Here is a 72,089-nt window from a genome sequence, read left to right on the forward strand (position 1 = left end):
TCACTGGAGACTCTTTGGTAAAACCATAGAGTTTTTGGTGATTCCTAAAACTACCCTTTGTCACTTTTGGTAAGAATTTACAGTAAGTACACAATGTTGTATTTTCGAAAAAAATTCTCCCACCAATCCTTGGAGCTGCAAAGGGACTTGGCCCCACTGGGGGCCTTGGCAGTCCTACAAAATGGACTGTTGTGTGGTTGTGGATTTTTCAGCTTGGGTGTTTGCTACTAAACAAACATTGCTGTGTGGAATGAAGCTTGATTTAAGAATTTTCTAATGAAGAAGGGCAACTGTGTACGTATCTTTTAAAAGAACACTTCTTGGGGGAAAACCCCCATTTCTGAGCTTTTCCTTGACACTGTCTTAATATTTTTGTCTACACTTCCCCATAAGCCTTCCTGATCATGTACCCCTTTGGGCCATTTCAGCTCTGAGCCGCATGTGACAACCATCAGACAGCTAGAACAAAGTGCAGCTGAGGCCACATAACAAGGCTGTCCTTCTCTTCCCACCGACCTACTCAAAATTCCATTTACGCTATCAGTGTTTCCCCCCTTTATGAAGAGGCATGCGAAATAAGAACTTTTGTGTCAGGCTTGTGTCACCAGTCTTGAAAGGGATCCTGCACTTATGACAGAAAAAGTGACATGGAGACAGATTTTTTATTTTTAACTTTGGGAAAAATCAATTTACAGACTGATGGAGGACTTCGGGAAAGGGAGAGAATAAATAGCAACATGTGTGAGGGGGAAAGTGGTTTATTTGCCTGAACACTAGAAAACGTATTTTAACGCTCTGACAGGAAAACTTGGAAATAAAAAACCTCACGTGTGTTGGTGCCACCCATTTGCAGTTGAACTTCTCCTTAACAGCTGCATCAGGTGGGTCTGTGGAAGTCCTTAATAGGTGCCTGGAGATGTTAATGGGGTGGATGAGGGCCAATAAAGTGAAGCTCAAACCAGACAAGACTGAAGTGCTGATTGTCAATGACAATGCTGCTTGAGGACTGAGGAGCCAATCTGTCTGGGAGGGGGTTGCTCTCCTTCTAAAGGCACAGGTTCATAGCTTGAGAGTGTGGTTGGCCTACAGTGGGAAGCGCAGGTCTCAGGGGCCTGTAGTGCCTTTTATCATCTTCAGCTGATAGACCAACTATGGCGAGCCATTCCTCAGCTAGTGTGATCTGTTCGCAGGAATCCATTCTCTGATTACATCCAAGTTAGACTACTGTAATATACTCTATGTGAGGCTGCCTTTGGAAGCACACCAGAAACTTCAGCTCATCCAAATTGTCGCAGCCGGGCTACTCTCAGGATGGGATACAGGGATCGTATCACCCAGGCGCTGAAAGATCTGCCCTGGCTCCCCATTTCTTTCTGCACAAAATTCAGAGTTCTCACCAGGGCTTTTTTTCTGGGAAAAGAGGTGGTGGAACTCAGTGGGTTGCCCTAGGAGAAAATGGTCACATGGCTGGTGGCCCCGCCCCCTGATCTCCAGACGGAGGGGAGTTTAGATCACCCTCTGTGCCGCATGGCACAGAGGGTGATCTAAACTCCCCTCTGTCTGGAGATCAAGGGGCAGGGCCACTAGCCATGTGACCATTTTCAAGAGGTTCTGGAACTCCGTTCCACCGTGTTCCAGCTGAAGAAAAGCCCTTTTTCTCACCATTAAAGCTCTAAATGGCCAGGGAACTCCTTCTTCTTTATTAATCCAGCTTCTCAATTATGATCTGCCTTACAAACCCTGCCCCTGGTGCCTTCAACTTCAGACATGAGGTGGGTAGCAACTAACGGCAGGGCTTTTTCAGTAGTGGCACCTCGCTGATGGAATACCCTTCTCTTTGAGGTTCATGGTGCTCTCTTTTAGGTGCCAGGTTGAAACATTTCTGTTCAATCAGGCTTTTAATTAAGGGGTATTTTAACACCATTTTAGTGTGATTTCAATCTGAAACTGTTCTTTTAAGGTACTCAGTGGTCTATGTTTTTAATGTTGCAGCTAAATCTACAGAGCTGGATTTCAATCCTGAATTTTAATAAATAACTTTTAATATTTTGTTTATTTTTTAACCTACCCAGTCATAGATGGTGGGATGGAAAGTCTCTGTTGCTCAAGAGGGATGGGAGCTTTGTGTCTTTGTGGGGCATCCTGAAAAAGATCTGTTCTAGAATATTTTTTGTATTTAAATTGTAGTGAGGGCTCAATAATTCAGCGGAAGAGGCGGTAGTAGGGTTTCTAACCTCCATGTGGAGACTGGAGATCTCCCAGACTTACAGTTGATCTCCAGACCACAGAGATCAGTTCTCTTGGAGAAAATGGCTGCTTTGGAGGATGAACTCTGTGGTATTCGATCATATCCAAATCCTACCTTCCCCAGGCTCTACGCTGACATTTCCAGGAATTTCCCAACTCAAAGCTGGCAACCTTAGGTGGTGAAGATGTCAGCTAACAACCCCCCTTCTTTGCCAGTGCCCCACACCATCCTGTGTCTTTATGGGCAGGTGTCTGCATGAGCTACACAAGACAATGGCTGCTTGGGCTGCCTCTGAAAGATGCCTGCCAATTTGTGTGAAGAATTTTCTTTTCTTCATGCCTTGACAACTGCTGAGTGGCCACAGCCATTTACAGCTTTCCAACCCAACTTGCTGGCTGCTGCCACCAAGTGTCAGCATCATGTAGTGGCTAGAGTGATGGGCTAGGATGTGGGCGACCCAGGAGCAATTCCCTGCTCTGCCATGGAAGCTTGCGTAGTGACCTTGGGCCAGTTGCAAACTCTCAGCCTAACATACCTCAGGGTCAAACTGAAAGTGCAAGTTTATAAAGATCTTGGTCTGAGTTCCACAGTTAAATTATCCACAGAATACAGAAGTGTTTCCTTTTGTTTGTTCTGAACCTATTTCTCAACACTTTCATTGGGTGCCCCTGAGTTATAGGAGAAGGAGAAAGGGTGTCTGCCTGGGACCCTTGAGAGATGCTACCAATCAGAGGAGAAAATATTGACTGTGAAGGACCAAGGGTCTGATTCGGTATAAGGCAGCTTGTAGCGCAAGTTTTCAAGAACCACAGCTCTCTTCATCAGATGCATGGAGGGTATGAAGAAACTGGCCAGAGATATATAGGTGGTGAAGAGAGTGGGGAGAGGGTGCAGGGAGTGAGGGCCATGTAAATGCAAATCAGTTGCGAAAGTCACGAAAGAGGTGGAGTGTGTAATCCAGACTGGGTGTGACCCCTTCCCTCCATTGCTGAATCTGAATGGAATGCCTGAAGGCAGTTATTTCTGGTAATGAGATAACCATCCAGAGTCTCTATTCAATCCAAGTCTGACTGAGGGCCAAGCTACACATGACGAATGACACTTGAACAGCAAGTGTATTTCTCCTTGTTCACTTGCCCTCCACTCAATCCACTTGCCGTTCAAGTGTCATTCGTCATGTGTAGCTTGGCCCTCAGTGAAATTTACGTATGAAATCCAGTTGAGCAGCTTCCCATTGGATTTTGTTTTTGAAACGTTTCTGTTGAACTATGATGACCTTTAAGTCCTTGATGGAATGTCCTGGTAGATTGAAGTGTTCCCCACTGATTTCTGGATATTGCCATTTTTGATGTCAGATTTGTGTTCATTTATTCTTTTGTGCAGTGCTTGGCTGGTTTGTCCTATATACAGAACAGATTGACATTGTTGACACATTGGGCCATATATCACATTGGAGGATAAGCACCTGTGTTGGTGACTCTGTTCATGGTTGTTAGTGAGAAGTTGTTTAAGGTTGGGGGGCTGCCTGTAGGCAAGGAGAGGTCTTCCACCCAGGGCTTCTGAGAGACAGGCATCATTTTCCAGGATGGGCTGTAGATCATTGATGATATGTTGTATAGGTTTGAGCTGGGAACTATAGGTGACAACACCAGTGGTGTTCTGTTGTTGGTTCTTTTTGGTTTGTCCTGGAGCAGGCTGTTTTGGGTACTAGTCTGTCCTTGTTGATTTGTTTCCTCACCTCATTTGGTGGGTACTGTTGCCCCCCAAATGCTTGTTGTAAATCTCTTAAGTTAAAGTCCCAATCAAGAGCATTGGAGCAGATACGATTGTAATGTAAGGCTTGGCTGTAGACAATCAACCGAGTGGTATGTTTTGGGTGGTAGCTGGAGGCATGTAGATATAAGTATCGGTCAGTGAGTTTCCAGTATAAGGTTATCTTTATCTGTCCATTATGTAGTTGTACAATGGTGTCCTGGAAGTGTAGCTGTTGTGTAGATTGGTCCAGGCTCAGATTGATGGTGGGGTGAAAGTTGTTGAAGTCCTGGTGAAATCTCTCAAGGGCTTTCTTCTCATGGGTCCAAATGATGAAGATGTCATCCAAGAACCGTAAGTACAGGAATGGTTTTAGTGGATGGAAGCTGAGGAAGCATTGCTCCATCTGCCATGAATATCTTCGCATACTGTGGTGCTATGGTGTGCCCATGGCTGGGCCATTGACCTGTTGATATAGTTTGTCACCAAATTTGGAGTGATTATGAGTAAGCACAAAGTGGCAAAGTCCACAGCCATACAGCCCGGAAAATCTACAAAAACTAACATTCTCCAGCCGTGAAAGCCTTCGACAATATAATGAAGTGGCAAAGTTGAGCTGCAAGGTGTGCTGTGGTTTTGTCTGGGACAATATTCCTGATGGCTTGCAGTCCATGTGAGATGTCGGTGTACAGAGCCTCAACATCCATAGTTGCTAGATTGGTGGTGTCATCGGGTAAGCTAAATAGATACAAGTTCACAAAGACATAGCATTCGTAGGAGTCCAATACAACATAGTGGTAAGGTCTCTGGTTCCTAACTCATTAGCGGATCATCTGAGATCCCCTCCCTACAATAAATATGTTTTATTCAACTGTTTAAATACAGACACGCAGACACATGCATGCATATGTTTAACACTGTTTTAATGTTTGAAAAGTTTGCAGCCTTGGGGAACCCTGAGTTAGGTGGAAAGGGGGCATAGATATGTTATACATACAAACATGCATGCATGCATAGCAGATCTTTTAAAGAGGCAGGGCATCTTAACTGGTGGGCCTTCGAGTACCCCGCTCCTAAGCTATTCAGGCCATAATGGTAAGAGCCAGCCCTTTGAATTGTGCCCAGAGAAAGCCTTGTCTTTTGCTAGGAAGGCAGAATGTAACTGGCAAAATGCACATGATGCGTTGTCAAGCAAATAAAATGACAACAGCTTTCTGCTGAATAGCATCTGCTGCTTGGGAAGGAAATTAGAGCGGCCCGCAACTGTTCTTTATAATTCACGAAACTGTATTAGCATAATCAGGACCTTCCTGTCTTCATTGTGAAAGACGATTTGTTTAGGGGAGGGCTTCTGGAGGCTCGTTTCAGATGCTGTTGCCCTCCAACGTACAAGAAAAAAAAAACTCTGCCCTTAAACAAAGGTGACAGTGGAGGCTTACGGGTGAGGTCAGTGCTAAAACGTTTCCAGGCTTTTGTTTTTGTGCTTGTTGATGGATAAAAGGAAGATGTCTGATCTATTAGGTCAATTAGTTTATTGCAATATGCCAAGAAACAAAGGACGCTGCTGGAAACATCTTTAAGACTAATTGCGTTCTCTCCCCTGACCAAGATTACATTTTCTAGCTGCCAATTCAAAGTAACTTGTCTATTTCCTCCAGCGATGGGAGGTTCAGAGTAGAGATGGGCACGAACAGCAATACAAACAAAAAAAAGCCACAAACTGCCCAATCTGCTGTTTGCGAACAAGCTGTTCGTGAGACTCCATTCTAAATGAACAGGTGGTCATTGCAAGCCTTGTTCATTGCTGTTCGTTAAGCCAGACAGTCTGGCACCTGCAATCAATTCCCTTGGCAACTTAGGCAGGGATTGTCTGAACTCTGAACTCCTGCTGTTGCCCTGGAAACCCTAATCTAAGCCCAATTTAGCTTGATAGGCAGGTCTTCCCTTCAAGTGTGGAGCTCCAAATTTGTTACAAGGAAGCAAAGAGCAGGGGGGCGGGGGGCTCCCAGCTCTGGCTTAGTTTGCAGACAGTGAAGAGGGAGAGACAGTTGCTGTTGGCATTTTGATAGAGAGAGTGCATTGGAGTGCATTGAATTTTCTTTGTGTGTGGTGGGATAGGGATCTACCCCTTCAAGTTCCAGGGCTGCTGCTAAGCTCTGGACCAAGCTATTATTTATTATTGGTACCTTTCCTGGTGCCTGTTCAGGTCAGGTTTCTGGGAGTGGTGCAGTAGGGATCTTGACCAAACTTGGATGATGGCTGGAGGAGAGCCAGCTGGCCCCCATGAACAGCCAACCATGAACATGTTCGTGAACAGGGCCATGTTCGTGGTTGTTCGTGAGTCTCTGTTCATGGATGGCAATGAACAACGAACATCATGTTCGGGTTTTTTCTGTTCGCGCTGATCTCTAGTTCAGAGTAGCCAAATACTAATGACTTATGGATATCTGCAATGATCTGATTATTTAGAAGTGCTGGAACAAGACACAGGCGGCCTCACATTCAAAACAATGTGAATGAAGTGCTTCATATAGTTTCTGCTCATGCCATCTTCAATTGTCCCTGGCTGGATCATTTTGACATGGGAAAAAACCCTACCAGTTGTCCTAAACCTCTCAGAAAATTATTATTATGTGCAAATGCTACCTGTAGTTGGCAGGTTAATGCAGTAGTTATTTTGCTGTTTCTGCATACAGAGATGGGGTTAGTATCTGGATAGGGAACCTCCCAAGAGTTGTACAACCATTTTGTGTTCTGTGCTGGTAGAAAAGTGGAATAAAAAAATAATAATATGAAAATTAACTGTTTATCTTAATGGCTGTCAGATGGTTAATGTTCATACATTTCCACATCTGAAGTAATCAAAGAAGCTGAGAAATCACTTCACATGCAGGAAAGGTGCTGAAATCTAACCCAACAGATTCTGAGGTGAATTGACAAATCTTAGCTGGAGGTGGAAGGTTTCTTGAGTAAACCTGCTGTGTCTCATTGGGAAACAGCACGTAAGCTAAGGCTGAGTTTGGTGTGGAGATGGCATTACCTCCTCGATGTGCCAGATAGATTTGCAATTTTGGGCAGACTCTGGCAGCTACAATGGAGAGGGGGGAATGAGAGAGGAGAAAGAGAGCACCATCTGAGGTAAGGGCCCTCTTGAGTTATGGCTGTCCATTCCTGCACTCTTTGGTTCCCTCTTTTATTTGTTTAAATCCCTTCTGCCCCAAATTAGTAAAAAGCTTTGATTAACTGATTGGTGGCATGTAGTAGTAGTAGTTTATTTTCCATGGTCAATGACCAGCAATTTACAAAAACACCAATAAAAGGTACCACAGAAGAAAATAAAACATCAATAAAACCATTCACAATACCTGGGTAAAATCATTCATGATACAATAGTATAAACTTTTAAGGATTGGTGGCATGTAAGCTTTGTGCTTGCTAAACGGATCTCATTTGGGACCCTACTAGAATAATGTACTTAATTGTGAGGTAAGTATAAACCCCTTTTCACAGCTATTTTGACTGGACAGACAGACACAAATGGTGACGAACAACTGAAATCTGTTTACAAAAAATAAGGTGTGTAACAAGATATAGGATTTGTGTGGAATACTTCAGTAACTGACTCAACTTCACTCTCCAAAGATTATAGTTTTTCCTTATGGGCATTTACATGTTGAAACTGAGCCTCATTAACACACACAAACATTGAGGGGAGATTTGATTCCCATTTCCCCAGACAGGTTATCTCAAAGGTGTAAGTTTATCCTTTTGCCTCACAGTCTCTGGTTCTTAGAAACTGCCTAGGTAGATTTAGTACTTCTGTCTTTCACCAGGGTGCTTATTTATCAACTAAAAATAAGGTTTATTTATTAATTAATAGCATTTATTAGCTGTGTTGCTACAGGAACTCAAGGTGGCTTACAATATACATGAACTAGCAAGCATAAAATGAATAAAAACGAAGTCTAACAGTGCAATCCTAGGAAGAGTTACTCCAGTCTAACCTCATTGATTTCAATGGGCTTAGACTGGAGTAACTCTTCTTAGGATTGCACTGTAAAAGCACAGTTTAAAACTGCCAGAAAACAAAGAAACAAAAAGGTTAATTAAAAACAGTCCTAAATAAAACATATCTTCAGCTGCCCCCTGAAGATCAGCAGTGAGGGGGCCAGGAGCACCTCCCTGGGGATGCTATTCCATAACTGTAGGGCTACCCACCAGATGAGCTTCTTTACCAGATGGGACTGTCAGGAGAGCCTCTCTCTGTGATCTTCCCACGCAGGAACATATGGGACAACACAGTCCTTCAGATATCCCGGCCACAAACCATGTAAGGCTTTAAAGGCCAAAACCAATCTCTTGAATTGTGCTTGGGAGCGGATTGGTAGCCAGCGTAATTGCTATCATATCAGGGTCACAGAGGCCGTTTTCACACGGCCACGCACCTGGAAGATCACGCAAAACTCACGGCATAAAAGTGTCTTCCTAGCGTGACTTCCCATCACAATCCCGTTTAATGGCCCTTTTTCTGACATCATCAGGCCATTAAAGGGGATTGTGCTGCGAGATTATGCTAGGAAAACGCTTCATGCCGTGAGTTTGCGCGATCCCCTGGGACACGTGTGAAAACGGCCATGATCCCAACAGATGGCCTCTAACCAGCAGTCTAGTCACTGCAGTCTCGCTTTCTTCCCTAAGCCTATCCCAGCATCCTTTCCCACTCAGGGAGTTCCACGGGCTCTGATTGGCTGACAATCACCTTGGTCACCTGGATTTGTACGAGGCTGAAATCCCAAGGATGGTTTCAGAGCTAGGGATGCCAGGTTACGGGGAGGGGTTGCGGTGTGTGTGTGTGCAGGCCAGGAATGACATCATTCCTGGTGCAAAAATGAAGTCCTGTTCCCCACACCTTTCTCCCTTGCTGGCCAGATAAGAGGCAGGGCGGGCGGTGGGGGTTGGGAGCAGTGGATCCCGCACCCTAATCAGGGGATCTTGGAACCCGATTCAGAGCCCTGGAGGATAGCTGGGACTTTGTGACTGATTGCCACAAGGCCTTTGCAGAATCCAGAGCGGACTATAGAATCCATTCAGATCCCAGAACCCGCTCTAGAGTTTGGGGGCAGAACCAATCTTGTTTGTTTTGGCATCTTTTAAATGTTTTCCAAGCAGAATGCATCCCTGTTTTCACCTCCCCCCAAATTCAAGTAATGCCAAAGGAAATGTCACCAGAAGTGTCTTGGCCAGCTTGGAATGACAGCATGGCTTTCATCCAGAGAGGAATGAAGTGTAGCATTTATTTATTTATTTGCTTTATTTATATATTACTTTTTCCCTAATAAGGACCCAGAGGGGCTTCTAACATTCTCTGTGTTATCGTCGTCACAACAATGGAAGCATTTTTTGAAACTGACTTTAATTTAATTTAATTTAATTTAATTTAATTTATTATATTTATATTCCGCCCTCCCTGCTTTCGCAGGCTCAGGGCGGATAACAAATACAAACATGTTTAAAAACATTTAAAAACATTAAATAATACATTTAAAAACATTTAAAAACATTAAATATAACAATTCATGCTGCCCAGTGGTTCATACATGCCTCTGTGTTTGCATAGGGGTGATGGTTTAACCCCCCCTTCACGGGGGGGGGGCGGGCACTGCCCGGCGTTAGCCATATGCCTGGCGGAATAGCTCTGTCTTACAGGCCCGGCGAAATGCAAGCAAATCTTGCCAGGCCCTTGTCTCGCAAGACAGAGCATTCCACCAGGTTGGGGCCAGGACTGAAAAGGCCCTGGCCCTGGTCGACGCCAGGCGGGCCTCCCTAGGGCCAGGGACACTTAAAAGATGTTTTCCGCCAGAGCGGAGAGTCCTCCGGGGCTCATATGGTGAGAGACGGTCCCTCAGATACGTCGGTCCCAGTCCGCGTAGGGCTTTGTAGGTTAACACCAAAACCTTGAACCTGATTCGGTACTCCACTGGCAGCCAATGCAGCTGGCGTAGCACCGGTGTAATATGCTCCCACACCGGTGCTCCAGCAATGACCCGCGCTGCTGCATTCTGTACCAGCTGTAACCGCCGGATCAGGCCCATGGGAAGCCCAGCGTAGAGCGCGTTACAGTAATCCAACCTAGAGGTGACCATTGCTTGGACCACTGTAGTCATGTCACGGGGAGACAAATAAGGGGCAAGCTGCCTGGCCTGCCGAAGATAATAAAAGGAAGACCTGGCAACTGCAGTGATCTGGTCCTCCATCTTCAAGGAGGAATCCAGAATCACCCCCAGGCTCCTAACCCTCGGGGCCAGTGTAAGTGCTGCCCCATCAAGTGTAGGAAGCCGGGGTCCCAAAGCCATCTCCCCACGACCCACATACAGGACCTCCATCTTCGTGGGATTCAATTTCAGCCGACTTTGTCTCAACCAACCAGCCACAGCCTCAAAAGCACGCTCCAGGGCATCAGGGGCTGATCCAGGCTGCCCGTCCAACAACAGATAAAGCTGGGTGTCATCCGCGTATTGGTGACACCCAAGCCCGAAACTCCGCACCAGCTGGGCGAGGGGGCGCATATAGATATTAAATAATAATGGAGAGAGTATCGCTCCCTGTGGCACACCACAAACCAGTGGCCTACGAGATGACACCCTCTCCCCGAGCGCCACCCTCTGTCCCCGATCGTGGAGAAAGGAGACCAGCCACTGCAGTGCTGTCCCCTGAATCCCCACATCGGCAAGGCGGTGGGTCAAAAGCTCATGATCGACCGTATCAAACGCTGCTGACAGATCCAGCAAAATCAGCAGTGCTGATCCGCCCTGATCCAGATGTCTGCGGAGATCGTCTGTGAGGGCGACCAACAATGTCTCGACCCCATGTCCCGGGCGGAAACCAGACTGGAAGGGGTCTAGGGCTGAGGTCTCCTTCAGGAAATTCTGCAGTTGCTTCTCTGCCGCCCGCTCAATCACCTTCCCCAAAAACGGAAGGTTGGAAACTGGTCGGTAATTGAGCAGGTCAGCAGGATCTAATGATGATTTCTTCAGAAGAGGCCGTACCACAGCTTCCTTCAGCGCCTTGGGAAAAACCCCAGAGCTCAAGGACAGGTTTATAATCGCCTCCAAGGAATTCCGAAGCCCGTCAACACTGGCTTTCACCAGCCATGACGGGCACGGGTCCAAGGGGCACGTGGTAGGCCGTACCACCTGCAGAATCCTGTCCACCTCTTCCCCGAAAAGAAGGCTGAAATGATCTAATATCTTTGGGACGTTTTGTGAGCTGCCTTGAGCAGATCTCTGAACAGGTGGCATGTAAATGTTTAAAATAAATAAATATTATGCCTATGTAAAATCTACATCTGAACATTGCTTTTACCTCCTGAGTTTTTTCCTGTACCTCATGAAAGAGCTAGAGAAGAGCCAGTACACTGAACTAGAACCCAATTCTCATCTGTTGTTATGGTTACCAGGAGTAGAAAATAATTTCCTGTAATTTATCTTAAGATCATTTGTGTCAGATACAAACACAGATTAAGCTGAATACCATGGTAATTTCTTTTCCAATTGTGTTAGGAACCATAAGACATTCATTTTTTACTTCATAAATAAGAGCTACAGTATGTCATGATCAGTCAAAGAAGATAAAATGAATCTAATTAAGTACCATCAGAAGATCACTTTGCTGTTTTTATTGCTGCAATAAAAGTGCCCTTACCTTCTTATTCTTTCCAAAATGACAGAGATTATTATGGAAATGGGATGAGATCAAGGAAGTCTTGCTTGACCTAGACTTGCGTACAGCAATATTCTTGTGCAGTTTAAGAAAGCTGATGGAACTCACCTCATTGCCAAACCTCATGCTTTATTAAAATGAATGGAGCCGTATGTAAGCATCAGAGAGGTCGCGTATATTGGTTTTTATATAAATAGTGGAATCATTACGTTGATCGATAGGGCTCTCAGTTCACTGGTGAGCGCAGAAAACCAGGCAAGGATTTAAGAGGTGGGAAAGCATTTGGCAGTCTCCATCGTCACATGCTTGGTGGTTTCATGCACAGGGTGGTGTGCTGGTGCTTCTGAAATGTGAATCAGTGCAACTGTACAGCAGTCAGGTTGGTTCCAAAACATGGAATAGGTCTGTAGATGATGTGGTGCAATATGCTTCAAAGGTATTAATGCTGTGGTTGTTGTGGGTTTTCTGGGCTGTATTGCCGTGTATTGCCACAATACAGCCCGGAAAACCCACAACAACCATCGGTCTCCGGCCGTGAAAGCCTTCAACTATTAATGCTGTGGTTAGTATGAATATGCCTTTAAGTGAAACCTCAAGAGTTGGTTTCTGTTTTCCCCTTCAAGGTCTAAATGGGAGGGGCCTTGCTGAGGTCTCCTCCTCTGTGTGTGTTGGCTGCAGTATTCTTCATTTGTTAATGTTCATTCCCTGTTGGACAGGTCCGGATCTAGGGTTGCCGGTGCCCAGGACAACCCAAGTCTGGTCCCCTGCACATGTGTGCAGTGTGTGTGTGCTCCCGGCGCTGCGTGATGATGTCATGGAAGTGATGTCATCACACAGGGGCGGAGAGTGCTGCCAGTGGAGCGGTGGCAGCATTGGCAGCTGGGAGGCCGCCCGTGCCATTTGCCTGCCCCTCTGAGGGGGCAGCTGGCTTGCCACATGCTCCCTGTCCTGCAGGGAAGGCGAATGGTGTGGGCAGCTGCTCAGCCCTCTGTGCCACTCGCCTGCCCTGCTGAGGGGGCGACCAGCTTGCCATGTGCTCCCTGTCCTGTAGGGCAGGCAAATGGCGCAGTTGGCTGCTCAGCTGTCTGCGCTGCCACCAGCGTGCTCCTGGCGGCTGACAGCTGTGCCCGGCACCCCCTCTTTGGCAGTACAGGGGGCAGACTACCCCCCTGCCCCCATCAATCCAGCCCTGCTGTTGAAAACAATAAAGAGACCTGTTACGGAAGCTTCGTGAATCTCCTGTGTGCTGTCTATTGAGCAGGACTGAAGGGTGATCTGATAGGCAAGCTTACCTCTGTCGCCCATGCCTAGGCTTGTCAGGCTAAGCCTGCAATCAGTGGGAGGGTTGGGGAGGCAGGGACATGGAGGGTGACATCACCAATGTCACTACATTACTTTCTGGCACAACCTGGAAGTGACAATGGTTAGCTCTAGGAATCGCTGGAAACTCTATTGTTTTACCATGAAATTTCCAGCAACTCCTAGAGCTACCCTTTGTGACATACTGGCACAGAGGCCAGCAGTGTTTTTATTTTAATTTTTCTCCTGCTACTGCTTGGAGCAGAGGGAGGCAACAGCAGCTATTGGTGGGAGGCTTCCCATCACAGAGGGAGGCCTGTGAACCCTAACCATGCCTCAAGGATGATACAAATATGGATATAAATATTTGTTCTAGTAAATGGATGAGGAGGACCGTCCTTCAGCTGTTCAGTGTTCTAGTTTTTGAGTGTTACTCCCTGCCCCAAATAATGGCCTGGCAATGGGAGACACTGTGGCTCAGTGGTCCTTCATCACTGTGGCTCAGTGGTCCTTCAACACCTGGGATTTTCAGCTCAAGGATCTTAGATAGCAGACTTTGAAGAACCTCTTTGGGTGACAATGAATTGTGGCTGCCATTCAACATCGACATGGTAGGGCTAGGTGAAAGAATGACTCAGTATAAAATGGCTCCTCATGTTCTATCTTCTTAAACAAAAACGAGGAGGGCCATCCCATTATTTAGTGATAGAACATTTGTTTTGCATACATGAAATTCCAAGTTCAGTCCCTGGAATCTCCAGTGAAATGGCTCAGGTAGCAGGTAGGTTTGCCAATCCAGCTTGGGAATTTCCTGGTGATTTGGGGACAGAGCCTGAAGGAGGTTGGAGTTTGGGGAGTGGAGAGAGCTCAGGAAGATGTGATGCCATAGACTTTGCCCTCCAAAACAGCCATTTCCTCCAGGGAAATGGTTCTCTAGAGACCAGTTATACTTCTGGGAGATCTCTAGGCCCCCCAGCTAGAGGTTGGCAACCCTATATGAAAGAACTCTCTCTGAATTCCTGTCAGTCAAAGTAGATAATACTGACCTCAATATGCCACTGACCTGATTTACCAGAAAGCAGCTTCATGTGTTCATATGTATATTCAATGTGTCGTATAAAGAAGAGATTGCCATACTGACTAAATAAAACTGGGGCTTGGTTGTCCCTGCTGATAAAGGAAGGCTTGAGCGCTTCCTCCCTTTCCCCCTTTATCAGACACTCAACTTTTCTGGACTTCCCATTCCTTGGAGCATATTCAGTCCTCCCAAGGCCATTTTGAGGGGGGTTTGTTCTTTTGGTTAATATATAGTCTAATTCCTCCCCCTCCCCCCCTGCATACTTGAGGAGTCTCCCAAGTATATAAAAACTTCTGTCTTGCCATGGTTTTGGTGTGGTTTTGCTGAATTCATGACTGGTATGGAGCAAACTACTTTCTTGTCTAACAATATAAAATATTTAAAAATTTGAAATAGTCAATAAAGCAATTTAAACAGCAGGACAAAAGAACTAAAATCAGTGGGAAAGAGTGTTTTCCATAGAGCTGCCATCCCAACCTTACTGTAAAAGTGGGGGGTGAGGGGGGTCACTAGGCAGGTGGTTCTTCTTCCTTGTACATGCACAGAGTGTGTGTGCTCTGGAGGCCGTGATGATGTCATTTCCAGTTGACATCAACCCGGAAGTGTGTTCAGGGCTTCCAGAGCACCCACATGCCATTTCACCATGTGCTCTGGTGGCTCCTTGTCTGGCTTCCCCCTCCATCCCGCTGTCCAGGTGAGCGTGGCCAGGAGGTGAATATCCTGTGGCAACTAGTGGCAACTAGTTTTCCAAGGAGGAGAATGGGACAGTGAAATAAAACTGGCCATAATGGTCTGCCATTTTTAAAAAAGTTTTCAGTTCACTATGATTTTTCAGTTGAGAAGGTTATTATTTTTTTAAAATAATAATTTATTTTAAAATAATAATTTTTTTAAAATAATAATTTTATTATTTATTATTTATTATTATATATTATTATTTTTTAAAAAAATAATAATATATAATAATAAATAATAAATAATAAAATTATTATTAATAATAAATATTAAACTAATAATAAAATAATAATAATAATATATATATATTTTTAAAAATAATAAACTCCACCTTTAAAATCTCATTTCACGGATTGCTGTGTCGTCAGATTTTAAAATGACCCTCGAAATACCTACTGACCTTTTCAATCGGATCCTCTCGGGGTAGAGGTGTGACTAATTCTCCCCTTACTGCTTGTTAGCATCCTCCAGACCTGTTCATACAGAACTGCGTGTAGGGGAGCCCTATGAATAACTGCATCGCCATTTGACGGAGGAGTGCATTATAGGAAAGAAACGATACTAAAACGGTACAAGCTGTGCAGTGGTGACTAGGGCTTAAACAGCCATCTCCGTTGTCTTGGTGTAATTGGTGACCTACTGAAGTCAGCTCTTTCGGGTAATCTATATTGGTGTTCCAGCTCAAGTACCTTTCGATACATCATTTCCCGAGAGATTTAGAACAGTCATCAAAAACATTTTTTCCCTCACCCAAGCCAATTTATCTCTTGGAAGCCCTGATGATTCTATTTGAAACTCCCACTGCGTATTAAATATTACAAATTAAAATCAATGTTCCCACTCCTAAATAAAGTCACAGTTGTCGACGTTGGAGAGCATAATCTAATTTATGTTTTAGCAAGGTGCAGAGTTAGGTTTATTCTTAATTGATTGGAAAGAGTTTAAATTCTGGATAGAAATAACAATTTGTGTGTGCGTCCGTGCACATGTGTGCATACATACAAATACACAAGGGTGTGTGTGAGAGAGAGTGTGTGTCTACATACACACACCAGCAAGGAATATTTCCAAACCAGCAGAAATTGTTCCCAGAATATGTCATTTGAATCCAAAATGGAACCACTCTCATATTCTTTCCCCCCCATTCTCCTTGTGCGCTTCCCATTTTTTCTTTGAGGTACACATTGGACATGCATTTGGATACATATTAATACTAAGGAACTATCAGGGAAGCATGATTTATTAACAGTGGGCCAGTAATTCTCAGCCTAGCCTACCTTACAGGGTAGATACAGATAATTTAGCCGTGTCAGTCTGTAGCTGCAAAATAGTAAAAAGTCCAGTAGCACCTTTAAGACTAACCAACTTTATTGAGGCATAAGCTTTCAAGAACCACAGCTCTCTTTGTCAGGTGCATCTGACGAAGAGAGCTGTGGTTCTCAAAAGCTTATGCCTCAATAAAATTGCTTACAGGGTAGGGTTCCATTTGACATCCTTCTAACAATTCACTATATGGAGTGGCATGGATCCAACTTTCCTCCTAGTATCCTTCCTCCAACTGAAATAGCTCTTCTTCCAGCGGAATGTGTGTGTTATGTGGCAACAAGTGGCTTCCATCTTACGTTAACCCTATGAATTAAGGACCTCCAAATTGCCCTGTCATTGACAGCTTTGCTCAGGTAATGCAAAGTGAAGGCCAATCTATCTCATGTTGAGTCTTTCTCTTTTCCTACTGTCTTTAGCTTTTTCTGAACAGCTACTTACAGTTAGAGGAAGGCTCCGTAGGATGGAGGAAAGCTTCCAATTTTGTTCTGTGGAGAGCTAGGATAAAGGTCATATCTACCTCGGTGTTGATATGCATATGGGTAAATGCAGCAGACCTATTAAAGGCTGCAATTGATTCATGATCTAAAATTGTCATTAAATATTTATTTATTTAAATGCCATCAATATGTGATTTATACATGTTTAGTCCCTTTTCTATGTATATATAAAGGCAAGTGTCCTGACTGACTCATCAATGCCCAGCCCAAACCCCTGGACCTGGAAACATGAAATTTGGGGAGAACATTCCTTTCATGATGTAAACACTCACTAAGAAGGGATTTTAAGAACTTTGCCCCCTAAGGGGGTAAAAAGCAGTAACATGCGTTTTCCCAAAGGGAGACAGCTTCCCAGTGTGGCTGGCAGGCTGCTGCCTGCTTGCACCCCCATCCACTGCCAGCTCGGCCACTTTTCCCTGATTGGGCCAGACTTTCAAGGTCATTTGCATATGAGGGATGATCAGGGTTCACAACATTCCACACCTCATCCCCCACCCACCCAGAGACAGTTGGAACAAAGAGGCCATTTGCATATGCGGCCTGATTGGTCCTCACCCCCCACATTCTAAACACTATGCAATTGCTATTGGGAGTCATTGAATGTGTCCTGAAGTAAAATGTACATCCCAGTTAAATACCGTGGCGAAGCACAGGTATCAAGCTAGTCACCTATGAAAAGATACAAAAGCAATTCACAAAATGGAAGCTGGAGGGGTTCACACCATCCTAAAACTAGAAAGAATCCAAGTCACAACTTCAGCCAGAACATCATTTAACACAGCAATGCCAACCTTTGCTGCCAAAGATGACCTCATATCCAGTACATTGAATCCTGTTTTTTCCATCACTAGATGGCAGCATTTTGAATCCCATTATTCCTTAATAGTTTACACAAATACTCTGAGATAAGAGCCATTTAAAAAAAAATCAAGATAACATGGTCCCTTTGCTTTGAATGTTTGCTTTGCAAATTCAGAAAATATAACTTAAGCATATTGGTTGAGCTAAAAAAAAACCCCTGTTATGTATGCGATCAAGTATATTAGATTATCATGGCCTGGAGAAATTGTAACTGATATATGAAATTACATTTACGTGTATGAATGCATGAAGAACTGCTTGGCAAGTCAAGGCTGTTCACAATCCAGATTTAATAAGTGAGTTTTGCAAATGCTCATGGATCTAATATGAAGTGTCTTATAGTGAGTTAGGCCATGGTGCCTTCTATTCCTAGTATTGTCTGGTTCTGCTGTGCTACTGAGATCCTTCCAACTGGAGATTGGACCTGGGATGCTCTTCATACATGGCATAAGTTCCGCCATTGAGTTATGGGAATGTAAATCATTCAGTACATTGCATACTTGTTCCATAGCTGTGTTATGTGAAGTGTTCTTTGAATAAATCTTTTAATGCATATTTGAAGTGGGGTTTATATATGTTAGATAAGTGTTGCTATCGGGGATATCAGGTCTCCTTCTATGGCAGAAGACCTCCCCCCTGCCCCCGTCTCCCCCCTCCACCGCTGCCCATTACTACTCAGCTGGGTAGTGGAGGGAAAAGCCTACACCACCTGAAAACATATTTGTGTTGGGTAATGACTAGACATGGGCATGAACAGAAAAAAACCCCCAACATGGTGTTCGTTTTCATTGCCATCCACAAACAATGAACAATGAACATTGACGAACATGACTGGTTCACAAACATGTTCATTGTTCGTTGTTTGTGGGGGCCAGCAAGCTGTCCTCCAGCTATCAAGGTCCCTACCACACCACTCCCAGAACCCCTACCTGAGCAGGCAGCAGGGAATGTACCAATAATAAATAATAGCTTGGCCCCAGAACCTGGCAGCAGCACTGGAACCTGAAGGGGTAGATCCCTATCCCACCACACACAAAGAAAATTCAAGCTCCAATGCACTCTCCCTGTCTCTCTCTCAAAATGCCAACAGCAACTGTCTCTCCCTCACTGTCTGCAAAACCAGAGCTGGGAGCTCCCCTCCCCCCTGCTCTTTGCTTCCTTGTAACAAATTTGGAGCTCCACAGTTGAAAGGAAGACCTGCCTATCAAGCTAAATTGGGCTTAGATTGGGGTTTCCAGGGTAACAGCAGGAATTCAGACAGAGTTCAGGCAGTCCCTGCCTAAGTTGCCAAGGGAATTGATTGCAGGTGCCAGACTGTCTGGCTTGACGAACAGCAACAAACAGCAACGAACGAGGCTTGCAACGACCACCTGTTCATTTAGAATGGGGCCTCACGGACAGTGTGTTTGCTGATTGGGCTGTTCATGGCTTTTTTTTAGTTTGTATTGCTGTTCATGCCCATCACTAATTACAATGTTTCCCCTCTCCCCATTAAAGATATCGGTTGCTTAGGTAAAGGTAAAGGTAAAGGTGGTCCCCTGTGCAAGCACCAAGTCATTACTGACCCATGGGGGGACATCGCATTCACGACATTTTCTTGGTGTGGGTGGTTTGCCATTGCCTTCCCAGTTATCTACACTTTACCCCCAGGAAACTGGGTACTATTTTTACCAACCTCGGAAGGATGGAAGGCTGAGTCAACCTTGAGCTGGCTATCTGAACCCGGCTTCTGCCAGGATCAAACTCAGGTCGTGAGCAGAGCTTGGACTGCAGTACTGCATCTTACCACTCTGCGCCACCGGGCTCATTACATTTATTTATTTATTTATTTATTTTATGTCATTTATAGTCCACCTTTCTCACTGAGACTCAAGGCAGATTACACAATATGAGATTAGTACAATCAGTATCAAGTACAATTCCATACAGTATCAAGGACATTTCCATAAACAATGCCACAGGGTAAATAGATACAGTTTAAAAAGACATAGCATTAGCAAGAATCCAATACAGAGTAGAAGAAATACTGAAACAGAGCATAATCAATTCTAGGACTAACATTAGACAATATAAAGCACAGGAAGTACATAGAGCAACAGATAATATGTAAGGCAACATAGCGGTGAAGTCTATGGTCCCTATCTCATTGGTGAAACATCTGAGACCCCTCCCTACAATACAGCCCTCTCATTTGAGTATAAACCTTTTAAAATAATTTGGTTTTGCATAATTTGTGGAATGCCAGGAGAGTGGAGCTTCTCCTGACCTCCCCAGGCAGGTCATTTCACAGGGTAGGGGCCACCACAGGGAAAGCCCATGTACGGACTGCTGTTGATTTCACCCATGTGCAGGGTGGCACCTGCAGGAGACCCTGTTCAGATGAGTGAAGCTGCTTTCAGCATAAATGTTGGCATTCCCATACAGCTTACCAAATTTCTGTTGAACATGGTAGGTGCTGACTCTTAACTTTCTAGCATTTAATTAGTAAAATTTGTTTATTTAATGTACAGCCTGTAGAAACTAGGATATACTCTCCTTTAAGGAACTATCTAAGTCATGCATTGTAGTGCCTGGCCTTTTGTGCATAAATCCAGAAGGAAGAACGGAGGGGCCTTGTAGAGATCGACTGAGCTTTTGAATTTAAATGACCAATTTGGTCAATGAATCAATTTCATCAGGCTGAGGAGAGTGAGCTCAGACGAAAGCTGTTTTAAACCCCATTTAAGACTGCAAGAATCCTATTTGTTCACACTTGCTTCCTTCGACCTCCTTTCTAATATTTCATCTATATTCATTTTTATAGCTTTTCAAACTGTAGATGTCACCTGCTATGGGGGAGGGGGGGAGAAGGGTAGAAAGTGCATGAAAAGAATTGTGTGAACATGAATTAAATCTATAAGAGGCAAGAGAGCAAGTATTGCAAAGAGAGGGGGTGTTGGTAACACAAGCTGGCCGTGAAATGTGCTTGGATTGAGGGTGCAATCTTTCGTCACTGGAAGGGTGATTTCATATATTAATATATTTCCTGCACCAAAAGCATTTTTTCATTGGAATTTCATACGAAACCTTTTTGTAGAACATTACATATAACTGTGGCTTGGATCCAATCAGAGGCCAAAATAGAGGAGCGGGGCATAATGTAAGTAAGCCACTTTGCATAACCATTGGGGAGAAAGGCAGGGTGTAAATGGGGGTCAGTAAATGAATTTGGCCTATACAGCCAACTCTCCCTTCCTGTGGCAGCCTGAAATGCCCTCCTCCCTCAATCCTGTTCCTCTCCCCTCTCCACCAGGCACAGATTTTTGAGGATAATTGGGGCTGCTGCAGAAGCGGAAAAGTAGGAAATTTGCACTCCATCCAGAAATAGTTCTTGTGCCCATGGGAATGTTTGTTTTGAGCCAACCCTATATTTTGCTGTGTGTCATGTAAACCCTAGGAAGATGTGCTATGTACACTGTGAGCTATATTTCTGCTACCAACATGTATCCAGTTTTTATCATGACTTCTCCGAATGATTCCTGGGGACTCAGTTAGAATTCTCTAGCTCCCCCTCACAGAGCTACAGTTCCTACAGTGTCCTGGAGAAAGAGAAAGCATTTTAAGCCAGTACTAAGGATATACCCTGGGTATACTCAGAGGCAAAAAAAACACAGCGCTTACATGATGATATCACTTCCGGGAAGTGATGTCATCATCACACAGGCCAAGGGTGTGCTCCCGCTCTTTGCACAGGGCAAATTTAGCCCATTTGAGGCTAAAATTGGCCACAGTGAAGTGTGGGAGCATGCCACTTCAGGAAGCAATGTTGTTACATTCCATCAGGAGTACACCCAGTGCATGCTTTCCTAGGTTACAGGCAATCTGGGGGGGGGGGGGCTTGCCACGTTCTATGATTGGTGGGCAATAGGGCAACCCTATTGCCCACCAATGGCCTAGACCTACCAGAATACATTTATAGAGTTCACCATGGTTCATAACGTTTCGGTGATGAATATATAAGCAAATCAATCCTTACATACAAAGAAAACAAATGTGGCACGAGGAGACAACTGCACTGCAACAACACAGAAGGCCTTGCATGTGTGCAGCAAGCTTAATGTCGTTGCCAAACCTTTGCAATAATTATAGATCTGGGAGAAAAGATTCTAGAAGAGATTTTGGATTGCATTCTAGACATTTGATGGAACCTGGATAGAGAATTGGATATGGCATACAGGGGATTTTTGAAGGGTACCCAGTTATGTTCTCTCTTGTTCACTTGATTAAGTCCTAATAGAGTATTAAACGTTTTCCTTTGACCTTTCATTTGTATGAGTGTGATCCTATTCCATGGAGCAAGTCCTACTGTGGCTTACTCCCAATTTGGTGTGCATAAGATTGCAACTTTGCTGTAGTCCAAAGACTGAATTAAAAAATAGCAACAACACATGGGTTGTTGTATCGTCTACTCTATTCCACTAACAGCAAGCAGCACCTTCCTCTGACCCAAGGAAACTTCATCTATTGCAAGACACTCAACAAAAGCACTTTGTATCAGCTCTTTGTGGTTCACCAAGTCTCCACTTCCCTTTTTCAAGAATCCTATGACAGTGCTTTGGTTTGGGCATTCATAGGCCTAAACTACATGGAGACTTCATCGCTCCATTCCGACATGGCATTAATTTTGTTTGTAATGCAGAAACCCATAAGCATAATGGCCCACTTCATGTACTTTCTCTCCACTTCCTTAGATTTAGCAGACCTAGTCATACTAATTCATTAACTTTGCAGTTGGACTGCTGTGACACATGCTATATGGGGCTGACCTTGAAGACAACTCTGTGGGACTGTCTCTCCTCATATATTCCCTGGAGGACACTCCGATCAGGGGACAAACAGCTGTTGGTGGTCCCTGGCCCCAAGGAGGCCCACTGAGCCTTGACTAGAGCCAGGGCCTTTTCGGTCGTGGCTCCCACCTGGTGGAATGCTCTGTCTGCTGAAATCAGGGCCCGGCAGCACTTACTATCCTTCCTCCGGGCCTGCAAGACAGAGTTGTTCCACCAGGCATATGGCTGGGCCTCCGTTGTCCTGAAAAAAAAAGTGGTGTCAAGATGGCTTGACTCAATCAAAGAAGCCACATCCTCCAGTTTGCAGGATCTGAGCAAGTCTGTTAATGATAGGATGTTTTGGAGGTCTTTCACACACTGTCTGCCAGTTTGTTTATGAATTGAATTCAAGGTTCTGGCTATGACCATTGGAGTCCTTCATGGTCTAGGGCCCAGACATCTGAAAGACCATCTCTCCCTATGTGTCCCTATGTTTCAACCCTGTTGTGCTACTTTGTGCTTGTTCCTGTTTATGGTTGTCTGCTTAGTGGCTCCTTCCTTGGGGAACAGGTTGAGGCAGGCACCATCCTTAGACATTTTTAGGAGATGATACTGTAACTTTGGTTCATTTGCTAGAGTTTTTAAGGTAGTTTGAGCTGCAGGCATCTGGAAGTGGGGGGAATGGGTTTTTAGGGTATTATGGGGGCTTTTAATTTAGAACTGTAAACTGTCTTAACTAGACATGGGCACAAACAGCATTACGAACAGAAAAAACCCACGAACAGTCTAATCTGCTGTTCTTAAACAAGCTGTTTGTGAGGCCCCATCCTAAACGAACAGGTGGTTGTTGCAAGCCTCATTCATTGCCTTTGGTAGCCGTTTGTCAAGCCAGACAGTCTGGCACCTGCAATCAATCCCCTTGGCAACCTGAGGCAGGAAGGGACTGAACTCTGCCTGAACCCCTTCTGGCTTTCCTTCTGGCTTTAACCCTTCAAAGTACTTCCAGCAGAGAGTCCCATTTTTGCCAATGTGAAGAGAAAATGACAGCCAATGGGGAGACCCATGGATCATGCCTTTCCCAGGGTACAATCTCTCTGAAACTTGGAGGGTCTTCGGAGGACAGTGATGGGTATTGGTGGGTATTGGACATTGGGAAGGTCACTTTTGTAACCCCTCAAACTAGCTGCCAGCAGACACTGCTGTTTTTGCCAGGACAGGGCCCTTTAAACTATCAGCTGGCAGGCGGCATGAGGGAATCCCCCCTGCCACATGCCAGCTGATAGTTTAAAGGGATCTTTAAAGGGCCAGGTAAATGGGTTTGAGGGGAGGGGGCTAAATGGGGTGGGGTTTGGGGGGTGGGGGGTTCTGGCCCCCACGAACAATAAACAACAAACATGTCCAGGAACAGTTCATGTTCATTGTTCGTTGTTTGTGGATGGCAACGAACAACGAACAGGGTGTTCAGGTTTTTTTTCCTGTTCGTGGATGGCCCAGGCGAGCCCAGTCTTATCATATCCTGGAAGCTAAGCAGGGTTGACCCTGGTTAGTCCTTGTATGGGAGACCACTAATAAAGACCAAGGTCGCTACACAGTCAGGCAACAGCAAACCACATCTGTTCGTCTTTCACCTTGAAAACCCAATGAGTTCGCCATAAGTTAGCTGCAGTTTGATGGCACTTTATATACCAGCTGCCCTGAGCCACAAGGGAAAGGCAGGTTATGAATATTTAAAAAAATAAATAAACTCATAGGTCCCGGACCTAGATTTGCATGAAACTCTAAAAATATATCCATTGATCAGAAGGTACATATAAAAACATGATCGATATAATCTGATGAACATATGTTTGCAGGATAAATAAACTAATTATATCTAATACTTTAGATTCATTGAGTTTTAATTTTTTTACCCATATCCCAATAGTTAAGACAATAAATTTACCCCATCGTTCATGATGTTCCTTCTTTCTTCCCATTTCCCTCTCAGCCTCCTGCTTTCTAAACAATCCAGGAGGAATCTCATTTGAATTCCAAAAGAACTGAACATCACTTTTGATCATACAACACACCGTGGTTAATCCCGTACAGTCTATTCATAAAAGGAAAGTTGATTGGCTGTACATCAGTCTCATGAATCAGACCCAAACATGGAGAAAATAGGAGAGTTATTGACAACCTCTAGAAGCCCATTTGTGGTCCCTCAGTGGGTCATAACCCTTGACTGAGAGATCACTGGCTGTGTTAGCCAAATATGGGCCTTCTCTGACCTAGTTCCAACTCCTAACTTTACACAAGAGACTCATAAATGTGATTATAACTTCAAATCTCCTGGAGGCCCATGGAAAATTAATTAAAGGTCTTAATTTCACCTTCTACAGACACAACTCTGAGCACAATTACAAGACGAGGAAGGTAGGTTAGCTGTGAAAGCAACATGATTAAATATATCTTAGAGGTTAGTTCATGTTAGAGGCCATTTTATACAATCTATTTTTACTCTCACGAGCAATCTGGATCTTCTTCCCTCCCCCTGGTACATGCACTCCTAGACAAATGCAGAGCCCCCCAAACCATTAAAAAAATGGTACACTGCATACATAATATTTTGCTTGGTGGTGAATTGTCCACCGTTATTCAAGACAGAGCTGAGCCTGTCTTTCCTAGGGGCGTTTGTTAGCATTGTTTGGCTGCCTAAAACTGTTTACTGAAGCACTACCGCTGAATTGAGATCCTCCATGCTGCTGGAGGATGGTGGCAGAAGATATGTTGGGATTACTGATTTTCCAGGCTCTGTCTCAACGGAAGGGATGGATGAAGTAATAACTCACACTTCAACCTAGGTGTTATGCAATGATGGATTAGTTACAAGAAAATCCGCCTGGTATATGGTTTGGTGTTAGAAAATTATTATAGCTCTTATTTGTTGAACTTTTTCTAGAAGCTAGCATTGTTGCGATAACTTTTTCCGAATATGCTAAGTCTTTCAATTGATCGTACTCAGTTTCCAAGCTGTTAGGTTTAGTGATGCCAGATCTGGGTGCTGTATTTCCCCTTGCGTTAACAGGTCCTGTCTTAGTGGCAATTTCCACTGAAACAGCTGATGGAAACCCTTTCCAACATCCTCTCCCATCGTTAGGGAGAGATTTCCAGCTCTCTAGCTTACCAGGGAGCTGCTGGGCATGAAGAGGGTTGGACACATCTAGAGAGACATTAGTAGAAGATTCAACTGAAATCCAATAGAGTGTTCCATAGTGTACATTTGAAGTCCCTTGGGGTGGCTGGGATAGTGCCAAATAATTCTTTTTTTTAAATCCACTATCATTGTGTCAGCTGAACTGGGTCCAGTTCAATTGTTACCACTTGGGTCCCAAAGTTAGGATAATTTATCTATTAGCAGAGATAATTGTGCATGTTTTTTGATGATAACATCTCCTGCCTGACTTGGGTTCCAATTTAAGTGCCCGTCCAGAAGTAGAAGTCTTGAATCTCTAATCTAGTCAAATTTATATGGATACCTCTTCCACTGCTTCCCTGATAAATGTTAACAAGTTCTCTGGAATTATGAAGTCAACCGCTTGTAGCCTGGATCCCTGTCCTACTAGGTGATTGAAATCTTGTGGGGATAAACAGAAGAATCCTTTTGCTAACTCTTATTCATTTAAAATAGATATTTTGCAACACCTCTGAAAGAAGCAATTATTGGACTTTTAAGGGGAAAGCGGTCTCTCTGTTGACAGAGAAATTGTGGCCAATTATAGCCCCGTGTCAAATTTGCCAGTGTTAGGCAAAATCATTAGAAGTGCAGTGCTGGAAAATCTACCACTGGATGAGACATCTGCCTTTGCTCTATTTCGTTCGGGCTTTAGAACTGGTACTGCATTAATAGCTCTGGTGGACAATCTCCAATTAAAGTGAGATAAGGGAAATGTGTCTTTGTTGATCTTGCTTTACTTGTCCATTGCCTTTGACACATTAGAATGCTCAATTCTATTGAGATGCCTTCAGACAAGAATAGGACTGAAAGGTAGCATGTTAATGTGGTTCCAGCTATATATATTTGTGAGATATGACACAGTTGGTTAGATAGAGATTTGGAGGCTATTGTCTGGCCCACCCTAGACAAGGTGGTACTTAAGTTGACATATTCAGTGAACACTTCAGAAGTCTTATTAGATCTCACTTTGTGGTTGGAATATTGGGTTAACATAGTTGTGAAAAACGCATTCTTTCAATGGACTCACTGTAGAAATTGGCTCCTCACCCAGACTAAGCTGAAGTGGTCATGCTGATCTATGCCGATCTATGCTCGATCTATACCCCTGTATCTTGTTGCTCTTGAAGGTGATCCAGATCACATTTCCAGAATAGCTTGTTTCAAGTTCTTTCACTATACATTTCCAAATTAAAACCCAAGTAATGTTCATCTTGGGCCGCAGGCTAGCATTATGCGCTGCTGAAGTTAATCCACCAAACCAGTTAATGTACAGACTTGGTTGGTTACAACATTACAAGTTGCTTCTGTTCACAAACCACTAATGAGTAACATTTCCCAAGGATCTTATTATAGTATTCTGGTTCAGGTATTTATTGGCCAACTCACAGGCAGACTTCATCTCTCCATTCTAGCATAGGTTTAAATTGTCTGAAATACAGAACCCATAAGAATGATGACCGATTTTATGTACTTTTCTTTTGTGTAAAAGACAGGAGTGGGGAATTGCACAATGTGATCTATCAGGTATATGAACTTGCACATGGACCACTCATGTCACACCTTATTTTGGGTGCGTAGTTGATAGGAGGGACACATAATCACTCCTGCACCACCCAAACTGGAGCACTGGTCCAGACAATGTTTTCACGGGGGCTTTGCTTACTATAGACTCTGTGATTTAATTACTGTATTTGATTCCATACTTTTAATCATACAGTTATTACAACATTAAAAACCATGAGTCCCTTTTAAATCTTCCTAAGAACACACTTTTATTACATTTTTATTACTTCATAATGATAAGGTATTTTATTATTCTTAAGGAAGCCATTTAATGATTATGCTATCTTAATATGATCTTGCTGAAGGTAGCATCCCATTTTTTTTAATGCACGCCTTCCATCCATCCTGAATTCATGATGGAAGGCTTACTGACCTGAGACGTTGTAAAAGGTGACTTTGAGCGACTGCCCAAGCTCATAACGCTCAATGAATGAATGAATGAATGATGGATCTTGAAAAAGACACAGAGACCGTGCTTCAAGGGTATGGGTTTACTCTTCCCAACTGGTGGGATGTGCAGAGAGAATGTTTCACAGAACCAATTGCCTTTGGGATAATGCTGAAGACTTGTGATCTACAAATTCACATGCTGAGCAGGTACCAAAAAAGCAGGGTTCTAGGCAGACAGTGCTAGAAAGGGGAGATTTGTGTAGGATGCAGAGGCTATCCAGGGCTTTTTTATAGCTGGAATGTGGTGGAATGCAGTTCTGGCACCTCTCGAAAGTAATCACATGTCTAGTGGCCTTGCCCCCTGGGTCCCGTTTCCTCCCTGCACGCAGCCCAAGGTGCCTGGCTCTTTAGAGGCATGCTGAGCCTCTGCAGTGGTGAAACAGGAGCAGGCCCTGCACCCCAGCTTGACAGAGAGGGGATGCCTCTCCCACTGCTTCCTCAAGTAGAGACACAAGGGAGCCTCCCTGCCCACGATGGCATGCTGGGTGGCAAAGCAGCAAGCATGGCCAGTCGGCACAGGAGATTTCCTGTCCTGGGCGCAGAGACCAGGCAATTCTCAGTGATTCTCCGCTCCAGCCCTGCATCCAGGCAAACTGAGCTCATGGACTTGCTTGGGTTCCACCACCTCTTTACCCAGAAAAAAAGCCCTGGCTATCACTAAAAGAACATAATGATGAACTATTGGACAAGGACTGGGGACAACCACACTCAAATAAAGCTGCCTTAAATTGAATCAAGCCATCAATGTCAGTATTGTCTATTCAGACTACTGGAATAGATCAGCCAAAGGCCTTTCACTTTGCTCACCATCTGATCATTTTAACAGGGGATGCCAGGGATTGTGCCTGGGGCCTTCAGCACGCCAAGTAGATGCTCTACCAACTACGTTTCACCCCTGTCCTAGTTAAAATCCTCACTCTGCCTGGGAAGTTTGCTGAGTGACTTTGGGGCCATCGCAATCTCTCAGCCTAGCTTACCTCACAGGGCTGTTGTTCTGGGGATAGGTTGGATGGTTTTAAAACAATGTGATCAGGTGCTTTGGATCCTCACAAGGGGAAAAAGAGGGATATAAATAAAAATAATGGGGATCTACATGGACAAGCAGAACACAAACAGTTATCCATGTCTTTTGGTGGTTGTGAGTTGGCATGACTATTATCACTACTACTACTACTACTACTACTACTACTACTACTACTACTACTACTACTGCTGCTGCTGCTGCTGCTGCTGCTGCTACTACTAGAAACAATGCCTGTTATGTGAAAAAATACAATGGGTGAAAACTGATTTGGAGGGCCCTCTTCTGGCTGCAAGCAGGTGCTTCGCAGTGGCCTGGAGGCCAGAGTGGGAGGGTGCTGAGGGGAGGTGTGGGGAGGAGTGCTTAGGCTGTTGATTTGGCAGGCCCCATCCTGGTGGCAAGCGGGCACTTCACAGCAGACTCAAGGTCAGAGTTGTCGGCAATACGTCTACACGAGGATAAAAAGTGAGTCGTCGCCAGTACGGCTTGCCTATTATATTGTACTCTATTATTATTATTCCACCTTTCTTTCTGAGATCTAAGGCGGATTGCACAGTGTGAGCAAAAATACAATATAATTGACAGCTGGGATATTCACTGAGCAAAGTACAATAAAGAATAACAGGATATTCTGGGAAACAGATACAGTAGCGAATGATAGCAGAAAATGTTTAAATAAGCATAAAGCCAAGCCACATTCAACCTAGCTTGCATCAACTACATAAGTTAAACACACACACACACACACACACACACACACAAACTGGTACAGATGTATTGCTACATTTGTGCATATAAAGCATGCCAATATTACATTTGCAACTATGGTTTTTCAGGCTTCCTGTTGTTTGCCGTGCTTTCATAATTTTGCACTGTAATCATTAGCAATTGAAAATTTCAGTCTTTGGCCATTTTCACACTACATACCCGATCACACAAAACTCCTGGAACAAAGTGCCTTCCAGAAGCGATTTCCTGCGATAACCGGAGTTATGACAGGAAATCGTGCCAGGAAGGCATGTCGTTCCAGGAGTTTTACGCCTTTGGTAAGCAGTGTGAAAATGGCCCTTGTATTCCTTTACATTTTGGCAAAGGGTTAAGCAAAATTAATGGCTGAGGAGTCTTCATCAAGTATTAGATTCACATGTAGAAGTTGGGTATTTGCCTGTCAAGCATCCTGGTTATGCTAAATGCTGTATTGTCCCATACATAAGGGGCTGTCCTCTTCTGGCATGTATCAAGGGCAAGAATCCAGTCTTAAGGCAGTCCCCTCGTTCTAAATCCCCTGCTTTTCTTCTTGATGACTGTGTATTTATTGCCTTAGCCGAAGTTTTCTGATATTGACCTTTTGGACCTAATACAGCTTTCAGTGAAGCTCTACACTGACAAACAGAGTAGAACAAAGAAAAAATGAGTAATGTAGATGAGAGCAATTCTTGATAGAACACTAGAATCTTAAAATTGGCCCTACCTGGCCTCAAAACCAAGTATTATCTTGGGGGAGTGGGGAGGCTTGCATTTTCTGGTCAATGTGTTGCTTTGTTTTAAAACATAAATAATTTTTATTAGCATTTGTACATAGATACAATAATGTCAACAAAATCAGCCTCAGATACAAAAAACAAGTAGTAATAACTAGAGATGAGCACGAACCAGAAAAAAAATCGAACCATGTGGTTCGTGGTTTGTCAAATTTCACAAACCACGAACCACGAACTTTCATGAACCTGCCCCTGGTTTGTGAGCCGGTTCGTTTGGTCTGTGAAAACGTCACATCCAGGTCAGAAAACTGCCACTTCCGGGCCAGCAGAAGGTCACTTCCGGGTCAGCAGAAGGTCTGCAGGAAGTCCATCCCCTGTTGCCTAGGAAACTGATTGATTGGCACCAGGCTGTCTGCAGTCACGAACCAAAAAACGAACCAAATGAACCAGCCTAAAGTTCGTGGTAGTTCGTCAGAAATGGGATCTGATGAACCATGGTTCACGAACCATGAACTGGCCTGATTCATGCTTAATTTTGGTTCGAATTTCGGTTTGTGCCCATTTCTAGTAATAACAGAGCCATCCGTACAACTAAGAGACAAAGCATGTAATTTTAAGCACCCCACCAATGTGTACTATAGACTAACATCTCTAATGTTGAGTTTAGATCAATTCCAGTAGTTTAAGGAAGGTTGCCAATATCCAACAAATTCCTTCTGCGCAGATTCTCTTCCTCCCATAGCTTCTTATGTAGAGTCATTTTTTCCCATTAATATAACAAATGAGACTTTCTTGACTCACGCTACCGCTTCTGGTAACCTAGCTGGTTTCCAAAATTGGATTAACAATAGCCTTGCTGCTAGCAACATGTTATTAATTGTATGTTTTTGCTTCATTTTAAAAAGAAATAGAAATGTTTATAAAAATGAAACAATATGTGCCTCTTTGAATGTTATAGATGGAGTTCCGCAAAAAATTTCTCTGTGCCAGTACATCACTTCTGGATACATCCTGGAATTCCTCACAAGAGCATTTCTTCACTGGAATTGCTGAAAATCTACGGTTTTACCATAGAGAACTACCCATTGTCACTTCTGGGTTGTACCGGGACACCCAGTAAGCAAGGCAATGAGGTTAAGATTGCAGAAATTCAAAACTAAGCAGAAATCTGATAACAGAGCTGAAGCAAGATATAAATATTAACGACATGTTAAATGATGCAGAAGTTACATAGTAGGATCATACATACAGCAACAGATAGTACATACTAGACAGAGTAGTCCACAGTCTCTATCTCTTTACTGGAGCATCTTTCTGAACTATTTCATTGCAGTATAGCCTATTACCTGCCTACAAGTGCCTTCCTGAATAATTCATTTTTACATACTTTGCAGATTGCTAGGAGAGTGGGAGCCTTCCTGAACTCATCAGGCAGGCACATGCAGAAGGAGGTGCTGCCCAGATGAGCAATGCTGTCATGGTGATGCAAAGAGGGAGAGGTGGTCCAGCAGATATGAAGGATCATAGGGAACAATTTACCTCCCTTCCTGCACAAAACAGAATTCCTAACCCTACATTTTACAAGACAGAACCTTTATTGGCATAACCGTAACAGTGTCGAAACCCTACATTTTATACATGAATGAGAGGACAAATGGGCCATTTCCACACATCCTTAAAGCGACGGCCAACTCGCCAAACACTGCGGGTTTCCCCCCTTCACTCCAGTTTTTTTCTGCGTCTTTTCTGGGACCGTGGGAAAGTCTGTTCCCGGCAAAGGCACCCCAAAAATGGAAGCCAAACAGCCTGCTACCGTTTTGAAAATGGAGATGTCTGGAGTGAAGGAGAAAAGCCATCAGCATTCGGTGAGTGGACCATCCCTTTAAGAATGTGAGGAGACAGCCACAATCCTCACATCACATCCCATTTAGCTCTAGCTTTGAGCAGAGCACCGGAGAAAAAATAAAAATAAAGTTTTTCTCACTCTATTCCTCCACCTTCTGAATGTCTCAGAAAATGGCCAGTAGGAAGCATTGGTCTCCCTTTGGATAGGGTTTCTGGGGAAGGATAAAGTGGTCTTCTAAGAGATCTGAAGGCAAGATGTTGTATTTGAGTCCCCTACCTTTCCTTGTGCCTGCTACCATCTATGAAAGACAGTAAGGAGAGCAGCTTTGCCTCCTCGGTGGGACAATCTTGGCTTACACACCTCACTCCCCACCGCAAAGGATTCTTTCAGAGAGAAACAAATCCTAATTCACTATCCAAGCAGTGAATGATTGGTATATCACACCAATAGCACAATATCCAATAATGTGTGGCTGCAACCCATGTCTGCTTCAAATAAAGGAAACAAAACACCATTCTACATTCTCAAGGAACTGTCTTTTTACTGCCACCCCTTCCAACCCAGAGAACAGTTTACAGCAATCGATAACGTAACTTTATAATTTTTTCCCCCCTCCAGCAGTGTCATTATCATTCAGTCTTTCAGCTTAAGGAAATAAATGTGAAATCATCGCTGTCTCTCTCTAATGTATTTCCCCCCCTCCCCAATTTTCCAAATGAATATCTGTTTCTAGTTAAAGACTAGCATCGTACGATGAGTTCATTAGTTTGCTGGTGTGCGTTCTTCTCGCTTGCATTAAAGCACGAAAAGGTCTTTTGAGTTAGCAATAATTAGATGAGGTCATTAAAGCTACAATGAGATCACTACTGCCAGAAATGGCTTCGCATTGTACAAAGTAAGGTCAAATCAGCAATAACCATCATTCACTCCTGATTCTAGCATACACATACGCACACACACTTATGCATTAAATAAGAAGTGGGCAATCCATAGTTTTAACATGAATGCAAGCCTACCATGTTGCAGATGTGAGAAAGGAACTGTTGGGAGCTGGATTTTTCCTAATATGAAATTTCAAGAGTGAGAAGGATGCTCCTGGAGTCATGCTAAACTGGGGTCTTGTATTATTTATTGGTGCGTTTACTTATTTCCCACCAACTCAACCAATATATTTGTAAAATATCAGATAGTATTTATTTGTTTGTTTGTTTGTTTATGTCCTTTATAGTCTGCCTTTCTCACTGAGATTTAAGGTGGATTACCTAGTGTGAGATTAGTACAATCACTAGCAAGGGCATTTCCATACAGTATCAAGGATATTTCCATAAACAATGTCATATGATTTTACAAAGTTATAGAATTAGCAAGGATCCAATACAAAGTTGAAGAACTGCTGAAACGGAACATAATCAATTCTAGGACAAACGTTAGATAACATGAAACACAAGTAGTATGTAGGAGTACACACTCAAAGCAACATGTAATATACAAGACAACATAGTGGTGAAGTCTGTGGTCCCTAACTCATTAGTGAAGCATCTGAGACCCCCTCCCTACAATGGCTGATTCCACACACATTGGATAATGCACTTTCAATGCACTTGATCAATCATTTGAGGTGGATTTTTTGTTCCGCACACAAAAAAAATCTGTTCCAAATGATTTATAAAGGGGATTGGAAGTGCATTATCCAACGTGTGCGGAATCAGCCAATACTTCCCTCCTTTCTGAGTAACAAGCCTTTTTGAATAATTTTTGAATACATAGGTAGCCAATGGAGTGACTTTAGGATGGGAGTGATGGGAGGTTGCAGCATGTACCGGGTTATCCTTCCACTCACAGGGAAAACGCTATAAGCTCCCTCCCCTGTTTGGCGTGTGCCTTTTTGCCGGGATGCCTGCTCACGGCACATAATCACAGGGTGGCTTGCCCTCTCCCGCCAGCAGAGGAGCAAATTGCTAGGAGTTTTCCAACCACTAGTGGGCACCATACAACCCTACTCTCACAGGAAGTGGAGTCAAACCCAACATGGCTGCCACAATTTGCAAAAATAATGCAGAAGGGAAATAAGAAGAAACAAAAGAAAGCCTGTGGGAGGAAGGCAGAAAGAGGAGGAGGAATAAAAAGAAAGAAACCCTGAAGGGGTAATAGAACCACAGACCTGGGGGCTTACCAGAATTCCTGATCCTTCACTGGCAGCATTTGCTATTGCATCCATGAAAAACCCTTTCATTTGAATGAAGGCAGCCAATAATAAGCCCTGCCTTACAAAGGCTCCACCTACTTTTTAAAAACCTTGGCAAGTGCCAGACGGGTGCTATGGCACCCATGGTAAAACAAATAACTGGCTGTGTAAATATTGGAGACAGGATGCTATATTAGATGGTTTGAACCATTTCTTACATTCATATGACTCTAGAAGGATGCTGTTTGCCTTTGTTCATATGAACATAGCTTTCTTCTCCTCCTCTCTTCCCCTCTTACTGGGTGAAAGCTTGTGTCCAGGGAGACACGCACAACTTCTAAACATATTCTTTTATCTATTTTCTTTACAGCCTTCTAACAGCTCTAATAGCCCAAGCTACCCAATCTTGTCAGAGCTTGGAACCTAAGCAGAGTCGGTGGATAGGCGACCATAACAACAACATTCGATTTATATACCACCCTTCAGGACAACTTAATACCCACTCAGAGTGTTTACAAAGTGTGTTATTATCTTCATGACAATCACCCTATGAGGTGGGTAGGGCTAAGAGAGCTCTGAGAGAGCTGCAACTGACCCAAGGTCACCCAGCTGGCTTCAAGCAGAGGGGTAAGGAATCAAACCTGGCTCTCCAGATTAGAGTCCTGCTGCTCTTAACCACTACACCAAACCATCAATGAAGACTAGGATGCTACACAGAGGAAGGCAATGGCAAACCATCTCCACTCATCTCTTGCCCTGAAAACCAAGTGAGATGGAACTTCATGGGCTTGCCATGAGTTGGTTGTGGCGCAATGGCATACTTCACCATAGCAGCCTCTTGCCACTCTTGGTGATAAACAACAGAGACCAAGTTGCTTGGGTGCAAAATGCTAAATGGGGAGAGCCACTAGCAATAGACCATTTGGTATGGCGGGTAGGCAAGACTGACAAGCCCCCAGTTAGGGCAGTTGATTCCCCTCTCCAAGCTCCTGTTGCTCGCAACTGCTCCAAATGGCTGTTGGGGGGAAATTAAAACAAAAAATTCTGGGGAAAACCTGAAGGCAATGGTGTAAGGTATCATCAATGTGCAGAGGCAGACTTTAACCTTAGATATGGGAGATTGTTGAACAGTGCTGTATTATTCGTAAGACTGACTAGGCTGAAGCCCAGGGGCCCTGCAGGGACTAAGGCCCATCAATTTCGTTTTTTGCTGAGGCATTGGCTGATTCTGCACATGTTGGATAATGCACTTTCAATGCATTTTATCAATCATTTGAGGTGGATTTTTTGTTCTGCACACAAAAAATTCCATTCCAAATGATCTATAAAGAGGGTTGGAAGTGCATTATCCAATGTGTGCGGAATCACTCACTGTTACCTGTGTCCTAGGGCTCCAACGGTTATAGGCACTTTGCAGTCTGCGCCGTAGCAATATATGTACATATAAATTTTATTCACTTCAAAATATTACAGTATTGAACAATTATACCCCCCCCCAAATGTGCTTTCCTGAAGAGTTGTACTCACGCCATAAAGTATTTTAAAAATTGTAAATAGAATTCTTCAGGAGACCCTCAAAATGGCTATAGGGCTATATACTGTGGTGTCAGTCCTTGGCAAGTAAACCCTCAAGTTCTCCACAGCAATCACACAGGTGGTTTGGTTGAAGTAACTTTTATTAGAGATCTATCAGGTTTAAGGTGCTCAGACAGTGGAATTGGCAGAAGTGATGTGTTGAGGGAAAGCAGGGTTAGTTATAGCTTAAAGTCCCGCCCCAGGTTAGTAACCTGTTGAGATTCTGGCACGAACACCAGAGACAAAAAGTATCAGAGTTTAGACTACAATAGGTAACAATATCAAATTGGGGATAAAATCATCCCTGTTCTCAGGGAAGATAAAATTCAGACTAGCCGTATCTGGCCTCAAGGCCGTTGGCTACAGAAGTGAAAGTGTTTAAGTTCAAAGGGGAGATAACACACTGAACTTCCAAATAGGCACTGAAAGGTACTCAGAACTCTCTATAGGGTCAGAGGATTAATAGGTTGCACATAACATACCCATGGCATGTACTGCAGGCAGGCATACATGACATGCGGTCTAGTACCTACCCTACCAGGGTCAGGCTGTCAGCTGTAGTAGGGTGAAAGATTGAAATGTCAGAGGGGGGCAGAAAAACCTGAAAGCCTAGGGGTCCGACCATGAGTTAACATGGCCCTATTGTTGAGGCAATTTGCTAGTCCACCAACCAATAGAGAGCTAGCCCTAGTGAGGAGACAGAAATTCGACATACAAAGTTACTCTTTCACTGAATATTTAGGCTTAGAAAGCTGCCCCTGTTGATTTTATGTCAGTTTCTGAAAGGCCCAAGAGCCTTACCAGAGGGAATAAAAGATGGTAAGCCTGTGGCCTGGGAAGTATTTTTAGCCTTCTCTCAGTCACTTTCCATATCGCAAATGTTCTGTAGTCTCAATTCTGCCAAGAAGCGGGCCCTGCCACGGAGCGGACTGTCAGACGGTTAACATCACAGAAAGTGATCATCGGTGAAATTATACATGCAGCCTTGCTCTGAGAAACCCTCAAAGCAGTTAAAGAGCCAGGAGAATATGAGGCTGTCATTACTCTGTCTCTCTGCCTCCCCCCGCTAAGGAGCATAAAACCTCCACCAGATACTCAGGCAGAACAAAACACTTAATCAGTATTAAGGACGCATCTGTTCCCCCCGGAGAGATGAGCTGTTCACTTATGCTTGTTTACAATATGTTTATAAACATTAGTGGACAGGGATAGATTACCTCAGTTTACTGTCGCAGAAAGGCGTCAGCTGCGCAGCACAGTTCCCGTCACATCTCCTCACTTTACTTCTTTCGTTACTTAAGTGGCACCTGACAGCGAAGGATCTCTGTGAATTAGGCTTGAAATTATGGGTGTGTGAAGCCCTAAATTTGAGAAATATCCCTGAACTTAACCTCAGCCCTTCCGGATCCCTTCAGCATTCCCGACATGAGTAGAATTAGGTTTGGATTTTTGGTTCATTCCCTATGTATGGGAGTCCCCTGAGATTTTTTTTCCCGGTGATTTCCTTAAAAGTGCTTAGTTGTTTCTCTTCAGGAGAAATTGGTTTTAAATTCCTTTTAGGTGAAAATGCAGTGGCAAGTGGGCAATTCTATACCTGAAGACAAAGCAATGCTTCCAGTTGTATCATTTTTAGAATCCTCAAGTTGGAAGAGATGGTAAGCTCAACTAGTCCAACTTATGCACACGGAAAGATGCACAGAGGGCCCAAGCATCATTTTTCTGGGTAAAACTTGCATTTTTAGGGGTACTAACCTCCAGGTGAGGCCAGGAGATCTCCTGGAATTACAGCTGATCTCCAGATAACAGAGATCAGTTCTCCTGGGGTAAAAATGGCTGCTTTGGATCATGGACTTTATGGCAATATACCCCATTGAGGTCCTTCCCAAACACCACCTTCCCCAAGATGTATCCCCAAATGTCCAGAAATTTCCCATCCCAAAAAATGGCAACCCAGCACATGTCTTTCCTCCCTGATCTCCACACTTTAGATCTCATCTGGTGTAAAACTTCTGTTTAATTTCTGATAAATCACTAATAATAATAATAATAATAATAATAATAATAATAATAATAATATAATAATAATAATAATAATAATAATAATAATAATAATAATAATAAAAACAGTGTTGCACTTTCAGCCCAGACTGGGCTTTCCCCATAATCTTCATTTGTGCACTACAAAGCAAGAACACCTGCCAGCCAAGCCATCCCCTATCTCTTGTTACCTAATTCATTCAATTATGGAAAAGGGGTAATGACACAATATTTAGTTATTATTCATTAATGCTGAAAGCGTCGACTTAGTATTTTCACAGCATCGTGAAGGAATGTGAACCAAGTAAGTTATGTAAACTACCTTAGCAGGGGGATGCAGAGAGTCTGAGGAGGATCTGGGACACCAGGTTCAAATCCTCACTTAGCTATGAAGCTCAATGGTTGACTTTGGGCCAGTCACTTTTTCTACTTCACGAGGAGAGTTTTGCCACCCTTAGCTTGCACCCTGGTGGGAGAAACCGGGGCAGGGGCAAAGGATTCAGACTCATGCCAATGTGTGACATTGCTTGCGGCTGCAGGGACAATGGTGTGAGGCACAGGTGGCCAGGACAAAGAAGATACATGTGCAAATTCGGGGTCAAATTGGCTACAACTTTATTGATTCCAACCATTGGAGCATTTGCACAGCATAGGGCATGAGTCCGGATATTGAACAACATGATTGCTGTTCGATGATGCCATCCCCTGGCTCAGCTGCTGGGCATCAACCATAGGATGGCAGGTGCTGTGAGCCCCTGGGCTCCATCCTGGTGGTCCCTGACACCTGGGGGAGAAGCAGGACAAAGGCCCCCAAGTGGGATGCGTCCCCCTTCACCTCCCCGCAGATCCCTTAAGGGGACACATGAAAAGGGGGTGAGATGACCAGCCAGCACAGTTTTCTCCCCGCAACCCTCCCACCCATGGATTGGGCTCTAAGCCCAGAAACTGTCCTGCTAGTTGTCATAATATCAAGCAAACTCCGCCAGCCAATGCAGAATAAATCGAGAGTGGGTAGGAGGGTGCCAGGTTGCAGTATCTAAGAACCACTGTACAGAGGCTGCAAGAATGCCGAGAAAGAGGTCTTAAATGCCCACCTTCCCCTACCCCACCCTTATCTGCAAGGCTGCCGTTCCTCAGTCAGCAGAGGAGAATGCAGGGAGGCTAGCCAGACCCCCTGCCCCCTCCCTCAAAGCTTCCACCTGATGATGTGGGGCAGGGGTGTCAACTACAGCAGCACTGTGCCTGAAAGTGTGAGGGGACTCCCCATTGCACCCCACCTTGCCCCAGTTCCTCAACCCAGCCCCACAGGTAAGTCTCTGGGAGCAAAAGTGTAAGTAATGTCATTGCACTAGACCCATGCTCTAGGATTCACCCCAAACTTAGGTGAATCCTAGGGTGTAGGCACAATGGAATGACATCATTTCCAGTTACATGCCAGAAGTGATGTCGCACAGTGGTGCAATGCTGATTCCCCCCTATTCCTCCCTCCCTGGGCCAAGTGGCAGCAAGGAGACCAAGCTTCCCAATTCACAGGGTTGCTGTGAAGTTAAAAGAAGCAAGAGAGAATGTTGTAAGCTGCTTTGAGTCCTCATGGGGGAGAAAAGTGGAGTATAACTAAATGAATTTATTTGATTTTTTGAAAATCCACCCCTTCCTCCAAGAAGCTTAGGCCACACACTTTAACCTTATAGGATCCTGATGCAGTAGGTTAGGCTGTGAGTGGCTAAAGGTCATACAATGAACCCGGGGTATCGTAGGGGTTTGAACCCAGGTGTGGGGCAATGAAGGTTGCCAGCCTCCAGGTGGTGGCTGGAGATCTCCCAGAATTACAGCTGATCTCCAGGCAACAGAGATCAGTTCCCCCGGAGAAAATGGTTGCTTTGGAAGATGGACTGTATGGCATTATACCCTGCTGATGCCCCTCCCCTCCCCACATTTTGCCCTCTCCATGCTACACCCCCCCAAATCTCCCGGAATTTCCCAACCTGGACCTGGCAACTCTAGGGGCAATGGAGGGAATGACATGCACTTCTCCATCATGCTTCGATCTAGTTCCAGCTAGGGTTGCTAACTGAGCTGAGAAACTGCTGGAGGTTTGAGATCAGATCATAGGGAGTGTGGGATTTGGTGAGGGGAGGGACCATCCATCCAAATCAGCCATTTTCTTCAAGGGAACTGATCTCTGTCATCTGGAGATCAGTTATAATTCCAGGATCTCTCCAGGTCCCATCTAGAAGCAAGTATATTTCCAGTTGCAAGCGCTCCTTCCTTTAAAGGAGGTCCCACTAATGATCCATTAATGGGACCCTCCACCATTACTGGATTCAGCTCCATTTGAGAATTTCCTACCAAGGAACGTTTATATGACATTTTAATGCCACTTGACTGCAAGCCACTTTGGAAGCAAAATTTGGCTGGAAAGCAAGAGGAAAAAACAACAACCAAACGATAAATGTTTGTTTATTTATAACCCTTGCTATCAGCTTTTGCTCCATTTAAATTGAACAACTTTGAAAAAAAAATACAATTGAAACTATACTACGGAATACCGAAATAAAATCACAGCAGCGTAAAACCGAGTTCACTTAAACAGAATAAAATTAATTTAATTAGAAATATATTTTCTTTAACAAACAACAGCGTTCTCTTCAGGGTCATAGACAAGCACACGAAAGTAGTCTTTGCGTGCTGTTTATATGCAAATTATGCAAAAGCAACATGGGAAAGTGGTTAATTTTAATGGGCGATATTTGGTCTGAGGAAAGAGAAACGTGTATGAAAATAAAAGCTCTCAAGATCGTTTCTCACAAGGGAGAAATAAAATCAAAATGGGGATATTCAAACAGATCCGGCTTGGTGCCGATAATTCAATTTTCTCAACACTTCCATATGTCATTCTAACCACCCATTCTGACTTTCATGGAAGAATGTTTTTCTACCTTACATCTCTGCTTTCCTTCTGTGCCAACACCCCACATTTACTTACTTACTCAAAAATATCTTTATTATCAACAGATCAGCTTCTAATAAATCATGTTGCTTGTTTTGTAAGTGGTCTTTTCACTTGCCCAGCGGGATGCTTGCTAAGCTCTTGACTGTTATACTATAATGTGTCAAAAATCAAGGCCACCAGCAGCCTGACAAAAGAAATTTCCGAGGTTGCTTCCTCCGACATATATAAAGCAGCCATCACCGTTTTAGGGGAAGGCTTTTCCGCAATCCTGTCTTCGTTGTATTCAGGCATCGGATGGATGGTTGTATCTGTTCAGCTCATTCAAACAGTGAGGGGGCAGCGGCTAAAGGTGTCGTTTGGTCAGTGCTGATCTTTAATGTATTTTGGTGAGACATAAAAAGAAGAGGGGAAAGAAAACAAAGCGGCATAAAGGAATGTGGGTTTCAGTGCAACTGCCATAGCAAAGTGGCGAATAAGATAATAATGATGGATCCAGTATAGATTTCCTTTTAGAACCTTTCACCATATTGAATGGGTTTGGGACACTTTTAGTCTGGCTCTTCAGCAAAAGCTAGTCTGGCTTGGATGACCCTGACTGCATTGTCTTTTGCCTCACAGGAACACATAATCCCCACCACTGTGAAAATGTAATGTCTTTTGTGGGACACAAACTGACTATAAAAACTGACCATAAAAAAGTGCTGTTATAAAGTAGCTGAAATGCTGCATTGGAATATATGGGAAAAGGATGAGCGGTTGTCTGTGAAATATTGATGGGAACATAAGCCTGACAAAGTTGATGGAAATGAGGAAGTTAAAATCTTGTGGGATTTCAAAATCCAAATGAATAAGAATCCTCCGGATATTACTGTGGTTGAAAGTAAGGAGGTCAAACTGATTGATGTGGCAATACCGGGTGACAGGCGAATTGAGGGAAAAGACTGAAAAAATAACTGAATATTAAGATCTAAGTTTTGAGGTTCAGCATCTCTGGGAGAAACTTATAACAGTTATTCCAATAGTGATAGCAGCACTAGGGGCAATTCCAAAAGGACTAACTAAGAGATATCGTCAGAGACAAGATAACAACTGGGCAGTTAGAAACACTAGTTGGAACATGGCACATACTAAGGCGATACCTCACTGACTCCTAGATTCTCCAATAAAATCTGAGTTGGTGAATGATCAAAAATTCCAGCCCAAACATCTGGTGGACTGTGATAAAATAATAATATAGATAATAATAGGTCATCCTTCACACAGAGAAACCTGAAAACAAGGTCGATTCTAGAAAAGAACTAATTGGGTGGTGACGGGGCTGCCAATGACAAGGTTAATATTTTTCAGAAGTGATGTGGGTTTCCCCAAAGAGCCTTCTCCGTTGTGGTGCCCCATCTTTGGAATGTCCTTCCTTTCTCCATTTGCCTGATTCATCATTAATCGCTTCTAGATACCATGCTACAACTGTTTTGTTCCAATGGGCTTTTAATTAAGGGATGATTTCTCTTTCAATTCTATGTCCCTTAGTGTTGGTCAAGTATCTATAGCCATGCTTTTGATTGGTCTCTTCTGCCATTTACTACTGCTGTTGTACTTCATTGTTGATGAAGTAGATTTTGCTTTTCATTGCTTTATTAATGTGTTTGTGTTTAATTATATTGTGGCCCACCTTGGGCAGTGTATACAGGTTTTTAAATAAATATTTCCCCCCACTAATTTGCAGGTTAACAATGACAAAATTCAAACACTTTCTTATAATTGTAATAAGTATTTGTCTTTTGCTTACAGAAACAATGTTTGGTTCCTTTTATGGCATGGTTGGAAGGTACGTGATTCAGCCACTTTCCATGAAGCTAAGATGAGTTAGGCATGCTTACTGCATGGATGAAAGGACTCTTGGGAACCCAGTGCATACCACTGTGACTTCTGTGATGAAAGAAAGGTGGGATATAAATGTTACAAAATAGGGTTGCCGCATTCCCTATAAGAATACAGGATTCTCTGATAAAGCTCCCCTTCCCCACTGGTGCTCGATGGAGTGGCAGGGGGAGGCAATGTCATACAACACCACAATGTCATTTCCAGCAAGGAACCCGGAAATGATGTTGCTGCATTGGGCATCACTCTAGGAATTTCCCTGACCTCTTTGATTTTTACCATAGAGTTTTAGGGAAATCCTAGAGTGTCACACAACATGGTGACATCACTTCTGGTCAGGCAGCTGGAAGTGACATTGTGGCATTATGCTATGCTGTGTCACCAGGTCTCCATCCCACACCCCAGTTTCCTGCTGTTGCCAAAGCTGAGCTGTCAACTCTAGATACAAATAAACAAAAACGACTTATATAATACTGTGCTCTGCATGTTATTTTGACTGCATGTTATGATGTTCCTTTGCTTTCATATTATTTTATTTTTGTCTCCCTTTGACCCATTTCAAGTGGACTTCAGGCCTGGTTTTGGGATAGAGATATCATTAATTGAACTGGTGGATAATCTCTAGTTATGGATGGATAAAAAGTATATCCTCTCAGTTGATTTTGTTCAGTCTATCAGCAACATTTAACTCTGTGGACCACTCCTTATTACACTGTTTGAAGAAAGGGTCAGGGGTTACAGACATGGGCACTCTGATAATTTCAGGTTTTTTTCAGCCAAGTAAAATAAATAGGATCTCTATAAGAGACAGCGAATTAGTTTCCTGTCCGCTTAACTATGGTATGCCTCAAGGTTCTATTTTTAAAGCCATTAAATAGGATCATCTAGAGCTTTGGGACTGGACGTCTGTCTTTTATCAGTACACAGTTGCTTAAGTCAAGTGAATGGGGAAGAACAAGCTGAAATTGAATCCAGACAACATTAAGATTATGCTGGTTGTTAGCACTGATGTTCTACTGGGAACTGACTTGGAGAACTGGGTGGCTGAGCGATGCCTGTCAGGTGGCCAGACTGGCCTCCAGTTTGCCAGTTGCTGAACCGCAGCGCTCCATAATTGGTCCAGGTTCCTTTTAGTAATCAGCAATCCCCTTAATTGTTCGGCAAGGCATTTCAGAGTACAATGCAACTTGTCCTTGAGACAGACATTTCCATTCCCTTTGTGAATACATTCTGTTGTCTAGGGAACCTACTGTTGCTTAGGGTACACAGCTTGTCCGTAGCTACCGCTCTCCCCCATTCCTTATTAGACTTCCTGCCTCATGGTCATGATTTCCCACTGTGCATTCTTTGGAGCACCTGTACAGGAAATCCACAGGGCAGGGAGGTAACTTCGGAACTGGCCAGATTCCACCCATCACAATAACCAGCATTTATGCAGAACCATTGTTTGTGCTTTCCAATGGCACACACAGACTACCTTGAGGTAATCCTTACAACAATCGTGTAGCATGATAATCCCCATGTGGTTGGGACTGGGAGAGAAAGGCTCACCCAAAACCACCCAGTGAGTTTGCGGCACAAGTGAGACTCAAATACTGCCGTCCTAAGCAGGGTTGTACTCTTCTACGTCTGCCCAAGTGGGTTTAGAAAAGGTATGCCTCCACTTAGAACTGCTCTGTCTCGTATGAGTTTTCCTGATTTCTACTGCAGTCTTGTAGCTGCTGCATTCTGCCGTCTACATCATCTCTCACCAGATTTGCCCGAGCACCCCAAATATGACACGAGACAAAATTATGTGGGCTCAACTAGTTTCTTTACAACCTTTAAATTCCTGATCTCCATCAAATGCTTGTACCATAGGCTGACTATTGCAGCCTAGGCTGATGGCGCGGAGGACGACAGGTGCCGGCGACAAACTGAGACCACACAATGGCTGGGTGAAATAGGCCACAACTTTATTGCGAACAGAAGGTAAGGAGCGAAGGCAGTCATATGGATCGGATCCCCAAGCATCGATGAACCCTCGCCCCTCAGACCCCCAGCTGAGGGGGGGCACCCAAGGAGCAGCATTAAGGGGGAGATCATCTGGGTGTACACCCCTGCATGATTCCCCTGCCGCCTGGTGGTGAGTCCGACCTGGCAGCCCCCGAGCTGGGCATGCACCTCCGTGACTCACCCCCAAGATTTCTTATGGGAATCCCCTTACAGGAACCAGGGCAGAGGCCCTGATTCCCCCAAAAGAGATCCGATCCAATGACCAACCGCCAAACAAGTTGTGACAAAAGAAACCTCACAAACCCATAAACGAAAGGGAGCGGTGGGTGGGATTCCGCAGCCAGAAGCCGAGTGATCCGAGGCTGGGCAGGAGCCTGAATAAATACCCAGCCAGCGGACCAGAGGGGAGACTGCCTCCCTGAGGTCCGGTGGCTGGCCCCCGCCCCGGCCTGCCTCCCGGCCGCCGCGGATTGGCTGGCCGGGATTCAAATCTGATCTGGGTCAGCCAGCACGCCGGCCGCCGCGCCCATCCTGCCCCTGCGCCCCCGCGGCAGCAAACCGAGCGCCCGGTAAGTCGGGCGCTCACGCTTTTGAGGGCAGGCTACACAAGACATCCTCCTTGAGTGCCCACCTGGCATGGATCCAAACCTGGCTGGCGGTTTTCACTTGCCTTGTTCACCATAGCCTGCACAGCCTCCTGTGCCAAGAGGGCCCAGCTTTATTCACCTCCCTTGATGGGCTGCAAGGCACCTACCAGGTTCAGGAGATGCCACTCAGCACTTGTGGTACTAAATCATAGCACCACCCAACCACCTAATACGTAATGGCCTGGTCTGGACACACCCCTTCATCACCAAGATGTCTCAGAATGTTTGCCGATTAACCCTATCTATCCTGAGCAACCTGCCCTATTCCTGCCAAACTAGGCATGGCCTCAGCAGCTTTTAACCAGGCCTATTCATATTCCTACCACAACATACATCATGGAGCAGGCCAAAAACAGGCCCCCTCCAAGGCCAATCTGAGGGAAGCCCCCCAAAATTCCTGCTCAGCTCCAACTGGCAACTAGACAGTTCCATAATATATTCAGGGAGGGAGGGTTGGTCGATTCCCGAGGCAAATGCCAACTTTGGGAAAGGGCAGCTGGGATGCATCCATAGCTGCCCCCTTTGGATTGGCTGAGCCACCTCAGCCCCATCTCATGCCATATTCCAACTATGCGGGCTGAGGCAAACTGGTCCACAGCTGATCACCATGAACCTCACTTTTGTCCAAGTTTGCTCATGAGTAGACATGGGCACAAACAGAAAAAAAAACGAACATGGTGTTAATTGTTTGTTGCCATCCACGAACAACAAACATTGACAAACATGATCTTGTTTACAAACATGTTCATTGTGTGTTGTTCATTGTTCGTGGGGGCTAGCAGGCTCTCCTCCAGCTATCAAGATCCCTACCACACCACTCCCAGAAACCCTACCTGAGCAGACAGCAGGAAATGTACCAATAATAAATAATAGCTTGGCCCCAGAGCCTGGCAGCAGCCCTGGAACTTGAAGGGGTAGATCCCTACCGCACCACTCCCAGAAACCCTACCTGAGCAGGCAGCAGAAAAGGTACCAATAATAAATAATAGCTTGGCCCCAGAGCCTGGCAGCAGCCATGAAACCTGAAGAGGTAGATCCCTATCCCACCACACACAAAGAAAATTCAAGCTCCAATGCACTCACCCTGTCTCTCCAACAGCAGCTGTCTCTCCCTGAAAGCCAGAGCTGGGAGCCCCCCTCCCCTCTGGTCTTTTCCTCTTGTAACAAATTTGGAGCTCCAGTCCACACTTGGAAAGAAGGCCTACCTATCAAGCTAAATTGGGCTTAGATTGGGGTTTCCGGGGCAACAGCAGGAGTTCAGACCGAGTTCAGACAATCCCTGCCTGAGTTGCCATGGGAACTGATTGTAGGTGCCAGACTGTCTGGCTTGACGAACAGCAATGAACGAGGCTTGCAATGACCACGTGTTCGTTTAGAATGGAGCCTCACAAACTGCTTGTTCGCGAACAGCAGATTGCGCTGTTCATGGGGTTTTTTAGTTCATATTGCTGTTTGTGCCCGTCTCTACTCATGAGCAATCAGATCCTATCTTGGCTCTGTCCTTAATGCACTTGTTTGTATTCGGATCACTGGCACACAACCCACGGCTGGTGAACTGCTTAGCTGCCTGTTGTTGCTCAGCCCCCTGTTGAAAAATGAACAGAATTGGTGAATAAAGGGCAGCTGAATAACCTTTCACCAACAGTGCAATCCTAAGCAGAGTTACCCCCTTCTTTTTAAGCGAATGGGCTTAGAACGGATTTAGGATAGTGCTGTAAAGCTAGCAGAATTTTTCAGTGTGTTTTCTGCTTTCCCGTCCTATTCATATATTTATGTAAACACTCGATCACTATCATGAAATAGGTGGCATATGGACAAAAGTGATTGAAAATACTATTGTGTCTCCGTTCCTCCTCCTGTAATTTAGCACGAACAATATGTTGAGTACAAACGGGACATTTTGAAACCACCTCCTGGTTTTTATTGTCAACTTATACCATTCTGTCAACATTGCCTTCTACATATTAGTTTTCCTTCTGGCTTCATCAACGTATATATTGTCTGCGCATCCACGTTATTGGTCGAAGTCACTGTCTTGACAGTAATGAATAGATTTATTCAGAAGTCTTCACTTTGGGGTTAATTATTCCTCACCAATTACATGTTTACCCTAGACGCAATTACTCTGGGAATAAAAAGCCCTTGTTCCTTGTAATCAAAAGGCATGCTTTAGTGGAGATATATCTTGGTTTCACAGCTGTACCTCAATTAGAAATTGAGGTCCATGAAGGAAGAGCTATAGCTAATTATGCAAATCAGGGAATTAACCACCATCTACATGCACTTCTCGCTGGGAAACATGCCTGTACATAACACCTTACTGTATCGCGATCTGAGTCAAGGGGTTTATTTAGTGGGTTACAAAAAGAAAAAGAAAAGAAAGGAAAGCCAGGAACCGACATATTACATGTTACTCCTTTGCATTCAGAACCCACATTCTGACATCAGTTCAAGCAACCCCAGTAAACGCTTCTGATGAAATTAGGGAAGAATGTCTTCTTGAAATGGTGGGAGAGCAAATGATGGGAAAGAGAGTAAGGCAATGATTCTCAACATGGTGCCTGCTGATTAGAGTTGCCAAGCTTTAGGCGGGGCTTGCAGATCTCCCAGGATTACAACTGATCCCAGACTACAGAGATCAGTTCCTCTGGAGAAAATGGGTGCTTTGGAGAGTGAATTCCATGGCATTATACCATGGCTGAGGTCCCTCCCTCCCCAAAATCCCATCCTCCCCAGGATCCATCACCAAATCTCTAGGGATTTCCCAACCCAGAGTTGGCAGCCCTACCGCCAATACATTTCTTATTGTCTGCTTGTTCCTTCCTCAAGGGTAGCAAAGAAAGAGCTGCCGTGATTACCTAACTACTAGAAAGTCAAATACAGAGTGCAATAAATGTACCGCACGGGAATCATTCCCTGGAACAGTTTACAGTTTAGTCACAGCTAAAGGTTGTGTAGATTTCCAGAAATGCTTTTAAGTGTCAAAGTGCAAAGTGTTAATAAATACATTAATAAAGACACAAATACATGCAAGTTAAATCCGTCTATAACCAATTGTCCATATGGTCATGTCTTCAGTTAGGCAAGTCTATTATTAATTTCCTTGCTGGAGAGCCAGTTTGGTGTAGTGGTTAAGAGCGACAGGACTCTAATCTGTAAAACCAGGTTGGATTCCCTACTCTTCCGCTCGAAACCAGCTGGGTGACCTTGGGCCAGTCACAGCTTTCTCAGAGCTCTCTCGGCCCCACCCATCTCTCAGGGTGTTTATTGTGGGGATAATAATAACATACTATGTAGACCACTCCGAATGGGTATCAAGTTGCCCTAAAGGGCAGTATATAAATCAAATGTTGTTGTTGTTATGATGATGATGATTATAGAGTTAGATCCAGAGGAGTTAGCCATATTAGTCTGTAGTAGCAAAATAGTAAAGAGTCCAGTGGCACCTTTAAGACTAACTTTACTGTAGCATAAGCTTTCGAGAACCACAGTTCTCTTCGGCAGATGCTGTGGTTCTCGAGAACTGTGGTTCTCGAAAGCTTATGCTATAATAAAGTTGGTTAGTCTTAAAGGTGCTACTGGACTCTTTACTATTATGGTGTTGTAATTTGTTTCCTATTCTTTTTATCACAGGAGAGGATACGCCATTCCTGCGCTGGTGCCCAACAAGGAGCCCGGCTTGCCTCCTCGCCTCCGAGTCCCCCCTTCAAAAGTGTACCACAAACCACTTCCAGTTTCCTGAAGGTGGTCTTGATAATAAATCTGTGTATGAAAGAAGTGTGATCAAAAATATACCTTCAGGAGACAATTGGTTATAGACGGATCTGACTTGTATTTATTCATGTATTTATTCATGTATTTATTAACACTTTGCACTTTATCTTGGACACTTTAAAGCATTTCTGCAAATCTACAACTTTTAGTTGTGACTAAACTGTAACGTGTTCCAGGGAATGATGCCTGAGTGGTACATTTATTGCATTCTGTATTTGACTTTCTAGTAGTTAGGTAATCACGGTGGCTCTTTGCTACTCTTGTGTAATTCTGTGATCCTCCTTTTTTTGTTAATGTTCCTTCTGTAAAGCATCTCCTCATCAAAGCAAAGAGTGCATCCTGTCTTCCTCCACCTATCAGGAGCAGGTAGTATTCAGAACAGCTTGAGAAGTATCACCTTTGTGTCTGCAGAGAGCACCTGTTCAGGAATAGCTGCCTTCTTGATACAAAGATGCTTGGGTTAGAACCTCCAAACGTTCTGTGGAACCTCACAACATTTTGAGATGGAACACAGTAACCTTGGCAGCCATTTTTGCACTTGGTTGTTATTCCAGCCCTGTGGTGGTCATTTTGTTACAGTGCCCACTACCTGCTCTCAGAAGGTGATCTCCGGTTCAAGCAGGCTGGGGACCCCTGGGGAAGGGAATAGTCGTTTTCATGAACAGGTTTGGTGTCTCCAAGAGCTGCATTGCAGGGGACGCTTTGGGCTGCAGCAGAAGGGTGGAAGAGAGACACAGTTTCACTCTGTGGGCAGCAATCCTTCAAGCCATAGAAGTGCATTAAGATCGCATCAAGATTACTTTTTTGTGCAGTGTTGTACTGATGGGAGCACATTGGTAAAATATCTCACAAGAGAGAATCTTGACGCTGCCATTAATGCAATCAAACCATGATTACTTTTGTGCACTTCTTAGCTTCGTATAGTAAAGGCTGGAATAAACATGGAGCAATTTAATCAAAATCAGGTTGCTTCACATTCCTTGCCAGTGGGATTAAGTCAAGACGGAGGAGCCCTGATGAGTCAGACAAGGGCTCTAATCCTGGTGCATAGAAGGACACCATGTGAACATTGCTATGTGAACTCTGTTGGAAATAAAGGACTTGATACTGTCTCCAAGTCTCAGGTTACAGAGGGTAGAGAGATAGAAGGGTCAGCTCCTCTTACATTGCTACTCTTAAGGACTTCCTTCATTCCTTCCACCTTCCACTTTCTCTCCTTATTCTCTTCTCCATCTTGCAGTCATGACAGCAAGATATGCTTCCTCCATCTCTCATCATCCTAACACAAGCCCTTTCTGCACCAGGTACATAACTCCTCACTATCCCTGAAGTCATGCCGAAAGGCATAGAATTGGCTTGTATGTGGCCATTCGCACCTCTCATCAGAGCAGCAATCTGTTGCCCCCAAGCTTCTGTTTCTCCACCATGGAATAAAAAGAGAATCAAGAACTTGATAATTTCTGATACCCAGATATTTAGCCACTTCTACAATATTCCCACCAGTGCCAAAGCAAAAAGAATAAAAAGGGAAATCCCCCCCCCCCACTTGCTTTCAAACCAGAGATTCATCAATTCTGCGCTGGACTTAACAAAAAAATAATTAGAAAGAGGAAAGAGGGAAGGGGAGAAGAATGGAAAGAAAGGGAGAGGGAGTGGTTGTTGAGAGTAGCCAATCACAATGCAGTGGACTGGAAGGGGGCAGGTGAGAGGGAGAAGAGGGTGGAAGACCAAAAACAGAATAAAGATTATGCACGGGGAAACAGCCTACTGCAAAGTGGATTTTTTTTAAAAAAAGGTTGTGGTATAAGCACTCCCAGGAAAGATGGGGAAAAGCCAAATTGTGGCTGGAATGTCTACTCATGGCAGCAAATGTGGTGCAAATGGTCATGGAAAAAACACTGCAATATGGAAACTGAACCAGCAAAACATACCCATGCGGACTTGGCTATAGAGAATTAGAATAGAATGCTGTGTCTACACTTTTCCTATCTTGGGTGCAGGGGCAGCGCCAGGGTTTTCGGCATTCGCAGCCGGACAGCCAGCGGGGTGCCTCCCCCCTGTACGTGTGCGTGTGCATGCACCAGCTTGCGTGATGACATCACGTCTGACATCATCATGGGCGTGCGCGCCCCTGCCAGCCTGATCGCTGCAGCGGGCAGCTGGGACGGTGTGTGGGTGGCCTCCGAGCTCTCCCACTCGGTTGCCTGCACCACCGCAGACGCCTGCTCGTGGCTGCTGCGCTCAGCCAGGGGCATGTGCTGGTGGTGGTGGTGGCACGGGGTGTGAGGGATAGGAGGCTGCAGCTCTGCGGCACGTGCTCCTGCCCCCTGCGCCTCCTCCAGCGCTCCCTCTGGCACCCTGCCCCTGAGGCCACTGCCTACCTGGCCTTAATGGGCACGCCGGTCCTGCTTGGGTGGAGTTTCTTAAATAAAAGACTCATATTTCTTTGCAAAAGACAAAACCCAGCTCAGTGCAGATATTTGTTTCTCAGCTCGTGTACACTCACATGGTCTTTGCTACACCCACTAGGCACCTCTGAAGCAAACGGATCAAGAGATCTTGGTGCACAGCCTTGGACTATTCTTGTCCTGCAGATCTTTTACAGACAAATTTCCATGTTGAAATTTGTCATTTATCTGGTCAAGGAAGGTGATCTGCTTCTTTGTATTTAGTAAGCTTTTCTATGCATGGAGATCTTTGGTCAGGGGATCCAATGATTCACCCTCCTACCGACCCAAAACCTGGAACTCACATTTTGCCATCTACAATGTGCCGGTGACTTTTTATGGCTTCTGTTGGCCTTCTAAAGCAGCAAACCACAACTTTATTCAGTTATCCCCCAAACCCATTTTACTTTTTTTAAAAAAAAAAATCCAAACCAAGTTATTTCCTCATTATCTAAAGTTGGGGGGCCTTCTCCAACAAAACAGTTGTGGGTCAACATGTCTTGTTTGTTGGGAATAACTTATCAAAGACACTGCTCATAAATGCCTAATTAAAGTGAAATGTGCACGGCAGTTTTAATTGGCTCATTGCCTCGTTTGTTTTTACTGTGCTTTAATGCTTTCCTCAGTAGAAGAATCACAAGCCCACAGTCCAATTTTTGCAGGTAAAGAAAGACTCTTGAATGGTATTTAAAATGCAAGTAGTAATTCGATATTGCCCAATATACAATCATATGGGAGTAATGAATTGTTGCTAGTACTTGAGTGAGGATTTTAAATCTTTATAGGTGGGTATATAATATAACAGTTTTTTGGCAACATCAGAAAAGGGAACCTATGGAATCACATGTGTTCAATTTTAGTACAACCATTCTAGAGTGCTAGTATTTAGGGCTGAGCTAAAAATTGCATTTTCCCGAAACCAATGTTTTTTTTTAAAAAAACCCTCTTTTTCTCTAATGCATTTTTGAGCTTGTAAAAATGTGTTCCTTTTCATTTGTCTTTGGATTTCCCACTCAACTGATTTCATTGGTCCTCAGCGATGTCATCCAGTAGCCAAATTTTAGTGGCTAAAAAGCATTGCGATGCTCTCTCTTTCGTTCCATAATCTCTGGCTGGAATCACCCATATAATTGATTCAGGAGCTATCATACTCACTTCCAGTTTACTTCTGTGATGTCAACATAACCACATGCAATTGGATATCTAGTATCATGGCATTTCCCCTGTTCATGATATGATTGGCTGGGATCACTCATGTGACTAATCCAGGAAGAAGAAAGAATAATAGGAGAGAGAGTTGGCAGAGTAGAATAGCATGCAGAGAAAGCAGGATAAAACAGAATAAAAAAGAGGTGTATAATCACAAAAAGGATCAACGGGATAAAAAAGAGGTGCGTAAGCACAAAAAGTAGGCATTCTTGTCTTTTTAGAAGAGACTTGGAAAGCATGAAAATCTGTTCTGGTCAACATAACATCAGAAGAAGTGGTGAAGTTGTCGGTAAACTTCCAAGCGAAGGCACGCATGTCCAAATAGGAACACATCCCTACAAAACAATTGCTATACATAAAATGCTACCGTATCAAGGGACAAGTTAAGCTAAACCCTTTCTGCTGGACATTTACAATGCAATCCTAAGCAGAGTTACTTTGGTCTAAGGCCATTGATTTCAATGGGTTTAGACTGGTGTAACTCTCCTTAGGATTGCACTGTTAGTTTTCCATGTTCAGAAGTCTGTGTATGGTAATTGTCCTGAGAGTTTGTGAAGCCTTGAATGCAAAAGTGAGTTGCATGCATTTGGTCCTGAGTAAATTAACAAACGATCCCATATAAGGAGATGTGCCAAGCTCTCAGGTATTGATTGCCGATCCATCACTGCATCTGACTTGTAGATCCACTCCTTAAGTGGGAGGTTGTTGGCTGAGACCCCTAACAGGTCATCCGGGATGGTATACCTTTGGCAAATGGTGGATAGAAAGCCAGGGTGTGTGGGGTCTTTGGATAGTAAGTAATTTACTGATTGGCAGCTTAAGGAGTCAGAACTAGAAAATCTGATCCTTTTCCAGTATATTAAACCTGCAAGGTGTACCCGCGCCCTAAGGGAGGGGAGTCCTGTTTCGGCCCTCATCAGGGCGGCAGGAGCACCTTTGGGTAAAGCCAAAATCCGTCTCAAGAATTGGTTTTGGATTACCTCAAGGCTGGTTAGAATATCTTCCTTCCAACCCCACGCTTCAGCTCCATATAGGAATCGAGACGACTGTGTTTTTGTTATCTGACACTGATAATCATGTGCCCTATAGAGTCTCTCAGTTTGCACTCGCAGCCAAAAATATAAGATCTAAGGTGGTACTGAATGAGGCTGTTTTGTGACTCCTGGGATAGTTTGGCATACTGTATTGTTTTTAATTAATTTTAGTAACGTATACAAACTGTGATAAGGGATTTAATTGTTTATTAGTCAATGTTTGGTGAATTGTGACGGCCTATGGCTATAGACAATAAACTCTTTTGATTTGATTTGAAGCTCTCAGGTAAAGTAGCAATATTATGGGTCATGTTCACTCACCCCACTCTCCATATTTAAAGATAAGCTACGTTGTAAGTTTTTGATTGGACCTCTGTTCCTGCCTTTGTTCTCTATTGGTCCTCTGTTCCCAAAGGCTGTGTACCAGTTTGCTCCTTGCTACTGTGGTTAGAGAGTCCCAGAGCCTGTGCACATTAAAACAATACAAGCTTTTCTGGTAATAAGGATCAGTGTGACTGTTTCCAGGTTCAGATCACCAAACGATAGACCGGCTTGCCTAGACGAGGTTCTCAGAACATAAGGCAGCATCAAAAGCCACTTACAGGCTGAGTCTGAACTGACAAGATTAGTCCAGGAACCCAGGGAGGCATGCCTGGCATCAACCAGGGACAGGGCCTTTTCAGTCCTGGCCCCAGCCTGGTGGAACGCTCTGTCTGAAGAGACTAAGGCCTGGCAAGATTTGTTATCCTTTCGCCAGGCCTGCAAGACGGAGCTGTTCTGCCAGGCATATGGGCAGTGCTAGGCGGAGCCCCCCTGGCCGCTTGATGAGGGATTGGGCCCTCCCCACCACCAATACCCCCATTTTTTTAAAAAAAAACTCTTGAATGCAGAGGTGCTCTGAAGTTGTTTTAAATTTGATCAATGGAATTCTGTGCCACTATGTTGATATATATAATTGTATTTTAACTGTGTAAATTGGATGTTTTTAGAATTGCTAATTTTACCGTTTTATATATTTTGACCTTTATGTATTTTGTAATGCGCCCTGAGCCTGCTGGAAATGTGGGGAGGGCGGAATATAAATTGAAAATAAATAAATAAATTTCTTGTCTACTGCTTGCGTGGACCAGGCTTGTGCAACTTACACAGAGCGCTCACTAATACAAAAGTGTGCAGAGAAATCTAATCTTATGTGTATCCGAATATTACAGTAGGAAGAAAGAACTGGCTGCAGTGCGGTTATGGAACCCATTAGAACGGGGCAGTTCCGGCTTCTGTGGAGCACCTTCTATTCATTCTTCCTTGCTTTCCCTCTCCTACTGTAGCTGAAAATGGTCCCCTCCAAATGCTGCTTCTGGCAGATGGGGGGCCCCCCAGGAACACCAGGAAATCAGAGTTGGGGTGCTGCCAGAAGAGGGCAGGAATCAGCAAAAATGATACACCCTTGCACGTGTGTGGATCTTTTCCATGGGATTCAACCTGTCCTTTTTACAGGAAGAATTCACTGTGAGGAAACAGAAAATAACCTGAAAATAAAGAATCACAGGTTTGATTTGCACTAAGAGATACCCAGCAAGATCTTTGGCTCGCACAAATCTTGATCAAGACATTCAAAATCATCCGTAATATGTTCTTCGTTCTGTTTGTTGGGGCTAGGGTGTTGAGAACAATTCAGTGCAAGTACTTTGATATGTTTGTGGATCGAGGTGTGTGAAGGAGCTGCAAAGTTTAACACTAAGCTGAAAATTGCTACTGCTGGATGAGAAAGAAGCAAACAAACAATAACAACAACAGAAAACCTTCAGCAGATTTAGTGCATCAGATTTAATGGAATGTATATTCTGTTGGTAAACCAAGTGAAATCTGAAAATTAGGTGTGTGGCTTCTTCTTTTCTTATTATTGCTATTGATTTTTTCAGACCACATTGCACAAATTACTAAGAAAAAAAAAGATACGGTTAAATTCATTTACAGATCCAAGCCTTGATAAAGAAAATTCAAGTCATAATTATTTATGAACCGGCATCAGAGAGTTTATTGCTCTGATTTCTCACTAATCATTTCCCGTAAATGTGGTGACCTAAAAATCCCATATAATCAATAAAGTTGTAAGTTCCAGATTTAAATCACTGCACCTTGTATTCTTGAGTAAACCTTTGGGTAATTTACAAAGGCTGTTGAATTTTATAGTAAGTGTTTTTCAAACCAAGCTGGATTCTAAACAATAATGACTTTTTAATGTGGATCTGTGATTACATTGTCATAGTGAAATACGGTGCTTTTTGACCGCATTCGAAATGAGCCAGCGTGTGAATTACTCCAAAGGCATAGATTACCATAGCTCCAGGTAAAGCAATCTTCATAAATTAAACTCCAATCTGAAGTGACCTGTCACGATAAACCTGTTGCCGTGGCTAAGTAACTTACATTTCAGTGTACAATTTGTAAACAAGTTCTTTTCTTTATCGTTACAAAGGGGAGCACTTAGTTGGCAAAAGCACTCCAAAGTGATTAGAGAGGGAAATATCTTACTCTCAGCATCTTGTAAGATTTTATTTCCATAATTCCCCAAAGCTGATGTTTTATCCAGTGCACTTTATTTGGTATTAAAAGAATGTTTATACCCATTAAAATACTTACAACTGCCAACCGTAGCACCTTAACAACAGCGAAGAGTAATTTTCGAAGCACGCTTGAGGATTTAGAGTAATTTCCTCTTTCCTTTTTTAAGCAACCGCTACTATGGAATTGTAAAGTTTATGGCTTCTTTGTTGTATGTGCTTATTTTTACAAAAAGCATCCGGTGATTTTAACTGCTTCCCTTCTGGGCCACCCATTGTTGACACTTCTTCAGGAAAGTCCAAATGTTTCCAGCCATGGGAGAATGGTTGTACATGTTCAAGGAATAAAGGCCTCTGCAGAAGGTGTGAGCCCATTTGCTTTCTTGGGCACACCTCTGAACAAGCAGGGTTTCTGGTGGTGTGTCAAGAGCGGCAGATGCGTATATCATTGGGATGTGCATATATGCCCCTTTTACATTTCTTTTTAGTTTCATGTGGACTTGGCGAGTCTTTTCACCCATTTTTGTGGCTATGTTTCAATTTGTTTATTTTATGCCATTGCCATTCAGCTTTAATGCTGTTTTATTTATCTATCTATTTATTTATTTATTTATTTCACATTTCTATTCTGCCCTCCCCGCAAGAGGGCTCATATTTTAACCTCATATGATTTACATCGGCTTCCTTTCCTGGCTCTTGTACCCATGAGCAGTTCAGCCCATTTCATTACCAGCTCAACTAAAGGGGTAAACATTGGATCCACTGGAATCTGCTCTTACCTGCCCTTGGCTTCACCCAGGTACCAGAATTTGTTTTAATGCAGAAGGTAGCATCCTTCTTCCTCAGAGAATGAACAGCCTGAATGACAGAAAAATCTCCTGTATTATTTCATAGAATGGTTTGAGCCGTTCCGGTAACTGACAGTGTGATCCTAAATAGAAGGATGGCCTTCTAAACCCATTGAAATCAATGGGCTTGTAAGGGTGGAACTTTATTTAGGATAGCACTCAAAGGAAATCTTTCTCAATGAGTGTGACTACAAATGACTTTCTTCACGTGGAGAACACTAGATTTTTCTCGCAAGGTTACCTGGGAAGTGAAGTCCGAATGTCTTTCCCCTGTCTGTTACAATCCCTGCCTGAAGAGCCACAAGAGGGCTATGTTTGGGGGTGGGCAGCTGCTACTTTCTCCCAGGGTGTCCTGAGGACTGCCTGCTCCCGGGGAGCTGCTCTGGAGAAAGAGGCCGCGTCGGTGAAGCTTCAGCCGCAGTGACTGTGGAAGGATCTGCTGCAGATTCTTCAGCTGTCGCTGCAACTGAAGGTTCACTGATGCTGCCACTTCCAGAGCAGCTCCTCGGGAGCAGGCAGCCTGCAGGACGCCCTGGGAGAAAGTAGCAGCTGCCCATCCCCAAACAAAGCCCTCTTGTGGCTCTTCAGGCAGTGATTCTAATAGAGAGGGGAAGGACCGCTCGGACTTCACTTCCCAGGTAACCTTGCAAGAAAAATCTAGTGTTCTCCACTTGAAGAAAGTCTCTTGTAGCTTTGCGTATAAACACAGCCAGATGAACTCCAACAGAGCTCGTTCTGCTAGCAGATAAGTGCTGCATTTGCAGAAGGAGTGATAATCTCGGAAAAGTAAGAGGTTACACATGGGAAAGGAAACAATTAGCCCAGCAGTCAGCAAGCAGGTGAACCTCAGGCAGATGAAATGCTGCTGGGTTTTGACCTCTCAGTCCAAGAAGCCACATGTAGAAATTTTTTTTTCTATAATGGCAGTGCAGGAGAAACAAAGCTAGAAAAGGCTTATTTGAATGATTTTGCTGTCGATTTCATCATTTATCTATTAATGCCAAGGCTGAACCTGGTGCAACCTTAACTTGTTTCAGTGTGAGTTCACACAATTAAATATGTTTGTAAGACTCCAGGTATTTTATTTATTTACTTTGGATTTCTATTCCGCCCTCCCCATGGAAAGGGGTTTTGGGAAAACTCCAGGGAGAGCCTGGAATTTCCCCCAAATTACAACTAATCTCCAAGTTATAGAGTTCAGTTTTCCTGAGAAAAACGGCAGCTTCAGAGATTGGATTCTACAGCATTACAGCCCTACTCTATGCCTTCCTTTCCTCAAACAGTCCCTTTCCCAAATATCACCTGTAAATTCAGGAATTCCCCAAGCCGGAATTTAGCGACCTTTACAGCTAAATCTATTTTAAAAACATCTTTGATGATTTTTTTCATAATTTTGGTCCCCAAATCCTTTTACTTTTCTGCAAAATACTTCTTCATAGCTAAATACCATGTTTCATATTAGGTCGTGTAAAATCACCGGAGGTTTAATCTTGGCCTGGGATACTATTGCAGGATAGTTTGGAGAAGAGGAGATTGAAGGGGGACATGATTGCTCTCTTTAAATATTTGAAAGACTGTCATTTGGAGGAGGGCAGGGAGCTGTTCTAGTTGGCAGCAGAGGATGGGACCCAAAGTAATGGGCTTAAATTACACGCAGAAATGTACCAGCTGGACATTAGGAAAAACTTCTTCATGTTAAAACTAATTCCAAAGTGGAATCAGCTGCCTAGGGATGTGGTAGTCCCCCTCATTGGTAGTCTTCAAGGAGCAGCTGGGATGAATACGTCTTGGGGATGCTTTAGGCTGTTCCTGCACTGGGCAGGGGATTGGACTAGAAGGTCTGTATGGCCCCTTCCAACTCTGTGATTCTGTGATAGGTGGAGCAGAACTGAACCCAAAATCCTAAACACAGTTTTCTGGATGAAAGTCTTACTGAGTTTAAGGGAACTTTCCCCAAGTGAATACAGAAGATTGCTTTGCTAATATAATCATAAAGGAGTCCTTGGACATCAGGCGCATCTCACGCTGATTGGTCGATATTTTTAATTTTGTTAGATGCAAAAGATTTTGAAGTTAACTTGAGTACAGTTGTGATCCTCATTCCCTACTCCCCTAGATAGAAGCCAGGACTTGTCCATGCTCCAGAATTTCTTAGTAATAACAATAACAATAACAATAACAATAATGGTGGTGGTGGTGATGATGATGATGATATTCGATTTATATACTGCTCCTCAGGACAACTTAACGCCCACTCAGATGCTTTACCAGGGCTTTTTTGGTGGTCATACTCACTGGTGACCCTACCTGGATAGCATCAGATATCAGAAGCCAAGCAGGTTCAGGCCTTGGTTAATAATTGGATGGGAGACCTACAATGAAGACCAGGGCTGCAGAGGCAGGCAATGGCAAACCACCCCTATTAGTCTCTTGCCATGGAAACCCCACCAGGGGTTGCCATACATCAGCTATGACTTGAGCAGCGGAAAAGAGCAAAAGTCCAGTAGCACCTATAAGATTAACAAAATTAGCGGTAGGGTATGAGCTTTTGTGAGTCACAGCTAATAATAATAATATAATAATAATAACTGCACTTATATATCACTCTTCTAGACAAATTAGTGCCTCACCCAGAGCGGTGAACAAATTAGTGTTATTATTATCCCCACAAATACAGTTGGGTAGCTGGGGCAGAGAGGCGTGGCTTACCCAAGGCCACCTACTGGGCTCATGGCAGTAGTAGGATTTGAACCAGTAGAGTGCTGATTGACAGCTGAACCACTTAACCGCTATGCTACAGCAGCTCTCAAATAGCTCTGAAGAAGTGAGCTCTGAAGAGCTGTGGCTCATGTTAGTCTTATACATACTACTGGACTCCTGCTCTTTTCCACTGCTACAGACAGACAAACATGGCTACTCATCTTGATCCACGATGACTTGAGGGCACACTCCACCACCACTACTTACTGGTACAGAGTACTGGCACCTTTGGGGGAGTGTGTCTCCCAAGTCCTAATCGTGGAATTGGTGGAAATGGATGCAACCTTATATATGAGTACAAGCACTTCTCTTTTTTTTAACTCCCAAAATTGTGCCTTACCATGGAGCCACTGTTTAAACATGTGAAATAGGAACTGGGATTATATATATACTAGTAACAAAGCCTGTTGTGGGAAAAAATACAAGGGGTTCTAGAAAGGGAAGTGCAGACAGGTGGGCATTGTCTCCTCCTCCATAACTGATCCCAGCCAGGTGAAGGGGGGGGAGGCAGGCATTGCCTCCTGCTCCACTACTGCTCCCTGCTGGGTGAAGGGAAGCAGGCATTGCAACCTGCTCCGCACCTGATTCCAGCAGGGTGAAGGGGGGACAGGCATTGTCACCTGCTCTACTCCTGTTCCTGGGTGAGTGAAGGGAGGGCAAGCAGGGTGGGCATTGCTGCCTGCTCAGTGCCTGATCCCAGCCGGGTGAAAGGCGGGGGGAGGGCAGGCATTGCCACCTGCTCCACTACTGATCCTGGCCAGGTGAAGGGAGGCAGGCATTGCAACCTGCTCCGCACCTGATTCAAGCAGGGGCATTGCCACCTTCTCTGCTCCTGATCCTGGGTGAGTGAATGGAAGGTGGGCAGGGTGGGCATTGATGCCTAGGGGTGTGCAAGCCAAAAATTTTCGGCTATAGCCGAAAGTAGAAAGCCGAAAGAAGATTCTCTATCGTTAAAGCCGAAAGCCGAAACAAGAATCTCTTTCGGCTTTCGACTTTCGGGATTCTTTCGGCATTATTTCGGCATTCTTTCGGCTTTTTTCTAAGGGAAAATGCCTCCGTCTTCCAGGACGCCTGGAGGAGGCATTTTCCCACCAAATAAGCCCAAAATTGGTGAGGACCTTCCTCTAACCCTTCTCTAACAACCACCCAAGTTTCAGACAGATTGGACTTTGGGGGGCCATGTTATGGCCCCCCAAAGCAGGTCCCCCCATCCTCCCATAAGAAAGCGAAGGAGCAGCATATTGTTAGCATGCTGCTGCTGATCTTTCTTCATTATTTCCTATGGGGAAAAAATGAAGAGGCAGGCTTCCTTTGCCAGGGGTGGCATTTTGCATGCAAAATGCCCCCTTACCCTCAGGGGCCCTTCTCCCACCCCTCCTCCCACCCCCCACCAAGGCTCAGCCTGCTCCCACTTGGGGGGGCCATTTCATGGCCTCCCCAAGTAGGTGCTCTGCTCTCATCTCTACCACTGACAGCTGGGGGAGGCTTGTGTTGCCAGGGGTGGCACTTTGCATGCAAAATGCCCCCCAACCCTCTGGGGCCCTTCTCCCACCCCTCCTCCCACCCCCCACCAAGGCTCAGCCTGCTCCCACTTGGGGGGGCCATTTCATGGCCTCCCCAAGTAGGTGCTCTAATCCCTACCACTGACAGCTGGGGGAGGCTTGTGTTGCCAGGGGTGGCATTTTGCATGCAAAATGCCCCCCAGCCCTCAGGGGCCCTTCTCCCACCCCTCCTCCCACCCCCCACCAAGGCTCAGCCTGCTCCCACTTGGGGGGGCCATTTCATGGCCTCCCCAAGTAGGTGCTCTAATCCCTACCACTGACAGCTGGGGGAGGCTTGTGTTGCCAGGGGTGGCATTTTGCATGCAAAATGCCCCCCAACCCTCTGGGGCCCTTCTCCCACCCCTCCTCCCACCCCCCACCAAGGCTCAGCCTGCTCCCACTTGGGGGGGCATTTCATGGCCTCCCCAAGTAGGTGCTCTGCTCTCATCTCTACCACTGACAGCTGGGGGAGGCTTGTGTTGCCAGGGGTGGCATTTTGCATGCAAAATGCCCCCCAGCCCTCTGGGGCCCTTCTCCCACCCTTCCTCCCACCCCCCACCAAGGCTCAGACTGCTCCCACTTGGGGGGGCCATTTCATGGCATCCCCAAGTAGGTCCTCTCAGCCCCTAAAGTCCACCCCTTACAGCCCCACACAAACCCAATTCCCCCCCAGCTGCCACACACAGACCCAAATCCCCACATTAGCCCCTCACAGACCCAAATCCACCCCCACCTGCCCTACACCCATAACCCCAGGAACAGGCTGGCAAAGGCCAGCCCTCTCCCTTTGTTCCCTATGCTGGGAACTTCTAAACTCTCTTTCCCTGGGCAATTCTGCACAGCCCAGAGGTGCCACAATGGTGGGCACACTTCTGAGTGCCAGCTGGTCCCTGTGAAAGAGCACCTGAACCACAGACACCCTCCCTCAAATTCCCCCACCACCTACAGAGATGGCTGGCCAGCCAGCCCCATTGTTCCCTATGATGGGAACCAACTGCACAACAAAGAATAAAACAAGAACAACACAAAATAAAGTTTTAAAAAAATTATTTTCTCCCTTCCAAAGTACAAGTAGGCAAAGCATTATGACACATTACACCAGCAGTCCCCCACACAGAAAAATTAAAACAAAACTCACTTAACATCAGAGAATCACAAAGCATGATTCCTGTCAAAAACACTTTATTTCTTGAACAGCTTTAGGTTACACAGCAGGGGGGGGGGACACCAAAGGGCATGGAAGCAGTATCTTACACAAAAATAACACAACTCACTTCACATTAAAGAATCACCCCAAAAAATAGCTGTCAAAAGCACTTTATTTCTGTAACTGCTTTAGGTTACACAGTAGGAAGGCACCGCAGAGCAGGAAAGCAGTGTACTACGCAAAAATAACACAACTCACTTCACATCAGAGAATCACACAAACACAATTGCTGTCAAAAACGGTGAAGTGGGTTGTATTATTTTTTGTAGTACATTGCTATCATGCCCTGTTGTGCCCTCCTACTGTGTAACCTAAAGCTGTTCAAGAAATAAAGTGTTTTTGCCAGGAATTGTGTTTTTGTGATTCTCTGATGTTAAGTGAGTTGTGTTATTTTTGTGTAAGATAGTGCTGCCATGCCCTTTGGTGTTCCCCCCTGCTGTGTAACCTAAAGCTGTTCAAGAAATAAAGTGTTTTTGACAGGAATTGTGTTTTGTGATTCTCTGATGTTAAGTGAGTTGTGTTATTTTTGTGTAAGATAGTTCTGCCATGCCCTTTGGTGTTCCCCCCTGCTGTGTAACCTAAAGCTGTTCAAGAAATAAAGTGTTTTTGACAGGAATCATGCTTTGTGATTCTCTGATGTTAAGTGAGTTGTGTTATTTTTGTGTAAGATAGTGCTGCCATGCCCTTTGGTGTTCCCCCCTGCTGTGTGTGCCCACCATTGTGGCACCCCTGGGCTGTGCAGAATTGCCTAGGGAAAGAGAGTTTAGAAGTTCTCAGCATAGGGAACAAAGGGAGAGGGCTGGCCTTTGCCAGCCTGTTCCTGGGGTTATGGGTGTGGGGCAGGTGGGGGTGGATTTGGGTCTGTGAGGGGCTAATGTGGGGATTTGGGTCTGTGTGTGGCAGCTGGGGGGGAATTGGGTTTGTGTGGGGCTGTAAGGGGTGGACTTTAGGGGCTGAGAGGACCTACTTGGGGATGCCATGAAATGGCCCCCCCAAGTGGGAGCAGTCTGAGCCTTGGTGGGGGGTGGGAGGAAGGGTGGGAGAAGGGCCCCAGAGGGCTGGGGGGCATTTTGCATGCAAAATGCCACCCCTGGCAACACAAGCCTCCCCCAGCTGTCAGTGGTAGAGATGAGAGCAGAGCACCTACTTGGGGAGGCCATGAAATGCCCCCCCAAGTGGGAGCAGGCTGAGCCTTGGTGGGGGGTGGGAGGAGGGGTGGGAGAAGGGCCCCAGAGGGTTGGGGGGCATTTTGCATGCAAAATGCCACCCCTGGCAACACAAGCCTCCCCCAGCTGTCAGTGGTAGAGATTAGAGCACCTACTTGGGGAGGCCATGAAATGGCCCCCCCAAGTGGGAGCAGGCTGAGCCTTGGTGGGGGGTGGGAGGAGGGGTGGGAGAAGGGCCCCTGAGGGCTGGGGGGCATTTTGCATGCAAAATGCCACCCCTGGCAAAGGAAGCCTGCCTCTTCATTTTTTCCCCATAGGAAATAATGAAGAAAGATCAGCAGCAGCATGCTAACAATATGCTGCTCCTTCGCTTTCTTATGGGAGGATGGGGGGACCTGCTTTGGGGGGCCATAACATGGCCCCCCAAAGTCCAATCTGTCTGAAACTTGGGTGGTTGTTAGAGAAGGGTTAGAGGAAGGTCCCCACCAATTTTGGGCTTATTCGGTGGGAAAATGCCTCCCCCAGACGTCCGGGAAGACGGAGGCATTTTCCCATTGAAAAGCCGAAAGAAAGCCGAAAGAATCCCGAAACGTTTCGGCTTTTTTCTTTCGGCTACCCGAAACGTTTCGGCATTCCCCGAAACGTTTCGGCATTCCCCGAAAGAAGCCGAAACACTTTTATTTCGGCATTCTTTCGGCATTCTGAATGCCGAAACGCACATCCCTATGATGCCTGCTCTGTGCCTGATCTCAGCTGGGTGAAGGCAGGGGTTGGGCATTGTAGAAATGAATGCAACCTTATATACAAGTACAGGTACGTCTTCTTTTTTTTTAACCAAAAAAGCATTATGCTTTACCATGGAGCCACTGTTTCAACATGTGTAATAGGAACTGGGATTGTACATATCTATATGGAAATAAGGCACACACATATATAGCAATAATTTTGCATGTAACTCTGTTTTGCATTTAGTCAGACCTCACTAGAAGTAACTGCATCCATTTCAGCATGCCACACTTTGCAAAGGATGCAGGCAAATTGGAACAGGTAAAAAAAATGGTCAGGGATATGGGAGACGAGTCCTATAAACAGAGGCTGACAGTACTGAGTATATTTAGCCTGGTTTGTTTTGAATTAATAGCATATTACTCATAAACATATTTGTTCCACAGTTGGGTCTCACAAACTAGTTGATGCTCTTTTAGTTTGAAAGTGTGTGGGTAGGTGTGTGTACTGTACATATGTTGTGCCTCAGGACTGAGAATTCAGTCTCGCACGATTTAAAATGTTTCCCACAACAGTTTCACAGGGAGCTTGCAAAACTGTGTATCTCAGTTTAGGTACTAAATATTTTTTTTAAAAAAAAATCTGTCCATACATCAGTCCATCAGCCCAGGCTTTTCCTTCGGCATAATCCTTCCCCACTGAACAATTAAAGGTCACACCGAAGCCTTTCTGCATTATTGCAAAGTTCTCTAGCATAACCTCTGACTTTCTGTTGGGGTGTGTGTCATTAGATAGAAAGCGGAGAGGCTGCAATTTTTGCAAACCCCATCCCCAAACTCATTCATGGCCATTTCCACACTACTCACCTTCTTCCGGAATGGGGCGCAACGTCACGAAAAAAACGCGGAAGATAGCATCTTCTCACATGTGTTTTGCGCTACATTGCGCAAAACTCACATGAGAAGATGCTATCTTCTGCATTTTTTTCGTGACGTTGCGCCCCGTTCTGGAAGAAGGTGAGTAGTGTGGAAACTGCCCAGGTTGTGCGAGAACATGCACGCACAAAAAGGCAGTTGTGTTATACTGCGTAGTGAGGAGGGACTGCAGTTTAGCAACCTGCCAAATAGCCACAAACAAGTTGATGAGTGGTTGAATTGATAATAAAAAAAATCAGCTCCCTGTTCGTGAGCAGTGAACAGGATGTGATCCGAAGTGGCAGGTAGTCAAGCATTCCTTTGCTGTGATCATTCACAAACTTAGTTTGAGAGGCTTTCGGGACATCTTAGTTTGCTAAAATCAAGTCCTTGCCATTTGTAATTTCCCACACGATCCTGTACTGACCAGATTATATTTCAACCTCACTCTTAGTCTAATTTGCCTTACAGAGCAACTGTAAGGAGAAAAAAATGGGGTGACTAATGTGTACATCGCCATGAAAAAGTTGGAGGAAGAATAGATGGAGACTGAATAACTTGACACAAAACATGGACACAAAAGTATCCATGAAGAAATGTCAGCTGTCACACAGGGTTTTTGTTTTTTTTTTACTCATCAATCCATTGTGTTCATAGAGTCCCTCTCAAGAACGAATACTCCGGGATGCTTTAGGATGTCCCTGCATTGAGAAAGGGTTTGGACTAGATGGTCTGTGAGGCCACTTCCGACTCTGTGATTCTATAAATTCAGCAATACCCTGTCCCTTAGTATGGAGACTTTGCTTTGATTTTACCACATGGCAGATTATGGCTACTCTAATGTCAAAAAGCAGCTATGGAAGAACACTTTGAATTGGGTTCAGACAATGGAAGGATTCACTGTTTCTTGCTATACTGTTTCCTCACCGGTAATATCCCTCCTAGCTACTATGGTAGGGAGAAATAGAGGGGCAATGTGGGCCTTTTTTTACCTGGAGCTAAAAGCAGATCTTGGGGAGAAAGGGAACGTCAACTGGAAAACAGTGGAGGAGACAGAATCAATCCTTTGCCCCAGTGCCATGATCTGACTCCGAATTGTTCTCCCCAGTTGTTTTTCAGTGCTGTGCTCTGAGAGATTTGAGTGCAGATGTCCCACACACCTGTGTGGTATAGCGGGTCCCGGTGATGGAAGACCCAAGGGTAGTCATTCTCTTCTGCCTAACCTCCCTCACATGGTTCTCATGAGGATAAGTGGAAGAAGAACAATATGGCCCCTTCCCAGTCAGCAGCAAAAGCTGCTTAGAGTGGGGCCTGGGTTTGCCTCATTGGATGGGGAAAAGGTAGTTGCTTTCCCGGCCATCCGAGCATTGCCTGGGGGGGGCGGGGTGGAGCTGAAGGATTATAAATCTGCTCCACCCTTCTTCGCCTTTAGTTGTCACCTTGTGCTCGGCCCACCCACCTCTCCCTTTATGCAGTGCAGGATTAGCCGGTCGCTGTTTATCAGGGCCAGGTAGGAATTTCTTCTTCCCTAACTGGCACAACAGGGGAGTTGTTTTTTGCCCACCTTACACTGTGGGAGTTTTCAATGAGGATGGTGTGGAGGTTGTAAATAGTTGGCCACTGGCAGAATGGGATAAAATGAGCAGGCTGGTGACCCCCTTGGCACATTCCCATTAGTCGGGAATTGGGGGTCTGTCAGGAGTGGCTGGTGAGGCTGTACAGCTGCCAGCTGTGAGGGCAGACTGCCTGGTGGGGAACCCTGGACAAGGCCGCCCTCAGGCTCCATGGTTGTGGGGGACGGAGCTTCAAAGGGGAACCGCTTGCCTGGCCACCGGGTCCCAGCCATCCTATGGATGGAACACCCCTGGGGCAGTGGGGGCTCACCCAGACAGGTCAAGGCAGAGGTCCAGGGTGACCCCAGGGCTTGACCTGTACAGCAGTTAGATCCCTTGCCACAATGACTGGTTAGGTTATGTTGTAATTAATAAAGTGGCCCTTGTTTATATCCCAACTTGGTTTCTGCATTTTATTTCGACGGGGGGGGGGGGGCAAACACTCGATGCTATCCTGACCTCCTTAGAGAAAGTTAAAAAGTTTGGCCCAGTTTGGTGTAGTGGTTAAGAGCGGCAGGACTCTAATCTGAAGAACTGGGTTTGATTCTCTACTCCTCCGCTTGAAGCCAGCTGGGTGATCTTGGGTCAGGCACAGCTTCTCAGAGCTCTCTCAGCCTCACCCACCTCACAGGCTGAATGTTGTGGAGATAATAAGAACATACTTTGTAAACCACTCTCAGTGGGCATTAAGTTGTCCTGAAGGGCGGTATATAAATTGAACGTTGTTGTTATTATTGTTGTTGCTATTGTTATTTACATTAAGGGGCATTCATATCAGGAAGGACTTACATAATTTATATCTTTGTGAACCCAAGCTTATCTCAGCATCCCATTCCTGAAGGAAAGAAAGAAAACACCATCCTGGTATCTATACAACCTCCTGCCCTAATAGCAAATCTGATTTTTTTTTAATCTGCTACTGAAGTTATAGCCTCAGTGCACAGACACTCTTCTCATCATATGCTAAGCCCCATCAGAGAAACCCATGCTGTTAGTGAAGCATTTGACTCATCTCAGCGGCAGGTGCTTGCTTATTTGCTCTGCTGCCAGGAATTTCAATTGGGTACCACAGCTCTTATTGATCGGGGGGTGGGGGGAGTGGGATGATGTTTGTTGTACGGGAAACTGAATGCATTATGTTATGTCTTGTAACACTACAAAGCAATATCACAGGTGCGAGGAGGCTGCACAAGAAAAGAAAACAACCACTGTAGAAGGCGAGAGATGACCACCAAAGTTTCCTTTCATGACACAGAGCAAGGAATAGTCTGTGTTGGGAAAAATGGGTTAAATAGTTTTAAGTTCAGATTTGCGATGGATCTTGAATCAATAGAGAGTCAGATGCCTGTTTGCTTTTTAAAAGATTTACTTCTAAAGGAAAAAGGTACACGGGGGTCCTACAAAATAAGAAACTATATAAGCTACATGTTGACACTATGGAGTACAAATTTTAAAAGCATGGACAATGGAGATTCTTCTTGTTCTTCTTCTTGACCTTTTGGGAAGGAAGTCACCTGACCTATTGACCAATAACAGTTTACAAACACACCTCAGTTTCCTGGGCTTTGAATCAGATAAGGCTATTGGCTCTGTGCCATGTTTTCTTCCAGGTCAACACAAACAATAGAAACACTAGGTAAACACATTAACCCCATAATGACCGAATGTCAGACTGTGCAACACATATTCAAACAGTCTGAGGGAAATATTTTACAGCCCAGTTCACACTCACAGTGGCCTCTGCGGGACAGGGGAAGGGTTATTGTCAGGCTTATCACTGGATAAATAAATAGATAAATAAATAGATAAACGGACAGTTCTTGCAGTGGAAGGAAGTAGGAATAAAAGGACACTTCTCCCAACGGAGGGAGCAATGGGGTCTCACAAGGATTGGTATCGGTACTCATGCTATTTTATTTCTTCATAAATGATTTGGAATTGGGGGTGAGCAGTGACCAAATTTCGTATCTGAAGAAGGGAGCTCTGACTCTCGAAAGCTTACATCATGAAAATCTTGTTGGTCTCTAAGGTGCCATTGGGCTCAAAGCCTAGTCTCATGTTCTACTAACATGGCTACTCGCCTGAAACTATGATGGGATTATGATGCTGTATCTGAAGAAAGAAGCTTTGAATCTAAAAAAGTTTACACTCTGAAAATCTTGTTGGTCTCTAAGGTGCTTCTGGACTCAAATCCTGCTGTTCTACTGTGGACCAACAGGGCTCTCCACCTAAAACTATCCAAATTTGCAGAGGACACCAAATTATGCAGGATGGTGAAAAACAAAGTGGGCTGTGAAATGTTACATGAGGATCTTTCAAAACTTGAGCGACTGGACAACAATGTGGCAAATAAAGTTCAGTGCAAGTGTAAGGTGACGCACATCGGAACAGCACCCCCCCCCCCCGAAATCCTAGCTTTAAATACATACTGATAGATTTAGAACTAGCTGAGGCCAAGATAGAAAGTAGGATTGCCAACTATGGGTTGGGAAATTACTGGAGATTTGGGGATGAAGCTTGCAGAGAATGAGGTTTGATGAGGAGAGGGACCTCAGCGGGGTATAATGCTATAGAGTCAGCTGTCTATGAAGTTGCCATTTATTTCGGAGGAACTGATCTCTGAAGTCTGGAGATCAGTTGTAATTCTGGAAGATCTTCAGGCCCTACCTGGAGGCTGAAAACCCTAATTGAAAAGTATCTTGGGGTTATAGTGGATGGTTCAATGAAAATGTTGACTCAGTATGTGGCAGCAGTGAAAAACTCCAACTCCGTGGTGGGTATCTGAAGAAGGGACCTCTGACTCTCCAAAGCTTACACCCTGAAAATCTTGTTGATCTCTAAGGTGCCACTGGACTCAAATCCAGCTGTTCTACTGCAGACCAACACAACTACCTCCCTTGAAACTATCTCCATAGTGAGTGTTATTAAGAAAGGGATTGAGAATAATACATCAAATATTGTAACACTTGTATAGAGTCATGTTACAGCCTCATTTGGAATACGGTGTACAATTCTGGTCACTGTATCTCAAAAGGGATAATGCAGAGCTGGAAAAAGTACAGAAAAGGACAACTAAGATGATGAAAGGATTGGAGAACCTTTCCTGAGATGAAAGGCTGAAGAGTCTGGGATTTTTTAGTTAGGAACGAAGAAGGCTAAGGGGAGACAGGATAGAGGTTTATAAAATTATGACCGGGGTGGAGAAAGTGGTACAGACAATTTTCTGTTTTCCCCATAATATTAGAAATTAGCAGGATGCAATGGTGTTGATGGGCAGTAGGTACAGGGGAGATAAAAAGCAATCTTTTTTATTCAATGAATATTTAAATTATGGCATTCACTGCCAGTGGAAGTAGTGATGGCCGTGAGCATAGATGGCAATGTGTGTGGGGGGGTGTTCTACAGGTGAACAAAGGGGAGGTCCATCAATGGCTGCTACATCTTGAGTCCCTCTACCTGTCCGGGGACGAGCACCCCAAGCGCCCCGGACTTGCCACAGACCCCTTACCTGAAGACCAACGGCACCCCAGCTGCAGGCACAGAGAGCCCAGGGGAGACGACCCCGCTCCAGCCAGCAGAGAGTGAGAGGGGGAAGGAGCCAGCCAGGGAGGCCTGCCAGGAGCACACAGCCCAAGCCCAGCCGAGCCCAAAAGGGCAAGAAGCATGCAGGCCTACCTGAGGGGCTGAGACCAGGACAGATGGGCAAGAAGCCCCAGCCCAAGCCCTAAGGGGAACCAGCAGCAATCTCCACCCTGGAGGACTAGCCAGAACCCAGGAGGCCAGGGCAGCCCCTCGTGAGCAGCGGCAGAAGGGGCCAAGCCACATCACCTGGAAAGGCCCTGCCAGCCCCATCCTGCAGGAAAGGATAAGAGAGCAGGGAATGAGGGGAGGAGGAACACCTGAGGGGGGCACCAGCTGGGCTACAGCTAGCCCCACCCTGCAAGAAGGAATAGGAGAGCAGGGAAAGACTGGGATGAGAGAGGAAACACCTGAGGGCATACTCAGCTGGAGGGCATCAGGGATAGGGCAGAGCCTGGGAGGAAGGGAGGGGGAAGTTGGGAGAAGCCCTATGAAGGCAGGCTCAGGAGAGAGCTTGTGGTGGGTTGTGTAGGAGTGTGGTGGAGGTTGGGAGAGTGAGGGCAAAGCTACAAGTGACAAATGACACTTGAACGGCAAGTGTATTTCTCCCTGTTCACTTGCGCTCCGCTCAATCCACTTGCCATTCAAGTGTCATTCGTCACTTGTAGCTTGGCCCTGAGAAGCTGGAAGAAGTAGGAGTGAGAGAGATGAAGAACAGGAGGAAGAGCAAGCCCAGAGGAGGCAAGGAGGGTAGAGGCTTTGGAAGGCGAGGAGAAAGGGGAGGCAGCCAGGACTCTGTCAGGTTGAGCAGGCCTGCGAGGGGCTGAGAAGGAGCGAGGATGATGTATACCCTCTCCTTTAACTTTTCCCCTGTATCTTTTCCTTGATTTGTTTTTGTCTCACAGAGAAGCTATTTGCCCTGACAAAGAAAACATACAGATGAGAGAGGAAGGGAGGAAGGAAATAAAGTTAACCAAAATGATCTAAGAATGAAATTTGATGAGATTCCTGTTCAGAACCTTGACAGAGAATGGAAACTGGAATTCTTTGGTACATTATGAATTCATTTTCTTGAGGACATTCGTTCGTTCATTCGTTCAATTTTTAGCCTTCCCTCCCCACGAATGGGCTCATGGAGGAACAAAAGTAGACTGGTCCAATCAGGGGATGTCTTCTGGTTTCCTGATCCTACCATTGTTTCCCTACAGGATTGCCTAAGGGCTTCCTTTTGGAGTCCCGACTCTTTTGAGTCCTCATATGTGGGGGCATCAAAAGATGGAATCTCATTGAGGAAATCACGTGCTATTATAGGGCTAGGCCCTAATTCTATTATATGGCTGGACGGGGCTTGGCAATTGACTCTATTCCACTCAATTTTCATGATGTCCCTAATTTGAAGTCTTTGTCAAGTTGCCAAATCAGGATGTTTGGAGCTCATACATGGATGGCCGGCTACCTTTGGTTTTGTGGGTCATAGGTTGTGCATGCTTGAACTAGCACTATCATCAGAAACCCACAGATATATTTAGCAATGCATTCATATTT

This window comes from Eublepharis macularius, chromosome 2 (genome assembly GCF_028583425.1).
Source record: "Eublepharis macularius isolate TG4126 chromosome 2, MPM_Emac_v1.0, whole genome shotgun sequence".
NCBI classification, from domain to species: Eukaryota; Metazoa; Chordata; class Lepidosauria; order Squamata; family Eublepharidae; genus Eublepharis; species Eublepharis macularius.